Genomic DNA, 72,089 nt, shown 5'->3' on the forward strand with positions numbered 1-72,089 from the left:
ACTTATGTTACTCCCCTGCCCATATATTTACTGTAGAATCAACATATTTCTTATTCCTGCAGGCAAGGGAAGTTTAACTACTGGTTGTAAGTATTTACCAAAATCTATATCAGATCATTCTGCCCTACTGGCTTCATTAGCAGTCAGAAAAACACAACCACCCTCAGGAAGGTGGAGGTTTGGCACATACATACTAAATAATCCCACATTTGTAACATTTCTGAACACTCATATTGACATTTTTTTTAGCACCAATAACTCTGCCTCCCCTCTAAATTTATGGGAAGCTCTCCTTGCGTATCTGAGGGGACAAATAATTGTATTTACCTCAGGTGATGATGGTAAGATGTATAAGGTTAAAGTAGATTCATTGGAGAAAGAAATTAGAGATGTAAATGTAATATGTAAATGAAAAATTAACATAGTAATTAGTAATTTAACGACGCAACTTTACAATTTTTTGGGGGGACAAAGTGATTGGAATACAACACCTTGACGACCAACAAAGCAGAAAACGCACGAAGGAGAAACAAAAACTACTATGAACATGGAGATCAAGCAGGAAAGTTGCTTGCTTGGCAAATAAGATAAGATAAGGTAAGATAAGATAAGGTAAGGTAAGGTAAGGTAAGGTAAGGTAAGGTAAGGTAAGGTAAGGTAAGGTAAGGTAAGGTAAGGTAAGGTAAGGTAAGGTAAGGTAGGGTAGGGTAGGGTAAGGTAAGGTAAGGTAAGATAAGGTAAGGTAAGGTAAGGTAAGATATGGTAAGATAAGGTAAGATAAGATAAGATAAGATAAGGTAAGGCAAGATAAGATAAGATAAGATAAGATAAGATAAGGTAAGATAAGATAAGGTACGATAAGATAAGATAAGATAAGGTAAGGTAAGATAAGGTAAGGTAAGATAAGATAAGGTAAGATAAGATAAGGTGAGGTAAGGTAAGGTAAGGTAAGGTAAGGTAAGGTAAGGTAAGGTAAGATAAGGTAAGGTAAGATAAGATAAGATAAGATAAGGTACGGTAAGGTAAGATAAGGTAAGATAAGATAGGATAAGATAAGGTAAGATAAGATAATATAAGATAAGGTAAGATAAGATAAGATAAGATAAGGTGAGGTAAGGTAAGGTAAGATAAGATAAGGTAAGGTAAGATAAGGTAAGATAAGATAAGGTAAGATAAGGTAAGGTAAGATAAGATAAGATAAGATAAGGTAAGGTAAGGTAAGATAAGGTAAGGTAAGATAAGGTAAGGTAAGGTAGAGTAAGGTAAGGTAAGATAAGATAAGGTAAGGTAATATAAGGTAAGGTAAGATAAGATAGATATGCATAATGTAGAGAATGACCAAGAACCTGTAATGGAGGCTTCATTAGATGTGGGAAAAAAAACTTTTGACCGCATAGAATGGAACTACCTGTTTGAAGTTTTACAGAGGATGAATATTGGACCTCAGTATGTAGGTGTCATGTTTTGTCATTAATTATCATGTCTTGTCCCTGTGCTTCCCCTTCTATTCGTTTCCCTCTGCTGGTCTTATTAGGTTCTTTCCCTCTTTCTATCCCTCTCTCTCCCCCTCCCTCTCTCACTCTCTCGCTCTCTCTTCTCTCTATCGTTCCGTTCCTGCTCCCAGCTGTTCCTATTCCCCTAATCAATCATTTAGTCTTCCCACACCTGTTCCCGATCCTTTTCCCTGATTAGAGTCCCTATTTCTCTCCTTGTTTTCCGTTCCTGCCCCGTCGGATCCTCATCTATAATTCACCGTGCTGTGTCTATGTTTTGCCCTGTCGTGTCGTGTTTCCCTCAGATGCTGCGTGGTGAGCAGGTGTCTGAGTCTGCTAGGTTCAAGTGCCTTCCCGAGGCAACCTGCAGTTCTCGATCAAGTCTCCAGTCTGTTCTCGTCTTTAATAGGTAGTATTATGCTTTTTGTTTTGTAAAGTTTCTTACTGGATTAAAAACTCTGTTTTCGCCAAGTCGCTTTTGGGTCCTCATTCACCTGTATAACAGAAGGATCCGACCAAGGAATGGACCCAGCGACTACAGAGGCTCGTAACACTGCCGTCAAGATCCAAGGAGCCATGCTCGGCAGACACGAGCAGGAATTGTCTGCTGCTCGCCATGCCGTGGAGAACCTGGCCACTCAGGTTTCCGACCTCTCTGGACAGTTCCAGAGTCTTCGTCTCGTGCCACCTGTTACTTCCTGGCCTGCCGAGCCTCCGGAACCTAGGGTTAATAACCCACCTTGCTACTCCGGGCAGCCCACGGAGTGCCGCTCCTTTCTCACCCAGTGTGATATTGTGTTCTCTCTCCAACCCAACACATACTCTAGTGAGAGAGCTCGGGTTGCTTACGTCATTTCACTCCTTACTGGCCGGGCCCGAGAGTGGGGCACAGCTATCTGGGAGGCAAGGGCTGATTGTTCTAACAATTACCAGAACTTTAAAGAGGAGATGATTCGGGTTTTTGACCGTTCAGTTTTTGGTGGGGAGGCTTCTAGGGCCCTGGCTTCCCTATGCCAAGGTGATCGATCCATAACGGATTACTCTATAGAGTTTCGTACTCTTGCTGCCTCTAGTGACTGGAACGAGCCGGCGCTGCTCGCTCGTTTTCTGGAGGGACTCCACACAGTGGTCAAAGATGAGATTCTCTCTCGGGAGGTTCCTTCCAGTGTGGACTCTTTGATTGCTCTCGCCATCCGCATAGAACGACGGGTAGATCTTCGTCACCAGGCTCGTGGAAGAGAGCTCGCATCAACGGTGTTTCCCTGCTCCGCATCGCAACCATCTCCCTCCTCTGGCTCTGAGACTGAGCCCATGCAGCTGGGAGGGATTCGCATCTCGACTAAGGAGAGGGAACGGAGGATCACCAACCGCCTGTGCCTCTATTGCGGATTTGATGGACATTTTGTTAATTCATGTCCAGTAAGAGGCCAGAGCCCATCAGTAAGCGGAGGGCTACTGGTGAGCGCTACTACTCAGGTCTCTTCATCTAGATCCTGTACTACTATGTCGGTCCATCTACGCTGGACCGGTTCGGGTGCTACATGCAGTGCCTTGATTGACTCTGGGGCTGAGGGTTGTTTCATGGACGAAGCATGGGTTCGGAAACATAACATTCCTTTCAGACAGTTAGACAAGCCTACGCCCATGTTTGCCTTAGATGGTAGTCATCTTCCCAGTATCAGATTTGAGACACTACCTTTAACTCTCACAGTATCTGGTAACCACAGTGAGACTATTTCTTTTTTGATTTTTCGTTCACCTTTTACACCAGTTGTTTTGGGTCATCCCTGGCTAGTATGTCATAATCCTTCTATTAATTGGTCTTGTAATTCTATCCTATCCTGGAACGTATCTTGTCATGTGAAGTGCTTAATGTCTGCCATCCCTCCCATTTCTTCTGTCCCCACTTCTCAGGAGGAACCTGGCGATTTGACAGGAGTGCCGGAGGAATATCATGATCTGCGCACGGTCTTCAGTCGGTCCCGAGCCAACTCTCTTCCTCCTCACCGGTCGTATGATTGTAGTATTGATCTCCTTCCGGGGACCACTCCTCCTCGGGGTAGACTATACTCTCTGTCGGCTCCCGAACGTAAGGCTCTCGAGGATTATTTATCTGTGTCTCTTGACGCCGGTACCATAGTGCCTTCTTCCTCTCCGGCCGGGGCGGGGTTCTTTTTGTTAAGAAGAAGGACGGTACTCTGCGCCCCTGCGTGGATTATCGAGGGCTGAATGACATAACGGTTAAGAATCGTTATCCGCTTCCCCTTATGTCATCAGCCTTCGAGATTCTGCAGGGAGCCAGGTGCTTTACTAAGTTGGTCCTTCGTAACGCTTACCATCTCGTGCGCATCAGAGAGGGGGACGAGTGGAAAACGGCGTTTAACACTCCGTTAGGGCATTTTGAGTACCGGGTTCTGCCGTTTGGTCTCGCCAATGCGCCAGCTGTTTTTCAGGCATTAGTTAATGATGTTCTGAGAGACATGCTGAACATCTTTGTTTTTGTCTATCTTGACGATATCCTGATTTTTTCACCGTCACTCGAGATTCATGTTCAGCACGTTCGACGTGTTCTACAGCGCCTTTTAGAGAATTGTCTCTACGTAAAGGCTGAGAAGTGCTCTTTTCATGTCTCCTCCGTTACTTTTCTCGGTTCCGTTATTTCCGCTGAAGGCATTCAGATGGATTCCGCTAAGGTCCAAGCTGTCAGTGATTGGCCCGTTCCAAGGTCACGTGTCGAGTTGCAGCGCTTTTTAGGTTTCGCTAATTTCTATCGGCGTTTCATTCGTAATTTCGGTCAAGTTGCTGCCCCTCTCACAGCTCTTACTTCTGTCAAGACGTGTTTTAAGTGGTCCGGTTCCGCCCAGGGAGCTTTTGATCTTCTAAAAGAACGTTTTACGTCCGCTCCTATCCTCGTTACTCCTGACGTCACTAGACAATTCATTGTCGAGGTTGACGCTTCAGAGGTAGGCGTGGGAGCCATTCTATCCCAGCGCTTCCAGTCTGACGATAAGGTTCATCCTTGCGCCTATTTTTCTCATCGCCTGTCGCCATCTCAGCGCAACAATGATGTGGGTAACCGTGAACTGCTCGCCATCCGCTTAGCCCTAGGCGAATGGCGACAGTGGTTGGAGGGGGCGACCGTTCCTTTTGTCGTTTGGACAGACCATAAGAACCTTGAGTACATCCGTTCTGCCAAACGACTTAATGCCCGTCAAGCTCGTTGGGCGTTGTTTTTCGCTCGTTTCGAGTTTGTGATTTCTTACCGTCCGGGTAGCAAGAACACCAAGCCTGATGCCTTATCCCGTCTGTTTAGTTCTTCTGTGGCTTCTACTGATCCCGAGGGGATTCTTCCTTATGGGCGTGTTGTCGGGTTGACAGTCTGGGGAATTGAAAGACAGGTTAAGCAAGCACTCACGCACACTGCGTCGCCGCGCGCTTGTCCTAGTAACCTCCTTTTCGTTCCTGTTTCCACTCGTCTGGCTGTTCTTCAGTGGGCTCACTCTGCCAAGTTAGCTGGTCATCCCGGTGTTCGAGGCACTCTTGCGTCTATTCGCCAGCGCTTTTGGTGGCCGACTCAGGAGCGTGACACGCGCCGTTTCGTGGCTGCTTGTTCGGACTGCGCGCAGACTAAGTCGGGTAACTCTCCTCCTGCCGGTCGTCTCAGACCACTCCCCATTCCTTCTCGACCATGGTCTCACATCGCCCTAGACTTCATTACCGGTCTGCCTTTGTCTGCGGGGAAGACTGTGATTCTTACGGTTGTCGATAGGTTCTCTAAGGCGGCACATTTCATTCCCCTCGCTAAACTTCCTTCCGCTAAGGAGACGGCACAAATCATTATCGAGAATGTGTTCAGAATTCATGGCCTCCCGTTAGACGCCGTTTCAGACAGAGGTCCGCAATTCACGTCACAGTTTTGGAGGGAGTTCTGTCGTTTGATTGGTGCGTCCGTCAGTCTCTCTTCCGGGTTTCATCCCCAGTCTAACGGTCAAGCAGAGAGGGCCAATCAGACGATTGGTCGCATACTACGCAGCCTTTCTTTCAGAAACCCTGCGTCTTGGGCAGAACAGCTCCCCTGGGCAGAATATACGCTCACAACTCGCTTCCTTCGTCTGCTACCGGGTTATCTCCGTTTCAGAGTAGTCTGGGTTACCAGCCTCCTCTGTTCTCATCCCAGCTTGCCGAGTCCAGCGTTCCCTCCGCTCAAGCGTTTGTCCAACGTTGTGAGCGCACCTGGAGGAGGGTGAGGTCTGCACTTTGCCGCTACAGGGCACAGACTGTGAGAGCCGCCAATAAACGCAGGATTAAGAGTCCAAGGTATTGTTGCGGCCAGAGAGTGTGGCTTTCCACTCGCAACCTTCCTCTTACGAAAGCTTCTCGTAAGTTGACTCCGCGGTTCATTGGTCCGTTCCGTGTCTCCCAGGTCGTCAATCCTGTCGCTGTGCGACTGCTTCTTCCGCGACATCTTCGTCGCGTCCATCCTGTCTTCCATGTCTCCTGTGTCAAGCCCTTTCTTCGCACCCCCGTTCGTCTTCCCCTCCCCCTCCCGTCCTTGTCGAGAGCGCACCTATTTACAAGGTACGTAAGATCATGGACATGCGTTCTCGGGGACGGGGTCACCAATACTTAGTGGATTGGGAGGGTTACGGTCCTGAGGAGAGGAGTTGGGTTCCGTCTCGGGACGTGCTGGACCGTTCGCTTATTGATGATTTCCTCCGTTGCCGCCAGGGTTCCTCCTCGAGTGCGCCAGGAGGCGCTCGGTGAGTGGGGGGGTACTGTCATGTTTTGTCATTAATTATCATGTCTTGTCCCTGTGCTTCCCCTTCTATTTGTTTCCCTCTGCTGGTCTTATTAGGTTCTTTCCCTCTTTCTATCCCTCTCTCTCCCCCTCCCTCTCTCACTCTCTCGCTCTCTCTTCTCTCTATCGTTCCGTTCCTGCTCCCAGCTGTTCCTATTCCCCTAATCAATCATTTAGTCTTCCCACACCTGTTCCCGATCCTTTTCCCTGATTAGAGTCCCTATTTCTCTCCTTGTTTTCCGTTCCTGCCCCGTCGGATCCTCATCTATAATTCACCGTGCTGTGTCTATGTTTTGCCCTGTCGTGTCGTGTTTCCCTCAGATGCTGCGTGGTGAGCAGGTGTCTGAGTCTGCTAGGTTCAAGTGCCTTCCCGAGGCAACCTGCAGTTCTCGATCAAGTCTCCAGTCTGTTCTCGTCTTTACGAGTAGTATTATGCTTTTTGTTTTGTAAAGTTTCTTACTGGATTAAAAACTCTGTTTTCGCCAAGTCGCTTTTGGGTCCTCATTCACCTGCATAACAGTAGGTCTGATTAGATTGCTGTCCGGCAGCTCAGATCCTGACTGATGGAAATGGTTCTTCCCAGTTCTCCCGATCACGTGGCACAAGACAGGGTTGTCCCGCTAGTCCGCTCCTTTTTCTTTCTTTTGGCTATAGAGCCCCTGGCAGAAGCTTTCAGATCTCATCTCATCCATCCATGGTGTTCGTATAGGTGGGCCTGAACATCTGGTCTCCTTATATGCTGATGACATTTTCTTTTACCTCACTAAACCAGACATGTCACACTCTGAGCATTAGTTGACATGCTGAAAGAATATGGGATCTTTTCAGGATATAAAATAAACCTATCGAAGCGTATAATCATGCCTTTTAACAGGGCAGCTATGCAGGACCCAATCTCTGAGACCTCAGAAAATGACATATCTGGGATTGCAAAGTCCTTCTGAAATTATTAAGACATATCGTCTGAACTATACTCCACTTATCAAAAAGGTTGGGGAAGAATTGGATAGATGGGGTGATTTACCAGTTTCTCTTACTTTCTGTGGAAAAGGACCCCCCGCCCCCCACACACACACACCCAGAGTGAAACTCACAACTTTATACCAACCACACTTAGAAGGAAGGTTGACCTCCAGTTGAATTACTGGGCATCTCAGTTAAAGGCTGTGTGGGTATGGCAAGATACATGTTCACCCTCTTGGAGACAGATAGAGGCAGAGTGTCTGACCCCTGTTACATTGGCATCTCTACCTTATATTAGTGGAGACAGATAGAGGCAGAGTGTCTGACCCCTGTTACATTGGCATCTATACCTTATATTAGTAGAGACAGATAGAGGCAGTGTCTGACCCCTGTTACATTGGCATCTCTACCTTATATTAGTGGAGACAGATAGAGGCAGAGTGTCTGACCCCTGTTACATTGGCATCTCTACCTTATATTAGTGGAGACAGATAGAGGCAGAGTGTCTGACCCCTGTTACATTGGCATCTCTACCTTATATTAGTGGAGACAGATAGAGGCAGAGTGTCTGACCCCTGTTACATTGGCATCTCTACCTTATGTTAGTGGAGACAGATAGAGGCAGAGTGTCTGACCCCCGATACATTTACATTACATTTAAGTCATTTAGCAGACGCTCTTATCCAGAGCGACTTACAAATAGAGGCAGAGGATCTTTCCTCTGTTTCATTGGCATCTCTACCTTATATTAGTGGAGACAGATAGAGGCAGAGTGTCTGACCCCCGATACCTTATATTAGTGGAGACAGATAGAGGCAGAGTGTCTGACCCCTGTTACATTGGCATCTCTACCTTATATTAGTGGAGACAGATAGAGGCAGAGTGTCTGACCCCTGTTACATTGGCATCTATACCTTATATTAGTAGAGACAGATAGAGGCAGTGTCTGACCCCTGTTACATTGGCATCTCTACCTTATATTAGTGGAGACAGATAGAGGCAGAGTGTCTGACCCCTGTTACATTGGCATCTCTACCTTATATTAGTGGAGACAGATAGAGGCAGAGTGTCTGACCCCTGTTACATTGGCATCTCTACCTTATATTAGTGGAGACAGATAGAGGCAGAGTGTCTGACCCCTGTTACATTGGCATCTCTACCTTATGTTAGTGGAGACAGATAGAGGCAGAGTGTCTGACCCCCGATACATTTACATTACATTTAAGTCATTTAGCAGACGCTCTTATCCAGAGCGACTTACAAATAGAGGCAGAGGATCTTTCCTCTGTTTCATTGGCATCTCTACCTTATATTAGTGGAGACAGATAGAGGCAGAGTGTCTGACCCCCGATACCTTATATTAGTGGAGACAGATAGAGGCAGAGTGTCTGACCCCTGTTACTTTGGCATCTCTACCTTATATTAGTGGAGACAGATAGAGGCAGAGTGTCTGACCCCTGTTACATTGGCATCTCTACCTTATATTAGTGGAGACAGATAGAGGCAGAGTGTCTGACCCCTGTTACATTGGCATCTCTACCTTATGTTAGTGGAGACAGATAGAGGCAGAGTGTCTGACCCCTGTTACATTGGCATCTCTACCTTATATTAGTGGAGACAGATAGAGGCAGAGTGTTCTGGATCTCCCTTATATTGTTACATTGGCATCTCTACCTTATATTAGTGGAGACAGATAGAGGCAGAGTGTCTGACCCCTGTTACATTGGCATCTCTACCTTATATTAGTTAGTGGACCCCTGTTACATTGGCATCTCTACCTTATATTAGTGGAGACAGATAGAGGCAGAGTGTCTGACCCCTGTTACATTGGCATCTCTACCTTATATTAGTGGAGACAGATAGAGGCAGAGTGTCTGACCTCCGTTTCATTGGCATCTCTACCTTATATTAGTGGAGACAGATAGAGGCAGAGTGTCTGACCTCCGTTTCATTGGCATCTCTACCTTATATTAGCCCCACCTAAAGCTTTGCTCGGTCTCACAATCAACCTTTTCATTAAAAACTCTAAATATATTGATTGAAGTCTGTAAACAAACAGAAGGGGATCTATATATGAACAAACACCTTTCAATAATGACCCCATCTCACCTAAACCCCCGAGAGATACTGTTATATTTTCTTGGTTCAACAAAGGAATTATAAAATTTGGTCATCTATATAGAGGAGGTGAACTAAGTACCTACAGGTTAGACTTTATATTGCCACTCAACAGGGAGGTAGGATTCAGTCTGTGAGTAAACCTATAAGAGAAATGAGATGAGAAACGGCTCTTTTTAGATGCTCAGTGTCTCTAATTTAACACAATGTACAATTTCATACAATTCAACCTTTTTTACATAGGGTCTTTACATCTTTACACCAGAGAGACTATAATATATAGTACATTCTGAAAGTATTCAGACCCCTTGACTTTTTCCACATTTTGTTACGTTACTGTCACGCCTTGGTCTTAGTATTTTGTGTTTTCTTTATTTATTTGGTCAGGCCAGGGTGTGACATGGGTTATTGTGGTGTGTTTTTTGTCTTGGGGTTTTTGTGGGGTGTCTAATTAGTCTATGGCTGCCTGAGGCGGTTCTCAATCAGAGTCAGGTGATTTACCATTGTCTCTGATTGGGAGCCATATTTAGGCAGCCATATTCTGTGAGTGTTTTGGTGGGTGATTGTTCCTGTCTTTGTGTTTGTACCAGATAGGGCTGTTTGGTGGGTGATTGTTCCTGTCTTTGTGTTTGCACCAGATAGGGCTGTTTGGTGGGTGATTGTTCCTGTCTTTGTGTTTGTACCAGATAGGGCTGTTTGGTGGGTGATTGTTCCTGTCTTTGTGTTTGTACCAGATAGGGCTGTTTGGTGGGTGATTGTTCCTGTCTTTGTGTTTGTACCAGATAGGGCTGTTTGGTGGGTGATTGTTCCTGTCTTTGTGTTTGTACCAGATAGGGCTGTTTGGTGGGTGATTGTTCCTGTCTTTGTGTTTGCACCAGATAGGGCTGTTTGGTGGGTGATTGTTCCTGTCTTTGTGTTCGCACCAGATGGGGCTGTTTGGTGGGTGATTGTTCCTGTCTTTGTGTTTGCACCAGATGGGGCTGTTTCGGTTTTCATTATTTCATTATTTTGTCGTTTCCGCTTGTATTGTTTTTTTCATTCATTAAAATTATATAATGAATCATCATCACGCTGCATTTTGGTCCGATCCTTGTTCTACCTCTTCGTCAGAGGAGGAGATAGAAGAGAGCCGTTACAATTACAGCCTTGTTCTACCTCTTCGTCAGAGGAGGAGATAGAAGAGAGCCGGTACAATTACATCCTTGTTCTACCTCTTCGTCAGAGGAGGAGATAGAAGAGAGCCGGTACAATTACATCCTTGTTCTACCTCTTCGTCAGAGGAGATAGAAGAGAGCCGGTACAATTACAGCCTTGTTCTACCTCTTCGTCAGAGGAGATAGAAGAGAGCCGGTACAATTACAGCCTTGTTCTACCTCTTCGTCAGAGGAGATAGAAGAGAGCCGGTACAATTACAGCCTTGTTCTACATCTTCGTCAGAGGAGGAGATAGAAGAGAGCCGGTACAATTACAGCCTTGTTCTAAACTTGATTAAATTGTCATTATTGTGTGTGAATTGATGAGAACAAAATGACAAAGCAAAAAAAAAGGTTTTTAGAAACGTTTGCAAATGTATATAAACACACAAAAAAATGATAATATCACATTTAGTCGCTCTGGATAAGAGCGTCTGCTAAATGACTTAAATGTAAATGTAAGTCTTCTTGGGTACGACGCTGCAAGCTTGGGAAACCTGTACTTGGAGAGTTTCTACAAACATTCTCTGCAGATCCTCAAGCCCTGTCAGGTTGTATTAGGAGCATCGCTGCACAGCTATTTTCAGGATCTTTTCATCTCTAGAGATGTTTGAGTTAAAGTCCAGGCTCTGACTGGGCCACTCAGGGACATTCAGAGACTTGTCCCAAAGCCACTCCTGCGTTGTCTTGGTCAGACAGATTGGACTGGTCAGGTTTTCAGACAGGATAATGTCTAGGCTGGCAGTGTCGGGGTCCAGGTAGACTTCAACTATGACAGACAAAATGAGAAAAATCCTGAAAATCACATTGTAGGATTTTTAATGAATTTATTTTGCAAATGATGGTGGAAAATAAGTATTTGGTCACCTACAAACAAGCAAGATTTCTGTCTCTCACAGACCTGTAACTTCGTCTTTAAGAGGCTCCCCTGTCCTCCACTTGTTACCTGTATTAATGGTACCTGTTTGAACTTGTTATCAGTATAAAAGACACCTGTCCCCAACCTCAAACAGTCACACTCCAAACTCCACTATGGCCAAGACCAAAGAACTGTCAAGTGACACCAGAAACAAAATTGTAGACCTGCACCAGGCTGGGAAGACTGATTCTGCAATTTTGGGGATTTTTTTCCTCATTTTGTCTGTCCTAGTTTGTGTACCTATGATGAAAATTACAGGCCTCTCCCATTTTTTAAGTGGGAGAACTTGCACAATTGGTGGCTGACTAAATCATTTTTTGCCCCACTGTATCTACACATATACATTAAACACCTGCACATGGAAAAGGTACTGGTACCCTGTGTATATACAGTTGAAGTCGTAAGTTTACATACACCTTAACTAAATACATTTAAGACATTTTGCCAGAACTTCGGAGGTATGCTTGGTGTCATTGTCCATTTGGAAGACCCATTTGCAAACAAGCTTTAACTTCCTGACATATCTTGAGATGTTGCTTCAATATATCCACATAATTTTCCTGTCTCATGATGCCATATATTTTGTTAAGTACACCAGTCCCTCCTGCAGCAAAGCACCCCCACAACATGATGCTGCCACCCCCGGGCTTCACGGTTGGGATGGTGTTCTTCGGCTTGCAAGCCATCCCCTTTTTTCCTCCAAACATAACGATGGTCATTATGGCCAAATAATTATTTTTTTGTTTCATCAGACCAGAGGACATTTCTCCAAAAAGTACAATCTTTGTCCCCATGTGCAGTTGCAAATCGTAGTTAGGATTTTTTATGGTTGTTTTGGAGCAGTGGCTTCTTCCTTGCTCAGCGACCTTTCAGGTTATGTTGATATAGGACTCGTTTTACTGTGGATATAGACACTTTTCTACCGGTTTCCTCCAGCATCTTCACAAGGTCCTTTGCTGTTGTTCTGGGATTGAGTTGCACTTTTCGCACCAAAGTACGTTCATCTCTAAAAGATCCTGAGCAATTCTCTATCTGTAACAATACTGTCTCTATTCTAACACATTCTACTGTCTCTATTCTAACACATTCTACTGTCTCTATTCTAACACATTCTGCTGTCTCTATTCTAACACATTCTACTGTCTCTATTCTAACACATTCTACTGTCTCTATTCTAACACATTCTACTGTCTCTATTCTAACACATTCTACTGTCTCTATTCTAACACATTCTACTATCTCTATTCTAACATATTCTACTGTCTCTATTCTAACACATTCTACTGTCTCTATTCTAACATATTCTACTGTCTCTATTCTAACACATTCTACTGTCTCTATTCTAACACATTCTGCTGTCTCTATTCTAACACATTCTACTGTCTCTGTTCTAACACATTCTACTGTCTCTATTCTAACACATTCTACTGTCTCTATTCTAACACATTCTACTGTCTCTATTCTAACACATTCTACTGTCTCTATTCTAACACATTCTACTGTCTCTATTCTAACACATTCTATTGTCTCTATTCTAACACATTCTAATGTCTCTATTCTAACACATTCTACTGTCTCTATTCTAACACATTCTACTGTCTCTATTCTAACACATTCTACTGTCTCTATTCTAACACATTCTACTGCCTCTATTCTAACACATTCTACTGTCTCTAGTCTAACACATTCTACTGTCTCTATTCTAACACATTCTGCTGTCTCTATTCTAACACATTCTGCTGTCTCTATTCTAACACATTCTACTGTCTCTATTCTAACACATTCTACTGCCTCTATTCTAACACATTCTACTGCCTCTATTCTAACACATTCTACTGTCTCGATTCTAACACATTCTACTGTCTCCATTCTAACACATTCTACTGGCTCTATTCTAGTAATTACAGCATATTGGTTCGGGCTGTGGTGTGAAAAGTACTTGAGTAAAAGTAAAGATACCTCAATAGAAAATGACTCAAGTAAAGAAAGTCACTCAGTTAAACACTACTTGAGTAAAACTCTGAAAGTATTTGGTTCAAAATATACTTAACTATCAAAAGAAAATGTAGAAATCATTTTAAATTCCTTATATTAAGAAAACCAGGCAGCACTATTTTTGTTATTTTTCTACAGCTTAGCAGAGGCACACTCCAACACTCAGACATAATTTACAATCAAAATGTGTGTTTAGTGAGTCTGCCAGATAAGAGGCAGTAGGGCCGACCAGGGATGTTCTCTTGATAAGTGGGGGAATCAGACCATTTTCCTGTCCTGCTAAGCATTCAAAATGTAACAAGTACTTTTGGGTGTCAGGGAAAATGTATGGAGTAAAAAGTACATTATTAAGGAATGAAGGAGAGTAAAAGTAGAAGCTGTCTAAAATATAAATAGTAAATTAAAGGACAGACACCCCAAGAAACGACTTAAGTAGTACTTTTAAGTATTTTTACTTAAGTACTTTACACCAATTGACAATTTATCATAAGTAGTTTAGATGTAGTGAAATTATTTTTCAAAGTAACTTTTGGATAGGCAATTCCATCATCAAGTGTGCAGCTTGGCTTTGCACTGCTGCCCTCTACTGCTCCCCTCTACTGCTCCCCTCTACTGCTCCCCTCTACTGCTGCCCCCTACTACTGCTGCCCCCTACTACTGCTGCCCTCTACTGCTGCCCTCTACTGCTGCCCTCTACTGGTGCCCTCTACTGCTGCCCTCTACTGCTGCCCTCTACTGCTGCCCTCTACTGCTGCCCTCTACTGCTCCCCTCTACTGCTCCCCTCTACTGCTCCCCTCTACTACTCCCCTCTACTGCGGCCCCCTACTACTGCTGCCCTCTACTGCTCCCCTCTACTGCTCCCCTCTATTGCTGCCCCCTACTACTGCTGCCCTCTACTGCTGCCCTCTACTGCTCCCCTCTACAGCTCCCCTCTACTGCTCCCCTCTACTGCTGCCCTCTACTGCTGCCCTCTACTGCTGCCCTCTACTGCTGCCCTCTACTGCTGCCCTCTACTACTCCCCTCTACTACTCCCCTCTACTGCCCCCTCTACTGCTGCCCTCTACTACTCCCCTCTACTACTCCCCTCTACTGCTCCCCTCTACTACTCCCCTCTACTACTCCCCTCTACTGCTGCCCTCTACTGCTGCCCTCTACTACTCCCCTCTACTACTCCCCTCTACTGCTGCCCTCTACTACTCCCCTCTACTACTCCCCTCTACTGCTCCCCTCTACTGCTCTCCTCTACTACTCCCCTCTACTGCTGCCTTCTACTGCTCCCCTCTACTACTCCCCTCTACTGCGGCCCCCTACTACTGCTGCCCTCTACTGCTCCCCTCTACTGCTGCCCTCTACTACTGCTGCCCTCTACTGCTGCCCTCTACTGCTCCCCTCTACAGCTCCCCTCTACTGCTCCCCTCTACTGCTGCCCTCTACTGCTGCCCTCTACTGCTGCCCTCTACTGCTGCCCTCTACTGCTCCCCTCTACTGCTGCCCTCTACTGCTGCCCTCTACTACTCCCCTCTACTACTCCCCTCTACTGCCCCCTCTACTGCTGCCCTCTACTACTCCCCTCTACTACTCCCCTCTACTGCTCCCCTCTACAGCTCCCCTCTACTGCTCCCCTCTACTGCTCCCCTCTACTGCTGCCCTCTACTGCTGCCCTCTACAACTGCCCTCTACTTGCCGTAATCATAATCAGAACTATCATGGTTGTAAACGTTGGTCTCATTTAATAATGAAGTCACTTCCAGCATTAGACACACCCAGCACCTCCCTGTTTTTACTGCCTCAAAATTGAATTGGTTCCTTTTTCTCTCTCTCGCTCTCTCCCTAAGTCACGCTCTCTCTCTCTCTCCCTCTCCCTCATGCTCTTTATCTCTCTCTCTCACCAAAGGTCCTTTTATAGACCTCACTGTCTTTAAAACAGATTCATTCAAAAATCCATTTTTTTCAGCAAAGAGTTGTGTAAAAGGTAAATCATTTTCCTCCTGTAAAGGGGGAGGCAAGTTAATTGCGTGTTGTTTTTAGTTAACAAACAATCCCAATTTTCTTTCTTTTGGGGCATTGTCTGTCTGCCTGTGACTGTGCCCGACAGTAAAGCCTCGTTTCTATTGATGTTATAATCTGTTAATTATCTACTGTGGGGAAAAAAAATGTTATCCATTACAGCTGAACGAGAGGGGTGGGTTGGCAAGAACGAAAACTGCGGTGAATATCAAAACTATTTTTCTAGATTGCTCATATCCTATATCCTTGCCTCACATCCTATCAATACATCCTAGGGAGGGAAGTGAGGAGATCATTGGAGAAGTAGATCTGAAGAGAGGATTAGCTCAAATGCTCCCTGTGACATTTTGATAAGGAATGTGATTGGCTTCTGTTATATGTTATATCTATCCAGTACATTCAACTTTGGGAACTTTGCTATGCTTCTATTTTTAAAACACACACGTTTATTTTAGAATATTCTGAGCTGATGTATTCCTTACCTTGTGCATGACAGTTTTGTTTTTAAAAAAATAATAAAAAAATCGCTAGGACCCATTTCTCAATACTTAGGTCACTTTTTCAAAACTCTTCACACGGTCCTCCTAACAAAATTTTAGCTTGGCACAGCAGTTCATTTCACGTTCAAAAATGCACTAAAATGAACAAAACACTTCATTCATGTCTCAAATCAACTCATTTTTCCATAACACTAGCAAAGGTTATCACCCAACAAGCACACGTTGTCACTCATAAAAATGACCTAAACAACACTAACAAGTAGCATTACACAATGTTTTCTTCACAAAACAAGAATGCTACGGTTTAGAATTCACTGCAGTTGTCACGCCCTGGTCGAAGTATTTTGTGTTTATGTGTCTTCATTTATTTGGTCAGGCCAGGGTGTGACATGGGTTTTTGTATGTGGTGTGTATGTAGTGGGATTGTAGCTTAGTGGGGTGTTCTAGGAGAGTCTATGGCTGTCTGAAGTGGTTCTCAATCAGAGGCAGGTGTTTATCGTTGTCTCTGATTGGGAACCATATTTAGGCAGCCATATTCTTTGGTTTGGTTGTGGGTGATTGTCCTTAGTGTTCTTGTAACTATCTACTGTTAGTTTGCACCAGTTTAGGCTGTTCCGGTTTTCGTTACGTTTATTGTTTTTTAGTGTTTGTGCTATTTCGTGTTTACGTTTTGACACGCTGCAGTTTGGTCCGACTCTCCTTCACCATATGAAAACCGTTACAGCAGTATATGTTACAGGAATGAATCAGACGCGATGCAATATGCTTCAATAGGTTTTATGTCATTTTATGGCATTGAGTGATTCCAAAAATACAATATTTTGTATATACACCATCTACCAATACAGATACAGTAGCAATGCTAGTCAACCCTGTCTTCTGCATTTGGCCACAGCTTCTCATCCACGTCATATCATATGTCATCTTGGGCAATACACCCAGGAAAGAATCCTTTGGCATGCCTGGTCCATCCCTGGCAATCTTCTTCCACCTCCATGAGGAAAATCATTTCTATATGGGGTTGAGGAATGGAGAGTAAGGTTGGAGGAAAAGTGACACCATCCTGGGATGGGCTGTAAACCACTCTGACTGCAGGAGTGGTGAAATGCCACATTGTTCCATACAATTACAAACGTCAGCCGATTTCGCGTCACTGCAACTCTGTCCTCACCTGGTACAACCCTTCCATAGAGGTCACCCAGGAATGAAAGTAGACGCTCTGTTGTACGGCCCAACCCTTCCATAGAGGTCGTCCAGGAATGTAATGAGACGCTCGGTGTTGTACGGCCCAACCCTTCCATAGAGGTCATCCAGGAATGAAATGAGACGCTCTGTGTTGTTCAGCCCAATTAGCGGTTTGTGTAACAGCCATCCAACAGAGGATATTGCTGCACACATTGTGATGCTGGCACCCCTCTGGCCCGGGACATCCACCCCTCTGGCCCGGGACATCCACCCCTCTGGCCCGGGACATCCACCCCTCTGGCCCAGGACATCCACCCCTCTGGCCCGGGACATCCACCCACTGTAAGTCGCTTTTATCCAAAGCGACTTACAGTCATGTGTGCATACATTCTACGTATGGGTGGTCCTTCTGTAGCTCAGTTGGTAGAGCATGGCGCTTGTAACGCCAGGGTAGTGGGTTTGATTCCCGGGACCACCCATACGTAGAATGTATGCACACATGACTGTAAGTCGCTTTGGATAAAAGCGTCTGCTAAATGGCATATATTATTATATTATTATTATTATTATTATTATTATTATTATTATTATATTATTATTATTATATTGGCCCGGGACATCCACCCCTCTGGCCCGGGACATCCACTATGGCTCTTTTTCCAATCACATTCCTTCCCTGCAGCTGTGTTTTGGCCAAGTTTAAACCAGCCTCATCCACAAAGATGAATATGTGGGGTATTTGCCTGGCTCCAATCTCCATGACTCTCTAAAATAAATCCACAAGGCAACATAAGAGTTAGGCTATTACGGTAGTTTACATCATACCTTAAGAACATGCCGTTGTTGTGTCTCTGCCCTGTTTGGTTTTGTTCAAAACCAGTTCTGTATTTTATAGTCATCTTACCGGGACATATTGGTTCCTGAGTTGCTTGACTCATTCAGAGTTCCTCTCAAAGGGGACAGTGTACAACTGCTTCATCCTGACTTGATGTTGTTTCAGGACTCAGGAAATATTTGTTGTGCTTACATTGTGAATATTTCCAAATGTAATGGTGTGTGCCAACACTTGTCCCGAATCTCAGTGAGTTTTATGCCGCTGTTTCTGATGACCATATCAACGATTGCAGTTTTCTGAAAAGCAATCCTACATCTCCCGCCTGTGGGAGGTAGCCGTTGGGTCCTAAGCAGAAATACAAATACAATCACACACAAGTGGGTTTGGAGGCTTTGCTCAATTTACTTCTGAAATGTGCAGTTCAGTCAGATGCCCTTGCAGAATGCACAGCTTACCTGTTGTTTTGCCGGAAATGTGTCAGAATAGATGTCACTGTTGAGCGTTGCAGATTTGTCTGCACTCTCAGACCAGCCTCTCTCATTGATAGACCATGATTTGTTACATGATCAGTTATAGCAGCCCCTAATCTCATCTGAGACTACGGCTCTTGATCTTCCTCTCAGTCTTCTTCCACAAAGCATACATACTCCTCTTCCTCTCCCAGCCACTCTTCTTCCTCTGTCAGCCACTTCTCTATCTCTGGCTGGGTCGATGTTTACATTACAGTACAGCATTATTCCTAAGATGTCCCCTTTTGTATAGATGGTTGTCATGTCCGTCATATGAAGGAGACCAAGGTGCAGCGAGGTATGTGTGCATTCTTCTTTTAATAAAGAAAGAACACTGAACAAACTAACAAAACAAATGTGAAGCTAATATGACTAGTGCAGACAGGCAACGAATAAGAACCCACAAACACCAAAGGGGAAATGGCTACCTAAATATTATTCCCAATCAGAGACAACGATAAACAGCTGCCTCTGATTGGGAACCATATCAAGCAACAACTAGCATATCCACCCTAGTCACACCCTGACCTAACCAAAATATAAAGAAAACAGAGAAATCTCAGGTCAAGGTGTGACAATAGTAATGTAATTGAAAGACTACCACCTGGGTAGGTGTTCAGTTCCAATGGGAATCAGCTGTGGTTGGTCTAATTGTTTTGATAGTATTTTCATTATTTAGATTTTGAATATATTTCAATACTGTATTCACTGTAGAAATGTAGCAAATTTATGTCTTTTCAATTTTGTGTTATTTTAGGTTTTGAACTTAAGTTGACCAGTTTTGAAAAGAGCAGGTAAACATGTAGGTACATAGAGTTTTGGTGAATCGTGTCTGAGTGAGAAAATAATTTATGAAATTGGAGAGATGTAGTCATTGAATACATTTTGTGCCAAAGCAATGAAAAATGATCCATAGTTTAGCCCACATAGACTGCTGTCTCCCTCCCTCCCTCCCTCTGTTTTCCCCTCTGTTTGTTCACGACAGAAGGCTTTACTGGCTAAGAACCAGAAAGCATTGTATGGTGTCAACAGACATGGCTCCACACATATCTGGCAATTAGCTAATCGAAACTCAAGCCAAGTTTTTCACCAAACCTTTTTTTGCTTCAGATATATATATTTTTTACCTTCTCCACCACGCACCTGTCGGATGAGGTTGAACGCCTCCTCTTCTACTCAGCCACTGTAGCCCAAAAGCTTCTCCCAAGTGAGTGTGATCCCTACTCCAGTTGCACTGCTGCTTGGATCCAACCCGGCTATCTGCTCCTTGTCTGCGCTGTCTCCCCTTGGCTGGTTCAGGTACCACCGCCACCCCCCCTCCCCCCACCCCCCACCTCTCTCTACTGAGCTCACCTCCAGCACACACACTGCAGACCTTGGACTCATCTGAATTGTATGTATCTAAAGAACTTGTGAAGCTTGTTAAGGGAGCTTTACTCAGAAACTCTTTAATTAGGCCTAACTAGGATTGGCCTTCTATTTACTTATTTTACCTCAGACTTTTATAGACTCGATAGAGAGCTACTCTCTCAAGTTATCTTGTTGTGGCTAACTCTTTGAACTGACAATGGCTAGCCCCAAGCCGTTGTTATGTTATTCTTGTGCTTAACTGTGCTTAACTGCAGCAACTGTTCGTCGGGAGCTTCATGAAATTGGTTTCCATGGCCGAGCAGCCGCACACAAGTCTAAGATCACCATGCGCAATGCCAAGAGTCAGCTGGAGTGGTGTAAAGCTCGCCACCGTTGGACTCTGGAGCAGTGGATAAGTGTTCTCTGGAGTGATGAATCATGCTTCCCCATTTGGCAGTCAGATAGACGAATCTGGGACGCCGGATGCCAGAAGAACGATACCTGCCCGAATGCAGGTATTGTGGCAACTGTAAAGTTTGGTGGAGGAGGAATAACGGTCCGCGTCTGTTTTTCATGGTTTGGGTAAAGCATCTTGGTTGCAGAGAAAGTACATCTTAACGCTACAGCATACATTTGTGGCAACAGTTTGGGGAAGGCCCTTTCATGTTTCAGTATGACAATTCCCATGTGCACAAAGCAAGGTCCATACACCGACTTCGGTGTGGAAGATCTTGACTGGCTTTCACAGAGCCCTGACCTCAACCCCATCGAACACCTCTGGGATGAATTGGAATGCCGACTGTGAGCCAGGACGAATCGCCCAACATCTGCGCCGGCCTCACTAATGCTCTTGTGGCTGAATGGAAGCAAGTTCCCGCAGCAATGTTCCAACATCTAGTGGAAAGCCTCTCAGAAGAGTGGAGGCTGTTATAGCAGCAAAGGGGGGACAAACTCCATAATACTGCCCATTATTTTGGAATGAGATGTTTCTCAAGCAGCTCTCCACATATTTTTGGTCATGTAGTGCATCTACCTCTAAATACCTTGTATCCCTGCACAATGATCTGGTACTGTATTCCCTGTATATAGCTCCAAACTGATCTGGTCTGGTACTTCCTGTATATAGCTCCACAATGATCTGGTACTCCCTGTATATAGATCCAAACTGATCTGGTACTCCCTGTATATAGATCCACATTGATCTGGTACTCCCTGTATATAGATCCACATTGATCTGGTACTTCCTGTATATAGATCCACATTGATTTGGTACTGGTACTTCCTGTATATAGCTCTACATTGATCTGGTAATTCCTGTATATAGATCCACATTGATCTTGTACTGGTACTTCCTGTATATAGCTCCACATTGATCTGGTACTTCCTGTATATAGCTCCACATTGATCTGGTACTGGTACTTCCTGTATATAGCTCCACATTGATCTTGTACTTCCTGTATATAGATCCACATTGATCTGGTACTGGTACTTCCTGTATATAGCTCCACATTGATCTGGTACTTCCTGTATATAGCTCCACATTGATCTGGTACTGGTACTTCCTGTATATAGCTCCACATTGATCTGGTACTTCCTGTATATAGCTCCACATTGATCTGGTACTGGTACTTCCTGTATATAGATCCACATTGATCTGGTACTGTTACTCCCTATATATGGTATCGTTGTTGTGTATTTTATTCTTTTTATTTTTATGATAATTGTTTACTTTTTATCGTTGGAAGGGCTCACAAGCAATCATTTCATGGTCAACTCTGGTTTTATTCGGTGTGCATGTGACAAATACAATTAGATTTTTTTAGATTTTAGAGATGAATTCAGATGAGACCGAATGGTAGGACTGGAGGGTGAGTCCTCCATGACCTAAATTACACCACTTCCTGTAGCGTTCCATTGATAGAAGGGATGAAAGATGTTATCGATATAATCTCCATAGCAACAGGACGTGTCTAGTATGTGGTGAGTGGTGTCTCTCGGTCGTTACACTATCGTATGCCTGTGTCAATAATCCTGTGAAGTAAGCCTTGTCAGAGCCAGACTGGATCAAAGCGTGAGGCAGCTCGATGTACAACACCCCCTGGACTGGTCGCTAGATCATGCAAGATCACAATTTGATATGCTGGCATATACCCTTGGGGTAGGGGGTTTAAGGGAAGACTCAATCGTCTGAACATAGAAATAAATCAAGGTTGGAACCAAGAGATTGATGACAACTGAACGACAGGTGAATCTCCTCACAGTAGAATTAAATAGAGGGTTATCCCTCCCTGACGTAGGTGAGAAGAGAGTATCCCTGTAACCCTAACCCTGTAGCACTAACCCTATCCCTGTAGCACTAACCCTGTAGCCCTAACCCAAACCCTGTAGCCTTAACCCTAACCCTGTAGCCCTAACCCTGTAGCCCTAGCCCTAACCCTGTAGCACTTAACCCTAGCCCTAACCCAAACCCTGTAGCCTTAACCCTAACCCTGTAGCACTAACCCTGTAGCCTTGCTGTCCCCAGTCCACCTGGCCATGCTGCTGCCCAGTTTCAACCCTGGCCTGGGCCCTAACCATGTCCCAGACTAACCTGACATGAGGACCCTTGCTGTCCCCAGTCCACCTGGCCATGCCCTGCTCCAGTTTCAACTGTTCTGCCTTACTAATTCAACCATGCTGGTCATTTTAACATTTGAACATCTTAACCCTGTTATAATCTCCACCTGGCACAGCCAGAAAGGACTGGCCACCCCACATATGCCCTAATTCTCCTTTCTAACCCTCGGAGGACCTGAGCCCTAACCCTGCCCCAGGACTACCTAATGGCTCCTTGCTGTCCCCAGTCCATCTAACCCTGCTGCCCAGTTTAACCCTGTTCTGCCTTATTATTATTTGACCATGCTGGTCATTTAGCATTTAACATCCTGGTCATGTTCCCTAACCCGGCACAGCCAGAAGAGGACTAACCCCCTAACCCGGTTCCTCTCTAGGTTTCTTCCTAGGTTTTGGCCCTAGGAGTTTTTCCTAGCCCTTTTAACCTGCATTGTTTGCTGTTTGGGGTTTTAGCCTGTACAGCACCTGAATAGCCCTCAGCTGATGTACCTATATAAATAAATTTGATTTGATTTGATTTGATTTAACCCTGTAGCCCTAACCCTAACCCTGTAGCCCTAACCCTAACCCTGTAGCCCTAACCCTGTAGCCCTAACCCTGTTACCCTAACCCTGTAGCCCTAAGACTGTAGCCCTAACCCTAACCCTGTAGCCCTAACCCTAACCCTGTAGCCCAAACCCTGTAGCCCTAACCCTAACCCTGTAGCCCTAACCCTGTAACCCTAACCCTGTAGCCCTAACCCTAACCCTAACCCTTAACCCTAACCCTGTAGCCCTAACCCTAACCCTGTAGCCTTAACCCTGTAGCCCTAACCCTGTTAGCCCTAACCCTAACCCTGTAGCCCTAACCCTGTAACCCTAACCCTGTAACCCTAACCCTGTAGCCCTAACCCTAACCCTGTAGCCCTAACCCTAACCCTGTAGCCCTAACCCTGTAACCCTAACCCTGTAGCCCTAACCCTAACCCTGTAGCCCTAACCCTGTAACCCTAACCCTGTAGCCCTAACCCTATCCCTATAGCCCTAACCCTGAAGCCCTAAGACTGTAGCCCTAACCCTAACCCTGTAGCCCTAACCCTAACCCTGTAGCCCTAACCCAATCCCTATAGCCCTAACCCTGTAGCCCTAACCCTGTAGCCCTAACCCTAACCCTGTAGCCCTAACCCTGTAGCCCTAACCCTATCCCTATAGCCTTAACCCTAACCCTGTAGCCCTAACCCTGTAGCCCTAACCCTGTAACCCTAACCCTGTAGCCCTAACCCTAACCCTGTAGCCTTAACCCTAACCCTGTAGCCCTAACCCTAACCCTAACCCTGTAGCCTTAACCCTAACCCTGTAGCCCTAACCCTGTAGCCCTAACCCTAACCCTGTAGCCCTAACCCAAACCCTGTAGCCCTAACCCTAACCCTGTAGCCTTAACCCTAACCCTGTAGCCCTAACCCTAATCCCTATAGCCCTAACCCTGTAGCCCTAACCCTAACCCTGTAGCCCTAACCCTGTAACCCTAACCCTGTAGCCCTAACCCTAACCCTGTAGCCCTAACCCTAACCCTATCCCTGTAGCCCTAACCCTAACCCTATCCCTGTAGCCCTAACCCTATCCCTGTAGCCCTAACCCTAACCCTATCCCTGTAGCCCTAACCCTATCCCTGTAGCCCTAACCCTAACCCTATCCCTGTAGCCCTAACCCTAACCCTATCCCTGTAGCCCTAACCCTGTAACTGTAACCCTGTAACCCTATCCCTGTAGCCCTAACCCTAACCCTATCCCTGTAGCCCTAACCCTAACCCTGAAGCCCTAAGACTGTAGCCCTAACCCTGTAACCCTAACCCTGTAACCCTAACCCTATAGCCCTAACCCTGTAGCCCTAACCCTAACCCTGTAACCCTAACCCTGTAACCCTAACCCTGTAGCCCTAACCCTAACCCTATAGCCCTAACCCTGTAGCCCTAACCCTAACCCTGTAACCCTAACCCTGTAGCCCTAACCCTGTAGCCCTAACCCTATCCCTATAGCCCTAACCCTGTAGCCCTAACCCTAACCCTGTAACCCTAACCCTGTAGCCCTAACCCTGTAGCCCTAACCCTAACCCTGTAGCCCTAACCCTGTATCCCTAACCCTAACCCTAACCCTGTAGCCCTAACCCTAACCCTGTAGCCCTAACCCTATCCCTATAGCCCTAACCCTAACCCTGTAACCCTTAACCCTAACCCTGTAGCCCTAACCCTGTAACTGTAACCCTGTACCCATAACCCTGAAGCCCTAAGACTGTAGCCCTAACCCTAACCCTGTAAGCCTGTAACCCTAACCCTGTAGCCCTAACCCTATCCCTATAGCCCTAACCCTATAGCCCTAACCCTATCCCTGTAGCCTTAACCCTAACCCTATAGCCCTAACCCTATCCCTGTAGCCTTAACCCTAACCCTATAGCCCTAACCCCTATCCCTGTAGCCTTAAGGCTTGTATAAGTAAGCATTTCACATAACATTGGAATTGATTTATAGTATCTTTACTCTGCCCAGTTTGCTGCCAATCAAAATGAAAGCTAGACAGTCAGGGACCATCATAAATTATGAATGCGATGGACAGAGGAAGGTTATTTGTCAATTTTGACGGCAAGGAAATATGATAGGTTTTATGTGCGACCCTCCATTAGACACCCGGTAAGTTAGACACCCTTAGTCCATGCTTTAATTATATGGTCAGAGGATGGAATCTTATTCAAAACACATAGAAAACAAAGTTGGTATAAGTGCTATAGGGATAGGGTTAACCAACAATGCAGTTTTAAGAATAAAAAAAACAGAGAAGTAAGAGATAAAAACAACAAATAGTTGAAGAGCAGCAATAAAATAACAATAGTGGGCCTATATACAGAGTATTACGGTACAAGTCAATGTGGAGGCTATATACAGAGTATTACGGTACAAGTCAATGTGGAGGCTATATACAGAGTATTACGGTACAAGTCAAGTCAATGTGGAGGCTATATACAGGGGGTACCTGTACAGAGTCAATGTGGAGGCTATATACAGGGGGTACCTGTACAGAGTCAATGTGGAGGCTATATACAGGGTATTACGGTACAAAGTCAATGTGGAGGATATATACAGAGTATTACGGTACAGAGTCAATGTGGAGGCTATATACAGAGTATTACGGTACAAGTCAATGTGGAGGCTATATACAGGGTATTACGGTATAGAATCAATGTGGAGGATATATACAGGGGGTACCTGTACAGAGTCAATGTGCAGGCTATATACAGGGTATTACGGTAAAAAGTCAATTTAGAGGATATATACAGGGGGGTACCGGTACAGAGTCAATGTATAGAGGGGGTACCGGTACAGAGTCAATGTGGAGGCTATATACAGGGGGTACCGGTACAGAGTCAATGTGGAGGCTATATACAGGGTATTACGGTACAGAGTCAATGTGGAGGCTATATACAGGGTATTACGGTACAGAGTCAATGTGGAGGCTATGTACAGGGGGTACCGGTACAGAGTCAATGTGGAGGCTATATACAGGGTATTACGGTACAGAGTCAATGTGCAGGCTATATACAGGGTATTACGGTACAGAGTCAATGTGGAGGCTATATACAGGGGGTACCTGTACAGAGTCAATGTGGAGGCTATATACAGGGTATTATGGTACAGAGTCAATGTGGAAGCTATATACAGGGGGTACCGGTACAGAGTCAATGTGGAGGCTATATACAGGGAGTACCAGTACAGAGTCAATGTGGAAGCTCAGCAGCTCTCAGCTGTGCTTCCCTTTGTATGTTGTAATAGTTTGCAAACCCTACCACAGCCGGTGTGGTATGATTCGATCTTAGTCCTGTATTGACTCTTTGCCTAGTTGAGGGTTTGTCGGAAGGCATAGCGGGATTTGTAATACGCTTCCGGGTTAGAGTCCTGCTCCTTTAAAGCGACTGCTCAACCCTTTATTTCAGTGCAAATGTTGCCTGTAATCCATAGCTTATGGTTGGAGTATGTACGGGCAGTCATTATGGGGACGACGCCATCGATTCACTTAGTGATGAAGTCAGTGACTGATGTGGTGTCATTGGAAGAATCTTTCAACCTTTCAGTTCCACCACACACACATGTGGTGACATCACCTGGTTTCAATGATGTTTCTAGAGACAATATCTCTCTCAGCATCACTCAATACCTAGGTTTACCTCCACTGTATTCACATCCTACCATACTTTTGCCTGTACATTATACCTTGAAGCTATTTTATCATCCCCCAGAAACCTCCTTCTTCTCTCTGTTCCAGTCGTTCTAGATGACCAATTCTCCTAGCTTTTAGCCCTACCCTTATCCTACTCCTCCTCTGTTCCTCTGGTGATGTAGAGGTAAATCCAGGCCCTGCCGTGCCTAGCTCCATTCCCACTCCCCAGGTGCTCTCTTTTGATGACTTCTGTAACAGTAATAGCCTTGTATTCATGCATGCATGCCTTAGAAGCCTCCTCCTTAAGTTTGTTTTATTCACTGCTTTCACCGTGTCTGAATCCTGGCTTAGGAAAACCACAAATTCTGAAATCTTCATCCCTAACTACAACATTTTCAGGCAATATAAAACGGCCATAGGGGGCGGTGTTGCAATCTACTGCAAAGATAGCCTGCAGGGTTCTGTCTTACTATCCAGGTCTGTACCCAAACAATTTGAACTTCTACTTTTAAAAATCCACCTCTCTAAAAACAAATCTCTCACCGTTGCCGCCTGCTATAGACCCCCCTCTGCCCCCAGCTGTGCTCTGGACACCATATGTGAACTGATTGCCCCCCATCTATCTTCCGAGCTATAGCTGCTAGGCGACCAAAACTGGAACATCCTTAACTTCTTGTTGACAGGGGGCAGTATTTTCAAGTCCAGATGAATTGCATGCCCAAATTCAAATGCCTGATACTCATCCCCAGAAGTTAAAATATACATATTAATAGATTTGTATAGTACACACACAAAGTACACATAGTACACAGGTAACTTTTGAGGTATGTTGTAGTCACTAGGAGCGCCGCCTCTGGATGAGCATTTTCGTGTTTACTTATGGCAGTGTGGTCTTAGTGCCAGCATTGGTCTGTTGTGGTGGTAAATAGACAGCTACAAAAAATACAGATGAAAACTCTCTTGCTAGATAGTGTGGTCTACGGCTTATCATGAGATACTCTACCTCAGGCGAGCAAAACCATGAGACTTCCCTAGATATTGTGCACCAGCTGTTGTTTACAAATATACATAGACCATCAACCCTTGTCTTACCAGAGGTGGCTGTTCTATCCTGCTGATACAGGGTTTAATAACCCGCCAGCTGTAAGTTATTCATGTCGTCGTTCAGCTACGAATCGGTGAAACATAAGATATTACAGGTTTTAATTTCCCGTTGGTAAGATGTATGTGCTTTCAGTTCGTACCATTTATTAGGCACATTTGGGCATTCATGATACAACATTTTTAACAGAAATGCAATGGTTCATTAGATCGGTCTAAAACTTTTCACATACACTGCTAGCATCTAGTGGCCAAAATCTAGTGGCCTAAACTGCATTTGGGCTGGAATAATATATTATTGCCTTTCTCCTGCATTTCAAACATGATGGTCCATTTTTTTTTATACCAGATCTAAAGTTTTATTCTCTTACATTTCTTTCAAATTTCCACAAACTTCAAAGTGTTTCCTTTCAAATGGTATCAATAATATGCATATCCTTGTTTCAGGGCCTGAGCTACAGGCAGTTAGATCTTTGTATGTCATTTTAGGCGAACATTTAACAAAAGGGGCCAACCCTTAAGAGCCAAAGAAACGGCAGCCATCTTCTCCGGCTCCATCTTCTTAGTGTGGGCCCATTATAATTTCTACACCATTTCAATTTAGTTGTATTCATTTCAACGTTGATTAAGATTGGGGGGGGTGTAAAAAATCTATGATCCAAAGAAATACGTTTATATTTTTTTACCCAAATCACCCTTAGGCAGATTGAATGATTAAAGGATCTAGATGGGGGAATATGAGGTGAGAAGGAGGAAGAGGCAGGTGATTGGCTACTGAGTCACGCTCCTTATCCAATCCATAGGGAAATTACACAAGTACTGGGGTTTCATTTGTGTGTGTGTGTGTGTGTGTGTGTGTGTGTGTGTGTGTGTGTGTGTGTGTGTGTGTGTGTGTGTGTGTGTGTGTGTGTGTGTGTGTGTGTGTGTGTGTGTGTGTGTGTGTGTGTGTGTGTGTGTGTGTGTGTGTGTGTACACGGCGCCATCCACACTCCCTAGTAAATCCTACAGGTCAATGTATGCATGAGATGTATCTGCTGGAAGTCAGTTGAAATTCATGAACATACGTACAAACAAGACCTTTGGTGATCTTCTCTCCTCAACCACTTCACTATGCAGGAGAAAACTCAACTTGCATCCCAAATGGCACCGTGCTACATAGTCAACATGGTATCACAGGAAAACGTCATCCGGTCACGTTTTTGCAAAAAAATATGTTTATTTTACCTTTATTTAACCAGGCAAGTCAGTTAAGAACAAATTCTTATTTTCAATGACAGCCTAGGAACAGTGGGTTAACTGCCTGTCCAGGGGCAGAACGACAGATTTGTACCTTGGGGATTTGAACTTGCAACCTTTCGGTTACTAGTCCTATGCTCTAACCACTAGGCTACCCTGCTATTCCTCACAATGTATGATATTTTTGTTTGTCAAATTGATGAGTGTCACATTATTGATGTTTTTTGTAATAAAATAAAAATGACTACATATCCCATCATGCCAAGCAGGGAGAGGTTATCAAAGTTTCAAGACCAGTCCAGCTAACCCTACACCAATGACGATCTCAAAACTGAACTTGAGTCCTCAATAAGTAGCAATGATATCCTTTGCCACCATCGTCTTGCGCCAGATATCTCAAACCAGTAATGACTATTCAACAAAACAATAGAAACAATGAATCATTTTCAAGTTGTTTTCCAGGTTCTTTAGAGTGACCGGGCCAAATGGTTCAGGTTAGAAACACAATCCTAGGCCATTTAGGAACTTTCAATTTCGACTTGGTAAGCAACTCCAACGTAATTCTTGGCCTTGTGTTTTAGGTTATTGTCCTTCCGAAAGATGCACCCCCCCCCAGAGTCTGTTAGAAACCCGACTGAAACAGGTTTTACTTGTAGGATTTTCATTTGTACTAATTTGTAAAACCATAATCCCCCTTTGATGGGGGTATTGTGTAGATCATTGACAATATTACACTTTGATGGGGGTATTGTGTAGACCAGTGACAACATTTCACTTTGATGGGGGTATTGTGTAGACCAGTGACAACATTTCACTTTGATGGGGGTATTGTGTAGACCAGTGACAACATTTCACTTTGATGAGGGTATTGTGTAGATCATTGACAATATTTCACTTTGATGGGGGTATTGTGTAGACCAGTGACAACATTTCACTTTGATGGGGGTATTGTGTGTAGATCAGTGACAACATTTCACTTTGATGGGGGTATTGTGTAGACCAGTGACAACATTTCACTTTGATGGGGGTATTGTGTAGACCAATGACAACATTTCACTTTGATGGGGGTATTGTGTAGACCAGTGACAACATTTCACTTTGATGGGGGTATTGTGTAGACCAGTGACAACATTTCACTTTGATGGGGGTATTGTGTAGACCAGTGACAACATTTCACTTTGATGGGGGTATTGTGTAGACCAGTGACAACATTTCACTTTGATGGGGGTATTGTGTAGACCAGTGACAACATTTCACTTTGATGAGGGTATTGTGTAGATCATTGACAATATTTCACTTTGATGGGGGTATTGTGTAGACCAGTGACAACATTTCACTTTGATGGGGGTATTGTGTGTAGATCAGTGACAACATTTCACTTTGATGGGGGTATTGTGTAGACCAGTGACAACATTTCACTTTGATGGGGGTATTGTGTAGACCAGTGACAACATTTCACTTTGATGGGGGGTATTGTGTAGACCAGTGACAACATTTCACTTTGATGGGGGTATTGTGTAGACCAGTGACAACATTTCACTTTGATGGGGGTATTGTGTAGACCAATGACAACATTTCACTTTGATGGGGGGTATTGTGTGTAGACCAGTGACAACATTCCACTTTTTCAACTCTCGAGAGACAGCAGGAGCTATAGAGATACTCTTAATGATCGGCTATGAAAAGCCAACTGACATTTACTCCTGAGGCGCTGACCTGTTGCACCATCGACAACTACTGTGATTATTATTATTTGACCATGCTGGTCATTTATGAACATTTGAACATCTTGGCCATGTTCTGTTAGAATCTCCACCCGGCACAGCCAGAAGAGGACTGGCCACCCCTCAGAGCCTGGTTCCTCTCTATGTTTCTTCCTAGGTTTTGGCCTTTCTAGGGGGTTTTTCCTAGCCACCGTGCTTCTACACCTGCATTGTTTGCTGTTTGGGGTTTTAGGCTGGGTTTCTGTACAGCACTTTGACATATCAGCTGATGAAAGAAGGGCTATATAAATACATGTGATTTGGTTTGATAAATTGCTCAGTGAAATTGTTACTTGCATAGTAGCAATATCAAAAAGGAGTGTCAAGTGTCCAGATACAAATATTTGATCAATGTTTTATAATTATTAGATGAATTGATGGGTCATGTGAAATAATTGCTATAGAATAATTAATTAATTACCCCCATACACACCTGGCTAACTTGATGGGTCATGTGATAATCTGTCAGAAGTGGAGTCTTTTGTTTACACATGTAGCTACCTAGCTATCTCGCAAAAAAAAATAAAAATGAACTGGTATAATCCCAACTCATATTAATACCAATACAAACATTGCGATAGCTGTAGTATGAATCTGCAAGTAGCTAAAGCTAACAAACTAGTTTCAATGTTAGCTGGCTAACAGCAGGCTATAACTAGCAACGCAAATGGATTTCTGATTCAAATAATATTACTACACAGATCATACACGTAACATTACCTAGCGAGCCAGCTAACCCTAACCCCTGACCCTGAGCCTAACCCTAACCCCTAACCCTGAGCCTAACAATTGACTACAGCCTTATGGGCCCTGCCCAAAAGTAGTACACTGCTATTGACTACAGCCTTATGGGCCCTGCTCAAAAGTAGTACACTACTATTGACTACAGCCTTATGGGCCCTGCTCAAAAGTAGCACACTACTATTGACGACAGCCTTATGGGTCCTGCTCAAAAGTAGTACACTACTATTGACTACAGCCTTATGGGCCCTGCTCAAAAGTAGTACACTTTAAATGGAAGAAGGAGCCATTTGGGAAACAGAGTAAATAAAGTTTACAAACAGATCTCATTATGATGTGTTCTCAGCATTTGTCAAGGGAAGTGTGTGTGTGTGTGTGTGTGTGTGTGTGTGTGTGTGTGTGTGTGTGTGTGTGTGTGTGTGTGTGTGTGTGTGTGTGTGTGTGTGTGTGTGTGTGTGTGTGTGTGTGTGTGTGTGTGTGTGTGTGTGTGTGTGTGTGTGTGTGTGTGTGTGTGTGTGTGTGTTTGTGCATCTAAATCAGGGTTCGTCGACTCATTTTGTTTCTGAGCTAATAGACAGAACATAATTAGTGTATAATATTAGCACAACAAATTGCCCGACAGTACAAATTGAACAACGTTTTTTAACACATCTGTTTATTACATAATCAATTCTGTGACAATGACATCATCATTGTCATCTGATTACGCTCATAAAATCACCAATATCTCTTCAGTTATTATTGGTCCTTCTGTAGCTCAGTTGGTAGAGCATGGCACTTGTAACGCCAGGGTAGTGTGTTCGATCCCCGGGAGAACCCATACGTAGAATTTATGCACACATGACTGTAAGTCGCTTTGGATAAAAGTGTCTGCTAAATGGCATATATTATTATTATTATTATATTATTTCCGTCTATCTCTATGTGCGCTGATTGGTCGACGTAACCAATGTCCAGCCCAATAGACCACTTCCTTCTATTTTTTTTTACATCAACATTCCATCAGAACAATTAGCTTGATAGCAAGAGAAAATGTAATATCGGAAGAACGCTGAATAATGAATATTGAAGTTTCAGGGAAGAATGTACAGGGAGATATACCATGCTAGTGTGTCTTATTTTTTAAATGGAAATGTCCCTGTTTGTAAATAACTCAAACTCATCGTGAATCTAAGGATGGAACTTTCAGTGGTCTTTCCCGGCCCAGACAACAGCAAGCTACAGACACAGCTTTCTTGGGCTGACATATTCTGTCACTTAAAACGGGTTAAATCTGCAGGTACAAGAAAGAGGGAAAACAGTCGGGGACATGGTGGTCGATTTGAATTTATCGTCTGGAGAGCAAATGCACTTCAGCAAACTGAAGAAACGACAGGCAGACAGACCAGGCCACAGCAGGGGAGATGATCTAGTTAGTGTTTATTGATCTAGTGAATATTGATCTAGTGGTTATTGATCTAGTGAATACTGATCCAGTGAATATTGATCTAGTGATTACTGATCTAGTGGTTATTGATCTAGTGATTACTGATCTAGTGATTAGTGATCTAGTGGTTATTGATCTAGTGATTACTGATCTAGTGATTACTGATCTAGTGGTTATTGATCTAGTGATTACTGATCTAGTGATTAGTGATCTAGTGTTTATTGATCTAGTGATTACTGATCTAGTGGTTATTGATCTAGTGATTACTGATCTAGTGGTTATTGATTTAGTGATTAGTGATCTAGTGGTTACTGATCTAGTGGTTATTGATCTAGTGATTACTGATCTAGTGGTTATTGATCTAGTGATTACTGATCTAGTGGTTATTGATCTAGTGATTACTGATCTAGTGATTAGTGATCTAGTGTTTATTGATCTAGTGATTACTGATCTAGTGGTTATTGATCTAGTGATTACTGATCTAGTGGTTATTGATCTAGTGATTACTGATCTAGTGATTACTGATCTAGTGATTAGTGATCTAGTGTTTATTGATCTAGTGATTACTGATCTAGTGGTTATTGATCTAGTGATTACTGATCTAGTGATTACTGATCTAGTGATTAGTGATCTAGTGTTTATTGATCAAGTGATTACTGATCTAGTGGTTATTGATCTAGTGATTACTGATCTAGTGATTACTGATCTAGTGGTTATTGGTCTAGTGGTTATTGATCTAGTGGTTATTGTTCTTGTGGTTATTGATCTAGTGGTTATTGATCTAGTGGTTATTGATCTAGTGGTTATTGACCTAGCGGTTATTGACCTAGCGGTTATTGATCTAGTTAGTCATTATGGATCTAGTGGTTATTGATCTATGGGTTATTGATCTAGTGGTTATTGATATATTGCTTAATGATCTAGTTAGTCGTTATTGATCTAGTGGTTATTGACCTAGTTAGTCGTTATTGATCTAGTGGTTATTGATCTAGTTAGTCGTTATTGATCTAGTGGTTATTGATTTAGTTAGTCGTTATTGATCTAGTGGTTATTTGTCTAGTGATTATTGATCTAGTTAGTCGTTATTGAACTAGTGGTTATTGATCTAGTTAGTGGTTATTGAACTAGTGGTTATTGATCTAGTCAGTGGTTATTGATCTAGTGGTTGTTGATCTAGGTAGTTGTTATTGATCTAGTTAGTGGTTATTGAACTAGTCGTTATTAATCTAGTGATTATTGATCTAGTTAGTGGTTATTGATCTAGTGCTTTTTGATGTAGTGGTTATTGATCTTGTGGTTATTGATCTAGTGCTTTTTGATGTTGTGGTTATTGATCTTGTGGTTATTGATCTAGTGCTTTTTGATGTAGTGGTTATTGATGTAGTGGTTATTGATCTAGTGCTTTTTGATGTAGTGGTTATTGATGTAGTGGTTATTGATCTAGTGCTTTTTGATGTAGTGGTTATTGATCTAGTGCTTTTTGATGTAGTGGTTATTGATCTACATATTTAACATTCTGGTCAGTTAGCTGATAAATATACATACAGTATATACATTACATACAGTATATACATTGCATACAGTATATACATTACATACAGTATATACATTACATACAGTATATACATTACATACAGTATATACATTACATACAGAATATACATTGCAAAATTGTGACTCTTATTTGATCCCGCTGATGAAGAAGCCAGACGTGGAGGTTCTGAGCTGGTTACATGTGGTCTGCGGGTTGAGACGCCAGTTGGATGTACTGCCAAGTTCTCTAAAAACAACGTTGGAGGCGGCTTATGGTAGAGAAATGAACATTTAATTATCTGGCAACAGCTCTGGTGGACATTCCTGCAGTCAGAATGCCAATTGCACGCTCCCTCAAAACTTGAGACATCTAATGGCATTGTGTTGTGTGACAAAACGGCACCTTTTAAAGTGGCCTTTTATTGCCCCAAGCACAAGGTGCACCTGTGTAAGGAGCATGCTGTTTAATTCAAATTCTTGATATGACACACCTGTCAAGTGGATGGATTATCTTGGCAAAGGAGAAATGCTCTTTTACAGGGATGTAAATAAATTAGTGCCCAGCTCATGGAACACTTTACAAAGTTGCATTTATATTTTCATTCAGTATAGATAGACACTGTGTACAGACAGCTGCAACACTGTCATTTATCACACAACTAATGGAATTGAGTATCAGGGAGTCATTCCTTTTGAGAGAGAATCTTTCCATCAACAGTACTTGACAGAGAGAGAAGCAGACAGAGTGAAGCCAGGCAGGCAGCCATGCAGGCAGGCAAGCAGGCAGCCAGGCAGGCAGCCATGCAGGCAGGCAGGCAGGCAGGCAGCCAAGCAGGCAGGTAGCCAGGGAGACAGACAGCCATGCAGGCAGGCAGGCAGGCAGGCAGGCAGGCAGGCAGGCAGGCAGGCAGGCAGGCAGGCAGGCAGACAGCCATGCAGGCAGGCAGGCAGCCAGTCAGGCAGGCAGAAAGGCAGGCAGGCAGATAGCCAGGCAGCCAAGCAGGCAGGCAGGCAGCCAGGCAGGCAGGCAGCCAGTCAGGCAGGCAGAAAGGAAGGCAGGCAGATAGCCAGGCAGGCAGCCAAGCAGGCAGGCAGGCAGCCAGGCAGGCAGAAAGGAAGGCAGGCAGCGCCAGCTGGTGAATAGTAAGTAAGTGCTTGAGATAAGCATTTAGAGGCAACTTATTAAAGTCGTGTGGTGCCATTCAGAAGGAGATGGGCTGAGGAACACTTTCAATCAGAACCTTTTTTTGTTTTTTTTTCTAAAGTCGAGGAGATTGTTGAAAGCGCTCTGCTGAGTAATGGAATAGAGGCCAAGTACACACACACGCATGTGTTTTTGTGTGTGTGTGTTTCTGTGTGTGTTCTGTGTGTGTGTGTGTGTGTGTGTGTGTGTGTGTGTGTGTGTGTGTGTGTGTGTGTGTGTGTGTGTGTGTGTGTGTGTGTGTGTGTGTGTGTGTGTGTGTGTGTGTGTGTGTGTGTGTGTGTGTGTGTGTGTGTGTGTGTGTGTGTGTGTGTGTGTGTGTGTGTGTGTGTGTGCCTGTGTGTGTGTATATATTCATGCTCTCAATAAGATGAGAAGTGTGGAGCTGAGCGCAGCACGGATCACGCCTCCACACCAACATCACAGTCCTACACCACAGTGTCAGTTTACATGTACATCTAGTAGAAAGACCTGATCCTTTTCAAGCTGTGGAAACTCAGTAAACAAAACACTTACTAGTATTCGCCACATCGCTAAAACCAGTTCTGCATTCTGGTTCCAGTAACTGCCTGAGTCCGAATAAAAAAAAAAACAGACCTTTAATTTTCTGATATTACAGGAAATGATGTCTGGTCGTGGTAAACCTGAGTAATTTTGCAACTGTGGTAACACAACTCTCCACTCTGTACTCTAAAATCTCACTCTCCACTATCAGTCTCTGCTCACTCTCAGTCTCCGCTCACTCTCCACTGTCACTCTCCCCTCTCAATCTCAACTCTCAATCTCAACTCTGAATTTCCACTATCACTCTCACCCCATACTCTCCACACTCCATTCTCCACTCTCCATTCTCCACTCTCCACTCCCCACTCCCCAATCTCACTCTTCATTCCCTACTCCCCATTCTTCACACTCCACTATCCACTATCCCCCCTTCCCCCTCTCCACTCTCACTCTCATTCTCCACCCTATGCCTTGTTTGGTCAGGTGCACATCGCCTCTCTCTCTTTTCATCTCCGTTCTCTCCTCTCCTCTCACCTCTCCTGTCTGTCCTCTTTCTGAAGTGCTTAAGTAGCACAGTCATTACACCCTCTCTCCTCACCTGTCCGTCACCTGTCCTCACCTCTCCTCACCCGTCCTCACCTGTCCTCCATACCTCCTTTCAAACTTCTCCAGCCTTACGGGTAGGTTCTCTCCTGGAGGAGCTGTGATTTGATCTCCAAAATAAATGAGTGCAGTGAGATAAAGGAGAAGGACTCATAGTGAGAGGAGGAGAGGGCCTCACATCCCGAGAGAGATAAGCAGGAGGAGAGGGAGTGTGTGTGTGTGTGTGTGTGTGTGTGTGTGTGTGTGTGTGTGTGTGTGTGTGTGTGTGTGTGTGTGTGTGTGTGTGTGTGTGTGTGTGTGTGTGTGTGTGTGTGTGTGTGTGTGTGTGTGTGTGTGTGTGTGTGTGTGTGTGTGTGTGTGTGTGCGTGTGTGTGTGTGTCAAATAAAATAAAATTGTATTAGTCACATGCACCGAATACAACAGTGAAATGCTTCCTTAAGAGAACCTAACTAACAGTGCAGTTTAAAACAAATAGAGATAGGAATAAGAGATGAAAGTAACAAGTAATTAAAGATCGGCAGTTAAAAAATGTAAATATATACAGGGGGGTGCCGGTTCAGAGTCAATGTGCGGGTGGGGGGGGCACCGGTTAGTTGATGTAATATGTACATGTAGGCAGAGTTATTAAAGTGAACTATGCATAGAGGACAACAGAGAGTAGCAGTGGTGTGGAGGGGGGTGGGAGCAATGCAAATAGTCTGGGTAGCCATTTGACTAGATGTTCAGGAGTCTCATGGCTTGGTGGTAGAAGCTGTTTAGAAGCCTTTTGGACCTAGACTTGGTGCTCCGGTACCTCTTGCCGTGCAGTTGGAGAGAACCGTCTATGACTAGGGTGGCTGGAGTCTTTGACAAATTTTTAGGTCTTCCTCTGACACCACCTGGTTTAGAGGTCCTGGATGGCAGGAAGCTTGGCCCCAGTGATGTACTGGGCCGTTCGCACTACCCTCTTTAGTGACTTGTGTTCGGATGCCGAGCAGTTACCATACCAGGCGGTGATGCCATCAGTCATGATGCTCTCGATGGTGCAGTTTTTGAGGATCTGAGGACCCATGCCAAATCTTTTCAATCTTCTGAGGGGGAATAGGTTTTGTCATGCCCGCTTCATGACTGTCTTGGTGTGTTTGGACTATGATAGTTTGTTGGTGATGTGGACACCAAGGAACTTGAAGCTCTCAACCTGCACCACTGCAGCCCCGTTGAGGAGAATGGGGGCATGCTCAGTCCTCTTTTTTTACCTGTAGTCCACAATCATCTCCTTTGTCTTGATCACGTTGAGGGAGAGGTTGTTGTCCTGGCACCACACGGCCAGGTCTCCTGCCTCCTCCCTCCTCCCTGTCTCACTGTTGTTGGTGATCAGGTCTACCACTTTTGTGTCATCAGCAAATGTATGTTGTTGGAGGCATGCCCTGCCATGCAATCATGAGTGAACAGGGGGTACAGGAGGGGGCTGAGCACACACCCCTGACGGGCCCCCGTGTTGAGGATCAGTTTGGTGGATGTGTTATTACCTACCCTTACAACCTGGGGGCGGCCAGTCAGGAAGTCCAGGATCCAGTTACAGAGGGAGGTGTTTAGTCCCAAGGAACAGCATTCTCACATAGATGTTCCTTTGTCCAGGTGGGAAAGGGCAGTGTGGAGTACAGTAGAGATTGCATCATCTGTGGATCTGTTGAGGCGGTATGCAAATTGGAGTGGGTCTAGGGTTTCTGGGAATATGGTGTTGATGTGAGCCATGACCAGCCTTTCAAAGCACATCATGGCTACGGACGTGAGTGCTACGGGTCATTAGTCATTTAGGCAGGTTCCACTTCACGCAGATCACGGGGATTGGGACCTGTTCCCGAGGGAGCCATATATCCTCCGCCTCGGGCTCATCAGTGTCATGAAAGAAGAAAAAGGATTCTGCTCGTCCATAATGAGTAATCGTAGTCCTGATGTCTAGAAGTTATTTTCGGTCATAAGAGACGGTACCGGCAACATTATGTACAAAATGGGTAAAAAATTAAGTTACAAACAACGCAGATAAACAAAGAAAAATACACAATAAAACGTCTGCCTTCTGTTCCGGCGTCATCTTGTGTGTGTGTGTGTGTGTGTGTGTGTGTGTGTGTGTGTGTGTGTGTGTGTGTGTGTGTGTGTGTGTGTGTGTGTGTGTGTGTGTGTGTGTGTGTGTGTGTGTGTGTGTGTGTGTGTGTGTGTGTGTTTCTCTTTTCTTTCAAAAACAAGGATATTTCTTTCTAAGTGACCCCAAACTTTTGAATGGAAGCGTATATATATATATATATACATATATAGTACCAGTCAAAACTTTTGGGCACACCTAGTCATTCAGTGGTTTTTCTTTATTGTTACTATTTTCTACATTGTAGAATAAGAGTGAAGACATCAAAACTGTGAAACACATATGGAATCACATATGGAATCACATATGGAATCACATATAGAGTCACATATGCAATCACATATGGAATCACATATAGAGTCACATATGGAATCACATATGGAATCACATATGGAATCACATATGGAATCACATATAGAGTCACATATGGAATCACATATGGAATCACATATGGAATCACATATGGAATCACATATGGAATCACATATGGAATCACATATAGAGTCACATATGGAATCACATATGGAATCACATATGGAATCACATATGGAATCACATATAGAGTCACATATGGAATCACATATAGAATCACATATAGAGTCACATATAGAGTCACATATGGAATCACATATAGAATCACATATAGAATCACATATAGAGTCACATATAGAGTCACATATGGAATCACATATGGAATCACATATGGAATCACATATAGAGTCACATATGGAATCACATATGGAATCACATATAGAATCACATATAGAGTCACATATAGAGTCATATGGAATCACATATGGAATCACATATGGAATCACATATAGAGTCACATATGGAATCACATATAGAATCACATATGGACTCACATATAGAGTCACATATGGACTCACATATAGAGTCACATATGGACTCACATATAGAGTCACATATGGAATCACATATAGAGTCACATATGGAATCACATATAGAGTCACATATGGACTCACATATAGAATCACATATAGAATCACATATGGACTCAAAAACTTGTTAAGGCTCCTTTTTTCTAAATTTCCGCCAGAATTCTGTTCATCTATGCCGGGGTACGTGATTGGCAGCTGCCATGGTACCCGTTCTGAAGGCATCTCTTCTGAATTCCATCCTCTTAGAATGGCAAGCTCCCTGGATGCAATTCCTATGGCTGTCAGCAGTCAATGTTCAAGGTTTCAGGCTTGTAACTTCAAAAAGGAATAAGAAATATTAGTTTTAGTACAGGGACACAGTCTTCAAGTTTGCGCACCATGAAGACCTGCTAAAATCAGTTTCCTATTGAACATACTACTTTCCGTAAGATATATTAGTGTATGATTACATCTTAGGGTATCTGAGGAGTAAATAGAAACATATTTTGACTTGTTGAAACAAAGGGGTAGAGTTTTGGATTCCTTTCTCTACATGTTGAACGAGAGGATTACTCAAATCGATGGCGCCAACTAAACTGACTTTTTGGGATATAAAAAATTATTTTATCTAACAAAAGGACACTCAATGTTGTAGCTGGGACCCTTTAGATGACAAATCAGAGGAAGATCTTCAAAAAGTAAGTGAATAGTAAATCGCTTTTTCTAAATACATGAAACCTGTGCCGGTGGAAAAATATTTTGATGTGGGGCGAAGTCCTCAAACAATCACATGGCATGTTTTCACTGTAATAGCTACTGTAAATCGGACAGTGCAGTTAGATTAACAAGAATTTTAGCTTATAACCAATATAAGACACTTTTATATGTACCTAAATGTTTAATTTTCATTATTTTATGATTATTTATTTGAATTGCACGCCCTCCGCTAGCGGGACACCTATCCCAAAAAGGATATTACAAACCTGTTGCGGCAGTATTTTCATTTTTGGAAAAAAACGTTCCCGTTTTAAACAGGATATTTTGTCAAGACAAGATGCAAGAATATGCATATAATTTACAGCTTTGGATAGAAAACACTCTAACGTTTCCAAAACTGTACAAGATATTGTCTGTGAGTATAACAGAACTAATGTTGCAGGCGAAAGCCTGAGAAAAATCCAATCCGGAAGCGCCCCGTATTTTGAAAGCGCTGCGTTCCAATGAGTCCCTATTGAGCTGTGGATGTCCTATCAACGAGCTTACACTTTCTACGTATTCCCCAAGGTGTCTACAGCATTGTGACGTAGTTTTACGCATTTATTTTGAAGAAATGCCGTAGGCGGCTACATTGCGTAAGTGGTCACATGATGGCTCCCAGGGTGACTCTCATGTAAAATACAGATGTAGCCATTACTCCAATCGGTCCTACTGAAAAACTAATTGTCCCGACGGATATTTTATCGAATAGATATTAGAAAAACACCTTGAGGATTGATTCTAAACAACGTTTGCCATGTTTCTGTCGATATTATGGAGCTAATTTGGAATATTTTTCCTGCGATTTCTCAGCCAAACGTGAAGAACAAACGGAGCTATTTCACCTACAAAAATAATATTTTGGGAAAAACTGAACTTTGGCTATCTACCTGGGAGTCTCGTGAGTGAAAACATCCGAAGTTCATCAAAGGTAAACGGTTTAATTTGATTGCTTTTCTGATTTTCGTGTCAAGGTTGCCTGCTGCTAGCAGGGCATAATGCTACGCTAGGCTATCGATAAACTTACACAGCTTTGGCTGTAAAGGATATTTTGAAAATCTGAGATGACAGGGTGGTTAACAAAAGGCTAAGCTGTGTCTCAATTCATTTGTGATTTTCATGAGTAGGAATATTTTCTAGGGATATTTATGTCTGTTGCGTTATGCTAATTAGTTTCAGGTGATGATTACGATCCAGCATGCGGGTTTGGGAGTCACAAATCAAAATATATTTTATATTTCAGATTCTTCAAGTAGCCAACCTTCGCATTGATGACAGCTTTGCACACTCTTGGCATTCTCTCAACCAGCTTCACCTGAAATGCTTTTCAAAAAGTCTTGAAGGAATTCCCACATATGCTGAGCATTTGTTGACTGCTTTTCCTTCACTCTGCGGTCCAATGTCATGTTTTGTCTTATATTGTCTTGTCATTTTGCTTTCCATTCTGTTCGTTTCCCCCTGCTGGTCTTATTAGGTTCGTTCCCTTTTTCTATCCCTCTCTCTCTCCCTCCCTCTCTCTCCTCTCTCTATCGTTCCGTTCCTGCTTCCAGCTGTTCCTCATTCTCCTACTCACTCATTTAGTCTTTCCACACCTGTTCCCTATCTTGTCCTCTGATTAGAGTCCCTATTTCTTCCCTTGTTTTCCGTTTCTGTCCTGTCGGATCCTTGTATGATGTTCGCCGTGCTGTGTCTCTGTCTCGCCCTGTCGTGTCTTGTTTCCCTCTGATGCAGCGTGTGAGCAGGTGTCTGAGTCTGCTACGGTCGGTGCCTTCCCGAGGCAACCTACAGTTAATGGTCGAGTCTCCAGTCTGTCCTCGTCACTACGAGTGGAATTAAGTTTGTTATGTTTTGTTTTCTGCTCTGATTGTCCAGGAGTATTGCTTATATCCTTTACTGGAATAAAGACTCTGTTTTCGCCAAGTCGCTTTTGGGTCCTCATTCACCTGCATAACATCCAACTCATCCCAGACAATATCAATTGGGTTGAGGTCGGGTGATTGTGGAGGTCAAGTCATCTAATGCACAACTCCATCACTCTCCTTCTTGGTCAAATAGCCCTTACACAGCCTGGAGGTGTGTTGGGTTGTTGTCCAGTTGAAAAACAAATGATAGTGGACTAAGTGCAAACCACATGGGATTGAGTATCACTGCAGAATGCTGTGGTAGCCATGCTGGTTAAGTGTGCCTTGAATTCTAAATAAATCACTGACAGTGCCACCAGCAAAGCACCCCTACACCATCACACCTCCTCCTCCATGCTTCACGGTGGGAATCACACATGCGGAGATCATCCGTTCACTTACTCTGCGTCTCACAAAGACACGACGTTTGTATCCTAAAATTTCAGATGTGGACTCATCAGACCAAAGGACATATTTCCACCGGCCTAATGTCCATTGCTCATGTTTCTTGGCCCAAGCATGTCTCTTCTTATTGGTTTCCTTTAGTAGTGGTTTCTTTGCAGCAATTCAATCATGAAGGCCTGATTCACGCAGTCTCCTCTGAACAGTCGATGTTGAGATGTTTCTCTCAATTGAACCCTGTCAAGCATCTATTCGGGCTGAAATTTCTGAGGCTGGTATCTCTAATGAACGTATCCTCTGCAGTAGAGGTAACTCTGGGTTTTCATTTCCTAGTTCTGATTTAGAATGGACCATTATCATGCACCTGTCAGGGGCAGCGGGGAAAAATACATGACATCTGTGCACTTAAATAGCGAATGGAGGATGCTTTTCACTTGGTCAATTTTCATGCCAGCCAGATAGGCAATATATACCTGTTGTACATATAAGCAATGTGCTTAATATTGGGAAAGTAGATAAATGAATATAGCCTATAATAATGTAGCACAACATGAGCTCATGGGCTCTCATGAAGTGTTTGATTAGACCTTTGATTACATTTTGCATTGATGTCAGAGTGATTAGAGGGACAGTAGAGTGCTGAGTACCAGGCAGTTAAGCACGTTTGGTAGACTACTAATGGCCAGCAGCAGCATCAGAGCTTGGAGAAGCCTAATTACCGTGACTAAACGGTCACGTGGAACTTGACCGTCTACATGACAGGTGACCACGGGTGTGGTGGTAATACGGTCACAATAACAACTCTAAATGTAATCTTTAATTTAGCCAATCAGAATGAATGCCTGAATTTAACTCTAGGAGTTGTTTCAGTATCCTAAACCTTAACCTTTAACACTCAGTGTCGTAATTCCATAACTACTGGAATGGCCGTCACGGGCATTCTGCCCTTTTACATTTCAAATGTATACATATTCCAGAATAAATAATACGTTGCTAAATGAATTATTAAAAATATCACAAGAAACCTCAGGACACCAAATGCAAATGATAATCAGTCAGAAAAACTATTGCTTGATCCAGAAGCGCGAAGACTGTAAATTCTCAAATTAAGATGATAGTGTATTTTCCGACTGTATAAAAACAGCTGCCTTCCCAGCTGGCAAAAATAATAATAAAATATGGTTCTAAATACCAGATTAAATTGACAATAGTCTGATGGGTGACAATATGATCAATAGAGAATGAAGAGACCGATGACCTAAGGAGAGTGTATTGACAGCGTGCATTGACAGAGTGTATTGACAGCGTGCATTGACAGAGTGTATTGACAGCGTGCATTGACAGAGTGTATTGACAGCGTGCATTGACAGAGTGTATTGACAGCGTGCATTGACAGAGTGTATTGACAGCGTGCATTGACAGAGTGTATTGACAGCGTGCATTGACAGAGTGTATTGACAGCGTGCATTGACAGAGTGTATTGACAGCGTGCATTGACAGAGTGTATTGACAGCGTGCATTGACAGAGGCAAGAAGTTTACGAAATAATTAATAAATAATCCAATAAAAACATAAGACTTCTTCCATGTTATACTTCCGAGGGCAGGCCAGATGTTTTGATTGCTATACCCTATCAGAAATAGCAGATTCCAACATTTCAAATTAACCTTATTTCTACCAAACAACTATACAAACTGCACGGATGGTCTCTGTTTCAAAATCTAACTTTGTTCTAGAATAACCGTGGCTCCATGCATTCCTTATGTGACAACAGTAGGCTACTGGGGACAATCAGCAATGGCCATTTACGATATTCCATTATATTCTTGCTTTAAATATGTGTTGACTGTGGTAGGGCAGTGCCTGTGATGTCTGCTAAAACTCACAAGTTGATTTCATTGGCGCAGAAACAGATTCAAATGTTTTATTCTTCAGGATTGTTGGTTCCCCTGCGGGACGGTTGAGCTAACATAACCTAATGCGATTTGCATGAGGTTGTAAGTAACAAGAACATTTCCCAGGACATAGACATATCTGATATGGGCAGAAAGTTTAAATTCTTGTTAATCTAACTGCACTGTCCAATTTACAGAAGCTATTACAGTGAAAGAATACCATGCTATTGTTTGAGGAGAGTGCACAGTTTTGAACATGAAAAGTTATTAATAAACAAATTAGGCAAATTTGGGCAGTCTTGATACAACATTTTGAACAGAAATCCAATGGATCATTGGATCAGTCTAAAACGTTGCACATACACTGCTGCCATCTAGTGGCCAATATCTAAATTGCACCTGGACTGTAATAGTACATGATGGCCTTTCTCTTGCATTTCAAAGATGATGGTACAAAACAAAAACAAAAAATAATTATTTGTATTATCTTTTACCAGATGTAATGTGTTATATTCTCCTTCATTCCTTTAACATTTCCACAAACTTCAAAGTGTTTCCTTTCAAATGGTACCAAGAACATGCATATCCTTGCTTCATGGCCTGAGCTACAGGCAGTTAGATTTGGGTATGTCATTTTGGGTGAACATTTAAAAAAGGAGCAGATCCTTAAGAGGTTTTGAATTACTCTGCCATTTTTAAAGTAATGTCCCCCTCATCTTTGACTGTTTCTAAAGGAGTCTATACAAAACACTGTCATTGTTAGAATCGTAATAAAGCGGTGGAATCATAGTTACGAACAGAACTAGAGTTGTGACCCGTTTTGGAGGGCATGTCATATTCTGGAATGGTTTTCGCCAGTTTCCCCTCCTTCTCCGATAGTTGAATGTGCCGTGCCCAACTGATAATCACCCGATAATTACTTCGAAACTGAACCTAAACCATACCGAAACTGAACCTAAACCATTCTGAAACTAAACCTAAACTATACCCAAACTGAACCTAAACTATACCCAAACTGAACCGAAACCATACCGATACTGAACCAAAACTATACCCAAACTGAACCTAAACTATACCCAAACTGAACCTAAACTATACTGAAACTGAACCTAAACTATACCCAAACTGAACCTAAACTATACCCAAACTGAACCTAAACTATACCCAAACTGAACCTAAACCATTCTGAAACTGAACCTAAACTATACCCAAACTGAACCTAAACCATTCTGAAACTGAACCTAAACCATTCTGAAACTGAACCTAAACTATACCCAAACTGAACCTAAACTATACCCAAACTGAACCTAAACCATTCTGAAACTGAACCTAAACCATTCTGAAACTGAACCTAAACTATACCCAAACTGAACCTAAACTATACCCAAACTGAACCTAAACCATACCGAAACTGAACCTAAACCATTCTGAAACTGAACCTAAACTATACCCAAACTGAACCTAAACTATACCCAAACTGAACCGAAACCATACCGATACTGAACCAAAACTATACCCAAACTGAACCTAAACTATACCCAAACTGAACCTAAACTATACTGAAACTGAACCTAAACTATACCCAAACTGAACCTAAACTATACCCAAACTGAACCTAAACTATACCCAAACTGAACCTAAACCATTCTGAAACTGAACCTAAACTATACCCAAACTGAACCTAAACCATTCTGAAACTGAACCTAAACTATACCCAAACTGAACCTAAACCATTCTGAAACTGAACCTAAACTATACCCAAACTGAACCTAAACTACACCCAAACTGAACCTAAACCATTCTGAAACTGAACCTAAACTATACCCAAACTGAACCTAAACCATTCTGAAACTGAACCTAAGCTATACCCAAACATAACCTAAACTATACTAAACCTAAACTATGCTGAAACTAAACTATACCGAAACTGAACCTAAGCTATACTAAACCTAAACTATACCCAAACATAACCTAAACTATACTAAACCTAAACTATGCTGAAACTAAACTATACCGAAACTGAACCTAAGCTATACCCAAACATAACCTAAACTATACTAAACCTAAACTATGCTGAAACTAAACTATACCGAAACTGAACCTAAACTATACTAAACCTAAACTATACTGAACCTAAACTATACCGAAACTGAACCTAAACTATACTAAACCTAAACTATACCCAAACATAACCTAAACTATACTAAACCTAAACTATACCCAAACATAACCTAAACTATACTAAACCTAAACTATGCTGAAACTAAACTATACCGAAACTGAACCTAAACTATACTAAACCTAAACTATACCCAAACTGAACCTAAACTATACCCAAACATAACCTAAACTATACTAAACCTAAACTATGCTGAAACTAAACTATACCGAAACTGAACCTAAGCTATACCCAAACATAACCTAAACTATACTAAACCTAAACTATACCCAAACTGAACCTAAGCTATACCCAAACATAACCTAAACTATACTAAACCTAAACTATGCTGAAACTAAACTATACCGAAACTGAACCTAAGCTATACCCAAACATAACCTAAACTATACTAAACCTAAACTATGCTGAAACTAAACTATACCGAAACTGAACCTAAACTATACTAAACCTAAACTATACCCAAACATAACCTAAACTATACTAAACCTAAGCTATACCCAAACATAACCTAAACTATACTAAACCTAAACTATACTAAACCTAAACTATACCCAAACTGAACCTAAGCTATACCCAAACATAACCTAAACTATACTAAACCTAAACTATACCCAAACATAACCTAAACTATACTAAACCTAAACTATACCCAAACATAACCTAAACTATACTAAACCTAAACTATACCCAAACATAACCTAAACTATACTAAACCTAAACTATACCCAAACATAACCTAAACTATACTAAACCTAAACTATACCCAAACATAACCTAAACTATACTAAACCTAAACTATACCCAAACATAACCTAAACTATACTAAACCTAAACTATACCCAAACATAACCTAAACTATACTAAACCTAAACTATACCCAAACATAACCTAAACTATACTAAACCTAAGCTATACCCAAACATAACCTAAACTATACTAAACCTAAACTATACCCAAATATAACCTAAACTATACTAAACCTAAACTATACTAAACCTAAACTATACTAAACCTAAGCTATACCCAAACATAACCTAAACTATACTAAACCTAAACTATACTAAACCTAAACTATACTAAACCTAAGCTATACCCAAACATAACCTAAACTATACTAAACCTAAACTATACTAAACCTAAACTATACTAAACCTAAACTATACTAAACCTAAACTATACCCAAACTGAACCTAAACTATACTAAACCTAAACTATACCCAAATATAACCTAAACTATACTAAACCTAAACTATACTAAACCTAAACTATACTAAACCTAAACTATACTAAACCTAAACTATACCCAAACATAACCTAAACTATACTAAACCTAAACTATACCCAAACATAACCTAAACTATACTAAACCTAAACTATACCCAAACATAACCTAAACTATACTAAACCTAAGCTATACCCAAACATAACCTAAACTATACTAAACCTAAACTATACCCAAATATAACCTAAACTATACTAAACCTAAACTATACTAAACCTAAACTATACTAAACCTAAACTATACTAAACCTAAGCTATACCCAAACATAACCTAAACTATACTAAACCTAAACTATACTAAACCTAAACTATACTAAACCTAAACTATACTAAACCTAAACTATACCCAAACTGAACCTAAACTATACTAAACCTAAACTATACCCAAATATAACCTAAACTATACTAAACCTAAACTATACTAAACCTAAACTATACTAAACCTAAACTATACTAAACCTAAACTATACCCAAACTGAACCTAAACTATACTAAACCTAAACTATACCCAAACATAACCTAAACTATACTAAACCTAAACTATACCCAAACTGAACCTAAACTATACTGAACCTAAACTATACCCAAACTGAACATAAACTGAACCTAAACTACACCCAAACTGAACCTAAACTATACTGAACCTAAACTATACTGCCACTAAACTATACCCAAACTGAACATAAACTGAACCTAAACTACACCCAAACTGAACCTAAACTATACTGAACCTAAACTATACTGCCACTAAACTATACCCAAACTGAACCTAAACTATACTGCCACTAAACTATACCCAAACTGAACCTAAACTATACTGCCACTAAACTATACCCAAACTGAACCTAAACTATACTGCCACTAAACTATACCCAAACTGAACCTAAGCTATACCCAAACTGAAGCTAAACTATACTGAACCTAAACTATGCTGAAACTAAACTATACCCAAACTGAACCTAAACTATACTGAACCTAAACTATACTGAACCTAAACTATACTGCCACTAAACTATACCCAAACTGAACCTAAACTATACTGCCACTAAACTATACCCAAACTGAACCTAAACTATACCCAAACTAATTTCACACATATAACAACAGATTAAATATATGAAGCATAGTATATTGGGGTGAAAGGGGGAGAATGGGTGAGTTGATGAGCAGGGAAGCTAAAAGAACAGGATGGGTGAGTTAATGAGTAAGGAAGCTAAAAGAACAGGATGGGTGAGTTAATGAGTAAGGAAGCTAATAGAACAGGATGGGTGAGTTAATGAGTAAGGAAGCTAAAATAACAGGATGGGTGAGTTAATGAGTAAGGAAGCTAATAGAACAGGATGGGTGTGTTAATGACCAGGGAAGCTAATAGAACAGGATGGGTGAGTTAATGACCAGGGAAGCTAATAGAACAGGATGGGTGAGTTAATGACCAGGGAAGCTAATAGAACAGGATGGGTGAGTTAATGACCAGGGAAGCTAATAGAACAGGATGGGTGAGTTAATGACCAGGGAAGCTAATAGAACAGGATGGGTGAGTTAATGACCAGGGAAGCTAATAGAACAGGATGGGTGAGTTAATGAGCGGGGAAGCTAATAGAACAGGATGAGTGAGTTAATGACCAGGGAAGCTAATAGAACAGGATGGGTGAGTTAATGACCAGGGAAGCTAATAGAACAGGATGGGTGAGTTAATGACCAGGGAAGCTAATAGAACAGGATGGGTGAGTTAATGAGCGGGGAAGCTAATAGAACAGGATGAGTGAGTTAATGACCAGGGAAGCTAATAGAACAGGATGGGTGAGTTAATGACCAGGGAAGCTAATAGAACAGGATGGGTGAGTTAATGAGCGGGGAAGCTAATAGAACAGGATGGCCATTCTATTCTAATTGATCCATTCTATTTCTAATCTCTAAATGGTATGTTCCCTATATCAGTCCACTGAATCCAAGCAATTTAATTAGTCTACTCCGGTCTACTTGGAGAAGCCGTGAGGTTGTGCATAATTTACAATGACAAGACCAAGACGAATGGATATACATGCTGCGTTAGTGTTGCTACAAGATCTGAATGAAAATGACTCAGATGCCGGAAATGAATCATGACATCTCTGATGTTTATTTTTCTGATTCTAAATTCTGAATTACTTTCCATATCCGGTATATTCAAATCAAATCAAATGTATTTATAAAGCCCTTCGTACATCAGCTGATGTCTCAAAGTGCTGTACAGAAACCCAGCCTAAAACCCTAAACAGCAAGCAATGCAGGTGTAGAAGCACGGTGGCTAGGAAAAACTCCCTAGAAAGGCCAAAACCTAGGAAGAAACCTAGAGAGGAACCAGGCTATGTGGGGTGGCCAGTCCTCTTCTGGCTGTGCCGGGTGGAGATTGTAACAGAGCATGGCCAATATGTTCAAATGTTCATAAATTACCAGCATGGTCAAATAATAATAATCACAGGCAGAACAGTTGAAACTGGAGCAGCAGCACGGCCAGGTGGACTGGGGACAGCAAGGAGTCATCATGTCAGGTAGTCCTGAGGCATGGTCCTAGGGTTCAGGTCCTCCGAGAGAGAGAAAGAGAGAAAGAAAGAGAGAATTAGAGAGAGCATACTTAAATTCACACAGGACACCGGATAGGACAGGTGAAGTACTCCAGATATAACAAACTGACCCTAGCCCCCGACACATAAACTACTGCAGCATAAATACTGGAGGCTGAGACAGGAGGGGTCAGGAGACACTGTGGCTCCATCCGAGGACACCCCCGGACAGGGCCAAACAGGAAGGATATAACCCCACCCACTTTGCCAAAGCACAGCCCCCACACCACTAGAGGGATATCTTCAACCACCAACTTACCATCCTGAGTTAAGGCCGAGTATAGCCCACAAAGTTCTCCGCCACAGCACAACCCAAGGGGGGCGCCAACCCAGACAGGTAGATCACATCAGTAACTCAACCCAATCAAGTGACGCACCCCTTCTAGGGACGGTATGAAAGAGCACCAGTAAACCAGTGAACCCTGTATTAGGGTTAGAGGCAGAGAATCCCAGTGGAAAGAGGGGAACCGTAAAGGACCCGTATCGGACAGCGACTGTTTAATAATGTTTTGGATCAGATGGCACAGGCACGAGGTGAAAGGAGGAACTCGCTGCTGTTGATGTGTTCTACAACATGTTTACCTTGTCTGTAATCAACACACACGTGTTGTTCAAGCAGCGCATCAACAACGAATCAAATCAAACTTTATTTGTCACATGCATCGAATACAGCAGGTGTAGACCTTACTGTGAAATGCTTACTTACAAGCCCGTAACTTCATATGGCTGCAGGGGCAGTAGCTTGGATGAAAAGGTGCCCATTGTAAACGGCCAGCTCCTCAGTCCCATTGTGTGGGTATTGTGTGTGTATATGAATGAGAAAAACAAATTAATTAATCCATTTTAGAATAAGGCAAATTGTGGAAAAAGGGAAGGGGTCTACTGATGTTTTATACTGATGTTTAGGCTAAACAGTAACGTAACATCCCAAACGCATTGTCATGACGTGGCCCTTTCTGGGTATAGCTTATAGCTACCCACTCTCTCCTACACCCAGGTTCTGTTATCCCAGGTCGTACATTCCTGGAGGAGACTCTCTCCTACACCCAGGTTCTGTTATCCCAGGTCGTACATTCCTGGAGGAGACTCTCTCCTACACCCAGGTTCTGTTATCCCAGGTTCTGTTATCCCAGGTCGTACATTCCTGGCCGAGACTCTCTCCTACACCCAGGTTCTGTTATCCCAGGTCGTACATTCCTGGAGGAGACTCTCTCCTACACCCAGGTTCTGTTATCCCAGGTCGTACATTCCTGGAGGAGACTCTCTGCTACACCCAGGTTCTGTTATCCCAGGTCGTACATTCCTGGAGGAGACTCTGTTGTGATTACAACCAATAACGGTGCTTTCTGACACATCCAGGCTATGACTAAACCACAAATGGAACCCTATTTCCTATTACCCAGAGGGCTCTACCCAGAGGGCTCTGTCCAGAAGGCTCTACCCAGAGGGCTCTGTCCAGAGGGCTCTGTCCAGAGGGCTCTACCCAGAGGGCTCTACCCAGAGGGCTCTGTCCAGAGGGCTCTGTCCAGAGGGCTCTACCCAGAGGGCTCTGTCCAGAGGGCTCCACCCAGAGGGCTCTGTCCAGAGGGCTCTGTCCAGAGGGCTCTACCCAGAGGGCTCTACCCAGAGGGCTTTGTCCAGAGGGCTCTACCCAGAGGGCTCTACCCAGAGGGCTCTACCCAAGGGGCTCCACACAGAGGGCTCAACCCAGAGGGGTCCACACAGAGGGCTCCACCCAGAAGGCTCTGTCCAGAGGGCTCTACCCAGAGGGCTCTGTCCAGAGGGCTCTGTCCAGAGGGCTCTACCCAATGGGCTCTGTCCAGAGGGCTCTACCCAGAGGGCTGTGGTCAAAAGATGTGCACTATGTAAGGAATAGGGTATAGCAGGGACAAACACATTAGGGACAAACACATTCACACCCTGTTGACTCCCCTAGCTGCTCTCTGCAAATCTGTTCTCTGCACAACTCTCTCTCTCTCTCTCTCCCCCCAGTTTATGACACATAGCATGTGGTTGACATTGTTTGATGTTTTGTACACTCCATATTCCAGAAGGAACAACCAACAGGTGTGTGTGTGTGTGTGTGTGTGTGTGTGTGTGTGTGTGTGTGTGTGTGTGTGTGTGTGTGTGTGTGTGTGTGTGTGTGTGTGTGTGTGTGTGTGTGTGTGTGTGTGTGTGTGTGTGTGTGTGTGTGTGTGTGTGTGTGTGTGTGTACAGTACATTTGTCAGCGTGGACGAGAGAATGTTTTGTCAGACACAAGAGAACAGCAATGAAGAGGCAGGTAATTGATTTACACACAGCTAGCACAAAACAACCTTCCCTAATGTAATGGCCTTATTACCTATAAAGAGAGAGAGCGAGAGTGAGAGAGAGCGAGAGAGCGAGAGAGAGCGAGAGAGCGAGAGAGAGCGAGAGAGAGCGAGAGCGAGAGACCGAGAGAGAGAGAGAGAGAGAGCGAGAGAGAGAGAGAGCGAGAGAGAGACCGAGAGAGAGAGAGACCAAGAGAGAGAGAGAGAGAGAGAGCGAGAGAGCGAGAGAGAGAGAGAGAGAGAGAGAGAGAGAGAGAGAGAGAGAGAGAGAGAGAGAGAGAGAGAGAGAGAGAGAGAGAGAGAGAGAGAGAGACCGAGAGACCGAGAGAGAGAGAGAGAGAGAGAGAGAGAGAGAGAGAGAGAGAGAGAGAGAGAGAGAGAGAGAGAACAATTATGAATGACTTTGTAACAGCTCCAAACAGTTGTACACAACAAGGAACACTGGTACCCTAGTTTACAGAAAGACTCACTGGTACCCTAGTTTACAGAAAGACTCACTGGTACCCTAGTTTACAGAAAGACTCACTGGTACCCTAGTTTACAGAAAGACTCACTGGTACCCTAGTTTACAGAAAGACTCACTGGTACCCTAGTTTACAGAAAGACTCACTGGTACCCTAGTTTACAGAAAGACTCACTGGTACCCTAGTTTACAGAAAGACTCACTGGTACCCTAGTTTACAGAAAGACTCACTGGTACCCTGGTTTACAGAAAGACTCACTGGTACCCTAGTTTACAGCAAGACTCACTGGTACCCTAGTTTACAGAAAGACTCACTGGTACACTAATTTATAGAAAGATCCACTGGTACACTAGTTTATAGAAAGACTCACTGGTACACTAATTTATAGAAAGATCCACTGGTACCCTAATTTATAGAAAGATCCACTGGTACACTAGTTTATAGAAAGATCCACTGGTACCCTAGTTTATAGAAATATCCACTGGTACACTAATTTATAGAATTATCCACTGGTAAACTAGTTTATAGAAATATCCACTGGTACACTAATTTATAGAAAGATCCACTGGTACACTAATTTATAGAAAGATCCACTGGTACCCTAATTTATAGAAAGATCCACTGGTACACTAATTTATAGAAAGATCCACTGGTACCCTAATTTATAGAAAGATCCACTGGTACACTAGTTTATAGAAAGATCCACTGGTACCCTAGTTTATAGAAATATCCACTGGTACACTAATTTATAGAAATATCCACTGGTAAACTAGTTTATAGAAAACCCCACTGGTAGCCTAGTTTATGGAAAACCCCACTGGTACCCTAGTTTATAGAAAACCCCACTGGTACCCTAGTTTATGGAAAACCCCACTGGTAGCCTAGTTTATGGAAAACCCCACTGGTAGCCTAGTTTATGGAAAACCCCACTGGTACCCTAGTTTATAGAAAGATCCACTGGTACCCTAGTTTATAGAAAGATCCACTGGTACCCTAGTTTATAGAAAACCCCACTGGTAGCCTAGTTTATGGAAAACCCCACTGGTACCCTAGTTTATAGAAAGATCCACTGGTACCCTAGTTTATAGAAAGATCCACTGGTACCCTAGTTTATGGAAAACCCCACTGGTACCCTAGTTTATAGAAAACCCCACTGGTACCCTAGTTTATGGAAAACCCCACTGGTAGCCTAGTTTATGGCAAACCCCACTGGTAGCCTAGTTTATAGAAAACACCACTGGTACCCTAGTTTATAGAAAGATCCACTGGTACCCTAGTTTATGGAAAACCCCACTGGTAGCCTAGTTTATAGAAAACCCCACTGGTACCCTAGTTTATGGAAAACCCCACTGGTACCCTAGTTTATAGAAAAACCCACTGGTACCCTAGTTTATGGAAAAACCCACTGGTAGCCTAGGAAGTGGGCTTGTTGGAGCCTCAATAAATCAGACCACAGGAAGGAAAAGCATTGTTTGATTGGCCTCATCTGTTAAGAGTCTAGACTGTAGAGACAAGAAGGGGTTGATTGTCCTCATCTGTTAAGAGTCTAGACTGTAGTGACAAGAAGGGGTTGATTGTCCTCATCTGTTAAGAGTCTAGACTGTAGAGACAAGAAGGGGTTGATTGGCCTCATCTGTTAAGAGTCTAGACTGTAGAGACAAGAAGGGGTTGATTGGCCTCATCTGTTTAGAGTCTAGACTGTAGAGGAAACAAAAAGTTGATTGCATTGGTTTCCTTTATGGGGAAAGACACATGGGAAACTTTTATTTAATCAATACCATAGGCTACAATATATTGGACAATAGCCTAAAATATATTGGACAATAGACTACAATATATTGGACAATAGCCTAATATATATTGGACAATAGACTACAATATATTGGACAATAGCCTAAAATATATTGGACAATAGACTACAATATATTGGACAATAGCCTAAAATATATTGGACAATAGCCTAAAATATATTGGACAATAGACTACAATATATTGGACAATAGCCTAAAATATATTGGACAATAGCCTAAAATATATTGGACAATAGCCTAAAATATATTGGACAATAGCCTAAAATATATTGGACAATAGCCTAAAATATATTGGACAATAGCCTAAAATATATTGGACAATAGCCTAAAATATATTGGACAATAGCCTAAAATATATTGGACAATAGCCTAAAATATATTGGACAATAGCCTAAAATATATTGGACAATAGGCTACAATATCTTTGACATTGGCCTCGCTTATCCGTACAGAAAGCTATGTGCCTTTGAGCATAATTTCAGCAATTTATTGATAGCTTGAATATGCTTGAAGATTCACCAAATATATAAATAAATATCGTACAATGAAACTGCCTTCTGAGTGGCGCAGCGGCCCAAGACACTGAATCACAGTGCTTGAGGCGTCACTACAGACCCGGGATTGATCCTAGGCTGTGTCGAAGTCGGCCGTGACTGTGATGCCAATGAGGTGACGCACAATTGGCCCATCGTCGTCCGGGTTAGTGGAGGGTTTGGTTGGCCGGTATTTCCTTGTCCCATCGCACTCTAGCGACTCCTTGTGGCGGGCCAAGCACCTGCAAGCTGGCGGTGGTCGTCAGATGTATGGTGTTTCCTCTGACGCAGTGCGGCTTGGCAGTGTCATGTTTCAGAGGACGCATGGCTCTCAACCTTCACCTCTCCAGAGTCCGAGACCTGGATATTACGAAAGACAGGTAAAAAGTACAACAAAATAATATATTTATTTTAAAAAAATCATAAAGTATTTAATACTGACATATTTTCATATCTGATATAGCAAAATAAATCATAAATAAAGTAAAATAAATAAAATAGACTATTCACCACCCGCCGACTGTTCATTGGGCCATGTACTGTTCATTGTATACTAGTATGTGAACACCTGCTCGTCGATCATCTCACTCCAAAATCATGGTTATTAATATGCAGTTGGTCCCCCCCTTTGCTGCTATAACAGCCTCCAATCTTCTGGGAAGGCTTTCCTCTAGATGTTGGAACATTGCTGCTATAACAGCCTCCACTCTTCTGGGAAGTCTTTCCACTAGATGTAGGAATGTTGCTGCTATAACAGCCTCCACTCTTCTGGGAAGGCTTTCCACTAGATTTTGGAACATTGCTGCTGTAACAGCCTCCACTCTTCTGGGAAGGCTTTCCACTAGATGTTGGAACATTGCTGCTATAACAGCCTCCACTCTTATGGGAAGGCTTTCCACTAGATGTTGGAACATTGCTGCTATAAGAGCCTCCACTCTTCTGGGAAGTCTTTCCACTAGATGTTGGAACATTGCTGCTATAACAGCCTCCACTCTTCTGGGAAGGCTTTCCACTAGATGTTGGAACATTGCTGCTATAAGAGCCTCCACTCTTCTGGGAAGGCTTTCCACGAGATGTTGGAACATTGCTGCTATAAGAGCCTCCACTCTTCTGGGAAGGCTTTCCTAGATGTTGGAACAGATGTTGGAACATTGCTGCTATAAGAGCCTCCACTCTTCTGGGAAGGTTTTCCACTAGATGTTGGAACATTGCTGCTATAAGAGCCTCCACTCTTCTGGGAAGGCTTTCCACGAGATGTTGGAACATTGCTGCTATAAGAGCCTCCACTCTTCTGGGAAGGCTTTCCACTAGATGTTGGAACATTGCTGCTATAAGAGCCTCCACTCTTCTGGGAAGGCTTTCCACTAGATGTTGGAACATTGCTGCTATAAGAGCCTCCACTCTTCTGGGAAGGCTTTCCACTAGATGTTGGAACATTGCTAGTCTTACTGGAGTTGACACTTCACATGTTTGACATTAGAGAAGCTTCCATTAATTAAAACTTCTTAATGCAACAGCTGTCTCAGATTTCAAAAAAACTTTACGGAAAAAGAAATGCATGCAATAATCTAAGACGGCGCTCAAAAGTAAAAACCCCACAGCCGCAAAGATGGCGTCAACATAAACAAGAAATGACATGATAAATATTCCCTTACCTTTGATGATCTACATCAGAAAGCACTCCAGGAATCCCAGGTCCACAATAAATGTTTGTTTTGTTCCAAACGCTAATTCTGGTCAGCGTTATATCGGACAAAAACTTCAAAAAGTGATATTACCGGTCGAAGAAACATTTCAAACTAAGTACAGAATCAATCATTAGGATGTTTTTAACATACAGCTTCAATAAAGTTCCAACCGGAGTTTTCCTTCTTGTCTTTGTGAGCCATGAGGATGGAACGCGATCAAAAAATGGCTGCTTGATGGACATCTGATATATTCTGCTCTCATTCACTCCCACAACAACATAGACGCCTCATTATAATTTATATTGATGGTTGACATCGAGTGGAACCCCTAGGCAGTGCAACATCATTCATATCTCAAGGGGATTTCATTGGGGACTCTGGTGAATACATACAAGCTCAGATTTCTGACTTCCTGTTTTGATTTCAACTCAGGATTTTGCCTACCAATAAAAAACTTTACCAAAAAAACACCATGCAATAATCTGAGTACGGCGCTCAGACACAAAAACCAGCCATACAGATATCCGCCATGTTGTGGAGTCCACAGAAGTCAGAAATAGCAATTTAAATATTCACTTTGATGATCTTCATCAGAATGCACTCCCAGGAATCCCAGTTCCACAATAAATGTTTGATTTTTCGATAAAGTCCATCATTTATGTCCAAATACCTCCTTTTAGTTTGCGCATTTAGTACACAATCCAAACTCACGAAGTGCGGGCAAGGCCAGGCAAATTTCAGACGAAAAGTCATACTACAGTTTGTAGAAACATGTCAAACAAAGTATAGAATCAATCTTTAGGATGTTTTTATCATAAACTTCAATAATGTTTCAACCGGAGAATTCCTTTGTCTGTAGAAATGCAATAGAACGCAGCTAACTCTCACGTGAGCGCGCGTGATCATCTCATGGCACTCTGCCAGACCCCTGACTCATTCAGCTCTCATTCCCCCCTCCTTCACACTAGAAGCCTCAAACAATGTTCTAAAGACTGTTGACATCTAGTGGAAGCCTTAGGAAGTGCAATATGACCCCATAGACGCTGTATATTCGATAGGCAATGACTTGAAAAACTACAAACCTCAGATTTCCCACTTCCTGGTTGGATTTTTTCTCAGGTTTTTGCCTGCCATATGAGTTCTTTTATACTCACATACATCATTAACCTCTTCAACCTATGGGGGCGCTATGTCATTATTGGATAAAAAAACGTGCCCGTTTTAAGCTCAATATTTTGTCACAAAAAGATGCTCGACTATGTATATAATTGGCAGCTCTGGAAAGAAAACACTCTGACGTTTTCAAAACTGCAAAGATATTATCTGTGAGTGCCCCAGAACTGATGCTACAGGCAAAACCAAGATGAAACATCAAACAGGAAATGAGCTCAATTTTTGAAGCTCTGTTTTACTATCGTCTCCTTATATGGCTGTGAATGTGCTGTGAACGAGCTTATGCTCTCTGCCGTTCGTCCAAAATGTCTGCAGCATTGTGACGTATTTGTAGGCATATCATTGGAAGATTGGCCATAAGAGACTACATTTGCCAGGTGTCCGCCTGGTGTCCTTTGTCTGCTAAATGACTTAAATGTAAATGTAAATTGGTGCGCAATTCTCAGTAGCACTCATTTTACCATGCGATACAGAGGGAGAAGCACACTTCCAGGAACGATACATCATTGAAGAGATATGTAGAAAAACACCTTGAGGATTGATTCTAAACAACGTTTGCCATGTTTCAGTCGATATTATGGAGTTCTTTTGGAAAAAGTTCAGCGTTTTTATAACTGAATTTTCGTTTTTTTTTGGTAGCCAAACATGACGCAGAAAACGGACAGATTTCTCCTGCACAAATAATCTTTCAGGAAAACTGAACATTTGCTATCTAACTGAGAGTCTCCTCATTGAAAACATCCGAAGTTCTTCAAAGGTAAATGATTTATTGAATGTTTTTGCTGTTTTTTGTGAAAATGTTGCCTGGTGATGCTAACGCTAAATGCTAATGCTAAATGCAAACGCTAAATGCTAACACTAAATGCTAAATGCTAGTTTTGCTATGGTAGAGAAGCATATTTTTGAAAATCTCATATGACAGTGTTGTTAACAAAAGGCTAAGCATGAGAGCTAGAATATTGATTTCATTTCATTTGCGATTTTCATGAATAGTTAACGTTGCGTTATGGTAATGGGCTTGAGGCTGTAGTCATGATCCCGGATCCGGGTTGGCTCGACGCAAGAAGTTAAAACAGTTTTAGAAACTTCAGTGTGTTTTCTATCCAAATCTACTAATATGTATATATTAGCAACTGGGCCTGAGTAGCAGGTAGTTTACTCTGGGCACCTTATTCATCCAAGCTACTCAATACTGCCACAGCCATAAGAAGTTTAAAGAAAACCCTCTGAGATCATTTAGATAGATAGCTCTGAGTCCACGAGGTCGACAAGCCATTACACAACAGGTCAATAATATCAAAGGCTGCACTGAAATATGACTGTACAGCTCCCACAATCTTCTTGTTAGCAATTTTTTCAACCAATTACCAGTAATTTGTGTCAGTATTGAGTGACAGTACATGTTGAGTGCCCTTCTCTGTAAGTATGCTGAACGTCTATTGTAAATTTGTTTACAGAGAAAGAGCATTGTATTTGGTCGAAAAGTTTACTGAGAGCTGGCAGTTCTTAGAACCAGTAAAGTCCATTTAAACCAGTAAAGGCCGGAATGACTTTCGCTTCCCTCCAGGCCTGAGGACAAAGACTTTCCTCTAGGCTCAGATTAAAGGCATGACAGACAGGAGTGGCTATAGGAGTCTGCTACCATCCTCTGTAGCTCTCCATCTAAGTTGTCAGTGCCAGGATGTTTATCATTATTGATCGATAACTTTTCAAAATTCTAACTTTCAATGCTTTTCTTTCATTATTTGTTTTTAATGCATGAGTACGATGGCTCACTGTTTGATGTTGGCAATTCCTGCCTAAATTTGCCCACTTTGCCAGATTTGTTCATCCTTGGGAGCAATTTCCAAATGCCTGAAGGTTCATCTGCACAAACAATAAACACGCAGCCGTCATACCGTTCAGGAAGGAGACGCGTTCTGTCTCCTACAGTCCTAGAGATTAACGTACATTGGTGCGTTAAGTGTAAATCAATCACAGAACAACAGCAAATGACAATGTGAAGATGCTGGAGGAAACAGGTACAAAATTATCTATATCCACAGTAAAACGAGTCCTATATTGACAACCTGAAAGACCGCTTAGCAAGGACGAAGTCACTGCTTCAAAACTTCCGTAAAAAAGCCAGACTAAGGTTTGCAACTGCACATGGGGACAAAGATGGTACTTTTTGGAGAAATTTCCTCTGGTCTGATGAAACAAAAAAATAACTGTTTGCCCATAATGACCATTGTTGTGTTTGCAGGAAAAAGGGGGAGGCTTGCAAGCCGAAGAACACCATCCCAACCGTGAAGCACGGGGGTGGCAGCATCATGTGAGGGTGCTTTGCTGCAGGAGGGACTGGTGCACTTCACAAAATAGATGATATCATTAGGATAGAAAATTATGTGGATATATTGAAGCAACATCTCAAGACATCAGTCAGGAAGTTAAAAGCTTGGCCGCAAATGGGTCTTCCAAATGGACAATGACCCCAAGCATACTTCCGAAGTTGTGGCAAAATGGCTTAAGGACAACAAAGTCAAGGTATTGGAGTGGCCATCACAAAGCCGTGACCTCAATCCTATAGAACATTTGTGGGCAGAACTGAAAAAGCGTGCGCGAGCATGGAGGTCTTTAAACCTGACTCAGTTACACCAGCTCTGTCTGGAAGAAGAATGGGCCAAAATTCACCCAACTTATTGTGGGACGCTTGTGGGAGGCTACCCGAAATGTTTGACCCAAGTTAAACAATTTCAAGGCAATGCTACCAAATACTAATTGAGGGTATGTAAACGTCTGACCGACTGGGAATGTGATGACAGAAATTAAAGCTGAAATAAATAAACCATCTCCTCTTGCGTCATTGTAGTATTTTCAATATCCCAAAATTTAGAACAAATTCAATAAAGTGTATTGTTATTGGAGCTGGGATTCTCTGCCTCAAACCCTATTACAGGGGTTGAGTCACTGGCTTACTGGGGCTCTCTCATGCCGTCCCTGAAAGGGGTGCAACACCTGAGTGGGTTGATTCACTGATGTGGTCATCCTGTCTGGGTTGGTGCCCCCCCTTGGGTTGTGCCATGGCGGAGATCTTTGTGGGCTATACTCAGCCTTGTCTCAGGATGGTAAGTTGGTGGTTGAAGATGTCCCTCTAGTGGTGTGGGGGCTGTGCTCTGGCAAAGTGGGTGGGGTTATATCCTTCCTGGTTGGCCCTGTCCGGGGGTGTCCTCGGATGGGTCCACAGTGTCTCCTGACCCCTCCTGTCTCAGCCTCCAGTATTTATGCTGCAGTAGTTTATGTGTCGGGGGCTGGGGTCAGTTTGTTATATCTGGAGTACTTCTCCTGTCCTATTCGGTGTCCTGTGTGAATCTAAGTGTGTGTTCTCTAATTCTCTCCTTCTCTCTTTCTTTCTCTCTCTCGGAGGACCTGAGCCCTAGGACCATGCCCCAGGACTACCTGACATGATGACTCCTTTCTGTCCCCAGTCCACCTGGCCGTGCTGCTGCTCCAGTTTCAACTGTTCTGCCTTATTATTATTCGACCATGCTGGTCATTTATGAACATTTGAACATCTTGGCCATGTTCTGTTATAATCTCCACCCGGCACAGCCAGAAGAGGACTGGCCACCCCTCATAGCCTGGTTTCTCTCTAGGTTTATTCCTAGGTTTTGGCCTTTCTAGGGAGTTTTTCCTAGCCACCGTGCTTCTACACCTGCATTGCTTGCTGTTTGGGGTTTTAGGCTGGGTTTCTGTACAGCACTTTGAGATATCAGCTGATGTAAGAAGGGCTTTATAAATAAATTTGATTTGATTATTGCATGGAAATTCCTTCCATCTCATATTGCTAAAATAAACAGCAAACTTGGTTTCAAAAAACAGATAAAGCAACACCTCACGGCACAACGCCTCTCCCCTATTTGACCTAGCAACAGCTAATGAGGATGCTAACTAAATACAACAAACATGGCTTCTGTTTTTCTGTGTAGCTGGACTGCTTTAACACAGAGCTTCAGGGGCAGCCTCAGGGATTGGTGTGTGTGTGTGTGTGTGTGTGTGTGTGTGTGTGTGTGTGTGTGTGTGTGTGTGTGTGTGTGTGTGTGTGTGTGTGTGTGTGTGTGTGTGTGTGTGTGTGTGTGTGTGTGTGTGTGTGTGTGTGTGTGTGTGTGTGTGTGTGTGTGTGTGTGTGTGCGTGTACATGTGCGTGCGTGCGCATATTGTGTGAGCGTGCATTTTCCTCAGCTTAGCAGGGAGAGTGATGGCAGTAATATATGTGTAAATTGGGGTGATGTGGGGGTCAGGGCCACCATGTTAATGAAGGTTGGTGTGACTGTAGGCGAACAAGGTTTCCTCTGGCTAATGCCACATGTCTACTAAGTGGTTTTAAAATCAATAGCAGACAGACACAGGGATTCAATCAAAGATGCGTTGTAGACCTGCGCACTGTTGGCGGCAACATTCACAGCCGTTATCATGAAGGTGATCTCCGCTAAAATCAGGGAAATTGCCATTTTAAGGGACATTGTCGACAGTCCAGTGCCCTTGTCGATAACATGCCTTCGATTGAATCCCCAACTGCATTGTGGGAGAAAATAAGACAACATTTAGAATGAAAGAGACCTGATTAAACCGTTGCAACAACATCCTTTAAACTGTAAGGTTTGACTTTACATGACATGTGCTCTGACTGGAGAACATTAACACATGGCCTCCTAGAACTTCCTGGGAAAACACACACATTGGAATTAGAATGGTTTAAAGACAGTGAGCATGTTCTTTGCAATTCCACAACCCATTTTCCACCAACCTTCACATTACAGGTGACCTGGTGACTTCACTACAGCTATCTGGCTATGATCTGTTATGTTCTACAGCTTTCTGGCTATGATCAGTCCTGTTCTACAGCTATCTGGCTATGATCTATGATCTGTCCTGTTCTACAGCTTTCTGGCTATGATCTGTCCTGTTCTACAGCTATCTGGCTATGATCTATGATCTATCCTGTTCTACAGCTATCTGGCTATGATCTGTCCTGTTCTACAGCTATCTGGCTATGATCTGTTATGTTCTACAGCTTTCTGGCTATGATCTATGATCTGTCCTGTTCTACAGCTATCTGGCTATGATCTATGATCTGTTATCTTCTACAGCTACCTACTATGATCTGTCCTGTTCTACAGCTATCTGTCTATGATCTGTTATGTTCTACAGCTATCTGGCTATGATCTGTTCTGTTCTACAGCTATCTGTCTATGATCTGTCCTGTTCTACAGCTTTCTGGCTATGATCTATGATCTGTCCTGTTCTACAGCTATCTGGCTATGATCTGTTATGTTCTACAGCTATCTGTCTATGATCTATGATCTGTCCTGTTCTACAGCTATCTGGCTATGATCTATGATCTGTTATCTTCTACAGCTACCTACTATGATCTGTCCTGTTCTACAGCTATCTGTCTATGATCTGTTATGTTCTACAGCTATCTGGCTATGATCTGTTCTGTTCTACAGCTATCTGTCTATGATCTGTCCTGTTCTACAGCTTTCTGGCTATGATCTATGATCTGTCCTGTTCTACAGCTATCTGGCTATGATCTGTCCTGTTCTACAGCTATCTGTCTATGATCTGTTATGTTCTACAGCTATCTGGCTATGATCTATAATCTGTCCTGTTCTACAGCTATCTGGCTATGATCTGTCCTGTTCTACAGCTATCTGGCTATGATCTACAGCTATCTGGCTATGATCTATAATCTGTCCTGCTCTACAGCTATCTGGCTATGATCTGTCCTGTTCTACAGCTTTCTGGCTATGATCTGTCCTGTTCTACAGCTATCTGGCTATGATCTATGATCTGTCCTGTTCTACAGCTATCTGGCTATGATCTGTCCTGTTCTACAGCTATCTGTTCTATGATCTATGATCTGTCTGTTCTGTTCTGGCAGATCTATGTTCTGGCTATCTGGATCTGTCCTGTTCTACAGCTATCTGGCTATGATCTGTTATGTTCTACAGCTTTCTGGCTATGATCTATGATCTGTCCTGTTCTACAGCTATCTGGCTATGATCTATGATCTGTTATCTTCTACAGCTACCTGGCTATGATCTGTTATGTTCTACAGCTTTCTGGCTATGATCTGTCCTGTTCTACAGCTATCTGGCTATGATCTGTCCTGTTCTACAGCTTTCTGGCTATGATCTGTCCTGTTCTACAGCTATCTGTCTATGATCTGTTATGTTCTACAGCTATCTGGCTATGATCTATGATCTGTTATGTTCTACAGCTTTCTGGCTATGATATCTCCTGTTCTACAGCTATCTGGCTATGATCTGTCCTGTTCTACAGCTATCTGGCTATGATCTGTTATGTTCTACAGCTATCTGGCTATGCTCTGTCCTGTTCTACAGCTATCTGGCTATGATCTGTTATGTTCTACAGCTATCTGGCTATGATCTATGATCTGTCCTGTTCTACAGCTATCTGGCTATGATCTATGATCTGTCCTGTTCTACAGCTATCTGGCTATGATCTGTTATGTTCTACAGCTATCTGGCTATGATCTGTCCTGTTCTACAGCTATCTGGCTATGATCTGTCCTGTTCTACAGCTATCTGGCTATGATCTATGATCTGTCCTGTTCTACAGCTATCTGGCTATGATCTGTCCTGTTCTACAGCTATCTGGCTATGATATGTCCTGTTCTACAGCTACCTGGCTATGATCTGTCCTGTTCTACAGCTACCTGGCTATGATCTGTTATGTTCTACAGCTATCTGGCTATGATCTATGATCTGTCCTGTTCTACAGCTATCTGGCTATGATCTATCATCTGTCCTGTTCTACAGCTATCTGGCTATGATCTATGATCTGTCCTGTTCTACAGCTATCTGGCTATGATCTATGATCTGTCCTGTTCTACAGCTACCTGGCTATGATCTGTCCTGTTCTACAGCTATCTGGCTATGATCTATGATCTGTCCTGTTCTACAGCTATCTGGCTATGATATGTCCTGTTCTACAGCTACCTGGCTATGATCTGTCCTGTTCTACAGCTACCTGGCTATGATCTGTTATGTTCTACAGCTATCTGGCTATGATCTATGATCTGTCCTGTTCTACAGCTATCTGGCTATGATCTATGATCTGTCCTGTTCTACAGCTATCTGGCTATGATCTGTCCTGTTCTACAGCTATCTGGCTATGATCTGTTATGTTCTACAGCTATCTGGCTATGATATGTCCTGTTCTACAGCTACCTGGCTATGATCTGTCCTGTTCTACAGCTACCTTGCTATGATCTGTCCTGTTCTACAGCTATCTGGCTATGATCTATGATCTGTTATCTTCTACAGCTACCTGGCTATGATCTGTTGTGTTCTACAGCTACCTGGCTATGATCTGTTATGTTCTACAGCTTTCTGGCTATGATCTGTCCTGTTCTACAGCTATCTGGCTATGATCTGTTATGTTCTACAGATTTCTGGCTATGATCTGTCCTGTTCTACAGCTATCTGTCTATGATCTGTTATGTTCTACAGCTATCTGGCTATGATCTATGATCTGTTATGTTCTACAGCTTTCTGGCTATGATCTGTCCTGTACAGCTATCTGGCTATGATCTGTTATGTTCTACAGCTATCTGGCTATGATCTGGTCTGTTCTACAGCTATCTGGCTATGATCTGTCCTGTTCTACAGCTATCTGGCTATGATCTATGATCTGTCCTGTTCTACAGCTATCTGGCTATGATCTGTCCTGTTCTACAGCTATCTGGCTATGATATGTCCTGTTCTACAGCTACCTGGCTATGATCTGTCCTGTTCTACAGCTACCTGGCTATGATCTGTTATGTTCTACAGCTATCTGGCTATGATCTATGATCTGTCCTGTTCTACAGCTATCTGGCTATGATCTATGATCTGTCCTGTTCTACAGCTATCTGGCTATGATCTATGATCTGTCCTGTTCTACAGCTACCTGGCTATGATCTGTCCTGTTCTACAGCTATCTGGCTATGATCTGTCCTGTTCTACAGCTTTCTGGCTATGATCTATGATCTGTCCTGTTCTACAGCTATCTGGCTATGATATGTCCTGTTCTACAGCTACCTGGCTATGATCTGTCCTGTTCTACAGCTACCTGGCTATGATCTGTTATGTTCTACAGCTATCTGGCTATGATCTATGATCTGTCCTGTTCTACAGCTATCTGGCTATGATCTATGATCTGTCCTGTTCTACAGCTATCTGGCTATGATCTATGATCTGTCCTGTTCTACAGCTATCTGGCTATGATCTGTCCTGTTCTACAGCTATCTGGCTATGATCTGTTATGTTCTACAGCTATCTGGCTATGATATGTCCTGTTCTACAGCTACCTGGCTATGATCTGTCCTGTTCTACAGCTACCTGGCTATGATCTGTTATGTTCTACAGCTACCTGGCTATGATCTGTTATGTTCTACAGCTACACTACATGACCAAAAGCATGTGGACACCTGGTCATCGAACATCTCATTCCAAAATCATGGCCATTAATATGGAGTAGATCCCCCTTTGCTGCTATAACAGCCTCCACTCTTCTGGGAAGGTTTTCCGCTAAATGTTGGAACATTGCTGCAGGGAATTGCTGTCATTCAGCCACAAGAGCATTAGTGAGGTCGGACACTGATGTTGGCCTGGCTCGATTAGGCCTGGCTTGCAGTTGGCGTTCCAATTCATCCCAAAGGTGTTTGATGGGGTCAGGGCTCTCTGCAGGCCAGTGAAGTTATTCCACACCGATCTCGACCAAAAATGTCTGTATTGACCTTACTTTGTGCATGGGGGCATTGTCATACTTAAACAGGAAATGGCCTTCCCCAAACAGTTGCCACAAAGTTAGAAGCACAGAATCATCTAGAATGTCATTGTATGCTGTAGCATTAAGATTTCCCTTCACTGGAACTAAGGGACCTAGCCCGAACCCTGAAAAACAACCACACACATTTATTCCTCCTCCACCAAACAATACAGTTGGCACTATACATTGGGGCAGGTAGCGTTCTCTTGGCATCTGCCAAACCCAGATTTATCCATTGCATTGCCAGATGGTGAAGCGTAATTCATCACTCCAGAGAATGTGTTTCCATAGCTCCAGAGTCTAAAGCCAGCAAGCTTCACGCCACTCCAGTCGATGCTTGGCATTGAGCATGGTGATCCGAGGCTTGTGTACGGTTGCTTCGCCATGGAAACTCCTTTCACAAACAGTTATTGTGCTGACGTTGCTTGCAGAGGCAGTTTGGAACTCGATAGTGAGTGTTGCAACAGGAGACAGATGATTTTTACATTTTACTCGCTTCAGCACTCGGCACTGTGTGGCCTACGACTTTGTGGCTGAGCCGTTGTTGCTCCTATACAATTCCAATTCACAATAACAGCATTTACAGTAGACCAGTACAGTTCTAACAGGGCAGAAATTTTACAAAATTACTTTTTGGAAAGGTGGCATCCTATGACAGTGCCACGTTGAAAGTCACTGAGCTCTTCAGCAAGGCCATTCACTGCCAATGTTTGTCTGTGGAGATTGCATGGCTGTGTGCTCAGTTTCATTGGCCTGTCAGCAACAGGTGTGCCTGAAATAGCTGAATCCACTAATTTGAAGGGGTGTACAAACACTTTTGTATAGATAATGTATCTGGCTATGTTCTGATCTATTGTGCTCTACAGCTGTCTGGCTATGTTCTAAAATATACTTGAATTAAAAGTATGAATAACAGTATCAAAATCCTTATACTAACCTTTCTATCGCAGGCATTCCGCTAGCGGAGCCCCTCGCCAACAATCAGCTGAAAAGGCAGCGCGCAAAATTCAAAAATATTTTATTATATATATATATATTTATTTTTTATTATTACTTTCACACATTAACAAGTCCAATACAGCAAATGAAAGATACACTTCTTGTTAATCTACCCATTGTGTCCGATTTTCAAAAATGCTTTACAGCGAAAGCACAACATATGATTATGTTAGATCACTGCCAAGTCAAAAAAACACAGCCATTTTTCCAGCCAAAGAGAGGAGTCACAAAAAGCAGAAATATAGATAAAATTAATCACTAACCTTTGATGATCTTCATCAGTTGACACCCATAGGACATCATGTTACACAATACATGTATGTTTTGTTTCGATAATGTGCATATTTATATGCAAAAATCTCAGTTTACATTGGTGCAGTAATGTTTTGATTCAAAAACATCCAGTGATTTTGCAGAAATACTCATAATAAACATTGATAAATGATACAGAATTACAGAATTAAAGATAGACTTCTTCTTCACGCAACCACTGTGTCAGATTTTTTAAAACTTTACGGAAAAACATAATCTGAGAACGGCGCTCAGAGGCCAATCCAGCCAGAGAAATATCAACCATTTTGGAGTCAACAGAAGTTAGAAATAAGTAGATTCCTAAAACCAGTATCTAAAGACGGTGACATCTAGTGGAAGCCCTCGGAAGTGCAAGCACGTCCATATATAACAGGGATTTCAATAAGGTACTGTTTTGAAAATCGATTTCTCACTTCCTGTTTGGATTTCTTCTCAGGTTTTTGTCTGCCATATGAGTTATGTTGTACTCACAGACATCATTCAAACAGTTTTAGAAACGTCAGAGTGTTTTCTATACAATAATAATAATAATAACATGCATATATTAGCATCTGAGACAGAGTTCAGTTTGGGCACGCTATTCATCCAAAAGTGAAAATGCTGGCCCCTATCCCAAAAAAAGTGAACAGGGACTGATTTAGACCAATGGGACACCAATGAATTATCATGTAGAGCAGAAAATAATCAGTATCCGGACTTAATGGGTTGAGAATCCCTGCTATATACATTCTATATACAGTATATGTAGGGAATAGGGTGAGTTTTGAAACAGCCAATATATATGGTAATACCAGTGTACAGGTATACCCCAGCACTACGCCAAGACAACATGGAGAGAAAATTGTGTTTTCCCAAATGACACCGTATTCCCTACTTTTGACTAGAACCCATAGAGGATATACGCGGACTGTACAAAACATTAGGAACACCTGGTCTTTCTGACTGTACAAAACATTAGGAACAGGTGCCATGTCTCCTGACCCCTCCTGTCTCAGCCTCCAGTATTTATGCTGCAGTAGTTTATGTGTCGGGGGGCTACGGTCAGTTTGTTATATCTGGAGTACTTCTCCTGTCCTATTCGGTGTCCTGTGTGAATCTAAGTGTGCGTTCTCTAATTCTCTCCTTCTCTCTTTCTTTCTCTCTCTCGGAGGACCTGAGCCCTAGGACCATGCCCCAGGGCTACCTGACATGATGACTCCTTGCTGTCCCCAGTCCACCTGGCCGTGCTGCTACTCCAGTTTCAACTGTGCTGCCTTATTATTATTCGACCATGCTGGTCATTTATGAACATTTGAACATCTTGGCCATGTTCTGTTATAATCTCCATATACATACATATATATATATACATAATTTATAAATCCAAAAATGGATGCAGCAGCTACAGATTGTAACTTTAAGTCTAACTTTAAGTATATCAGAATTGTGACATTTTGAGCATGTGTCCATTAGGTTTATTGATTATGTTTTTTTTTATCAGCATGAATTAGATTTAGCAAGAAAAGCCTCACTTTAATTCCATAGGCTGGGATCCACACTATGCAGCTGTTTCAAGAGCACATTTTTCACTGGCTGTCCACTGGTTCACTGGCTGTCCACTGGTTCACTGGCTGTCCACTGGTTCACTGGCTGTCCACTGGTTCACTGGCTGTCCACTGGTTCACTGGCTGTTCACTGGTTCACTGGCTGTCCACTGGTTCACTGGCTGTCCACTGGTTCACTGGCTGTCCACTGGCTGTCCTCTGGTTCACTGGCTGTCCACTGGTTCACTGGCTGTCCACTGGTTCACTGGCTGTTCACTGGTTCACTGGCTGTCCACTGGTTCACTGGCTGTCCACTGGTTCACTGGCTGTCCACTGGTTCACTGGCTGTTCACTGGTTCACTGGCTGTCCACTGGTTCACTGGCTGTCCACTGGTTCACTGGCTGTCCACTGGTTCACTGGCTGTCCACTGGTTCACTGGCTGTCCACTGGTTCACTGGCTGTTCACTGGTTCACTGGCTGTCCACTGGTTCACTGGCTGTCCACTGGCTGTCCACTGGCTGTCCACTGGCTGTTCACTGGTTCACTGGCTGTCCACTGGTTCACTGGCTGTCCACTGGCTGTCCACTGGCTGTCCACTGGCTGTCCACTGGTTCACTGGCTGTCCACTGGTTCACTGGCTGTCCACTGGTTCACTGGCTGTCCACTGGTTCACTGGCTGTCCACTGGTTCTCTGGCTGTCCACTGGTTCACTGGCTGTCCACTGGCTGTTCACTGGCTGTCCACTGGTTCACTGGCTGTCCACTGGTTCACTGGCTGTCCACTGGTTCACTGGCTGTCCACTGGTTCACTGGCTGTCCACTGGTTCACTTTCCTCCAAGTGTTAATTAAAGTTGGATCATGTTTGGATGCCGACAGCAGTCGCACCATTGGAAGACATGGCTTGGACTTTAGTCTACAAAAACCTATTCCTGCTCTTTTCCCACCATCCATCAAACCCATTTGGTGTGTCATCATAGTGGTCTCTGATTGGTGGTCATCATTTGATGTGTCAACATAGTGGTCTCTGATTGGTGGTCATCATTTGGTGTATCATCATAGTGGTCTCTGATTGGTGGTAATCATTTGGTGTGTCATCATAGTGGTCTCTGATTGGTGGTCATCATTTGGTGTGTCATCATAGTGGTCTCTGATTGTGGTCATCATTTGGTGTGTCATCATAGTGGTCTCTGATTGGTGGTCATCATTTGGTGTGTCATCATAGTGGTCTCTGATTGGTGGTAATCATTTGGTGTGTCATCATAGTGGTCTCTGATTGGTGGTAATCATTTGGTGTGTCATCATAGTGGTCTCTGACTTGTGGTCATCATTTGGTCTGTCATCATAGTGGTCTCTGATTAGTGGTCATCATTTGGTGTGTCATCATCGTGGTCTCTGATTGGTGGTAATCATTTGGTCTGTCATCATAGTGGTCTCTGACTTGTGGTCATCATTTGATGTGTCATCATAGCGGTCTCTGACTTGTGGTCATCATTTGGTGTGTCATCATAGTGGTCTCTGATTGGTGGTCATCATTTGGTGTGTCATCATAGTGGTCTCTGATTGGTGGTCATCATTTGATGTGTCAACATAGTGGTCTCTGATTGGTGGTCATCATTTGGGGTGTCATCATAGTGGTCTCTGATTGGTGGTAATCATTTGGTGTGTCA

The sequence above is a fragment of the Oncorhynchus gorbuscha genome, linkage group LG12, assembly GCF_021184085.1.
Source record: "Oncorhynchus gorbuscha isolate QuinsamMale2020 ecotype Even-year linkage group LG12, OgorEven_v1.0, whole genome shotgun sequence".
Taxonomy (NCBI): Eukaryota; Metazoa; Chordata; class Actinopteri; order Salmoniformes; family Salmonidae; genus Oncorhynchus; species Oncorhynchus gorbuscha.